Source organism: Pelecanus crispus, chromosome 4, assembly GCF_030463565.1.
Source record: "Pelecanus crispus isolate bPelCri1 chromosome 4, bPelCri1.pri, whole genome shotgun sequence".
NCBI lineage: Eukaryota > Metazoa > Chordata > Aves > Pelecaniformes > Pelecanidae > Pelecanus > Pelecanus crispus.
Genome location: NC_134646.1, coordinates 19784755 through 19854211, shown reverse-complemented (window position 1 = coordinate 19854211; position 69457 = coordinate 19784755). Strand labels below are relative to the sequence as shown.

General features: G+C 47.3%; 4 protein-coding genes across 4 annotated transcripts; all 4 read left to right on the top strand.

Moving 5' to 3' along the window:
• Nucleotides 1-2942: 2942 nt before the first annotated feature.
• IBSP (integrin binding sialoprotein) lies at nucleotides 2943-6550 on the top strand. Its single transcript, XM_075709748.1, has 7 exons — nucleotides 2943-2996; nucleotides 3077-3127; nucleotides 3256-3327; nucleotides 3504-3560; nucleotides 5536-5637; nucleotides 5960-6173; nucleotides 6213-6550. The coding sequence occupies exons 1-7, from the start codon at nucleotides 2943-2945 to the stop codon at nucleotides 6548-6550; spliced, it is 888 nt and encodes a 295-aa protein (XP_075565863.1).
• A 3138-nt stretch (nucleotides 6551-9688) lies between these two features.
• MEPE (matrix extracellular phosphoglycoprotein) lies at nucleotides 9689-14770 on the top strand. Its single transcript, XM_075709789.1, has 5 exons — nucleotides 9689-9766; nucleotides 11370-11423; nucleotides 12150-12242; nucleotides 12353-13973; nucleotides 14415-14770. The coding sequence occupies exons 1-5, from the start codon at nucleotides 9707-9709 to the stop codon at nucleotides 14768-14770; spliced, it is 2184 nt and encodes a 727-aa protein (XP_075565904.1). The 5' UTR covers nucleotides 9689-9706.
• Nucleotides 14771-41247: 26477 nt separating this feature from the next.
• On the top strand, nucleotides 41248-44051 carry SPP1 (secreted phosphoprotein 1). Its single transcript, XM_009490811.2, has 6 exons — nucleotides 41248-41301; nucleotides 41406-41456; nucleotides 42341-42442; nucleotides 42594-42638; nucleotides 42903-43154; nucleotides 43644-44051. The coding sequence occupies exons 1-6, from the start codon at nucleotides 41248-41250 to the stop codon at nucleotides 44049-44051; spliced, it is 912 nt and encodes a 303-aa protein (XP_009489086.2).
• Nucleotides 44052-44882: 831 nt separating this feature from the next.
• PKD2 (polycystin 2, transient receptor potential cation channel) lies at nucleotides 44883-69245 on the top strand. The gene is made up of 15 exons (XM_075709504.1): nucleotides 44883-45303; nucleotides 51715-51828; nucleotides 54751-54884; nucleotides 55241-55491; nucleotides 56268-56492; nucleotides 57062-57290; nucleotides 58887-59057; nucleotides 60193-60374; nucleotides 61441-61561; nucleotides 64101-64199; nucleotides 65209-65330; nucleotides 66624-66741; nucleotides 66993-67156; nucleotides 67831-67978; nucleotides 69012-69245. Exons 1-15 carry the CDS (start codon nucleotides 44883-44885, stop codon nucleotides 69243-69245), a joined length of 2733 nt encoding a protein of 910 aa, XP_075565619.1.
• The last annotated feature ends 212 nt before the right edge of the window (nucleotides 69246-69457 follow it).

Sequence of the window (69457 nt, the reverse complement as noted above, 5' to 3'; positions counted from 1 at the left end):
GCCCATGAGGGCATGGGGCAGCGGGAATCAGGGCTGTCTCTGTCCTGTGGCCCCCACATCACCCCCCAGCAGGGCAGCCCCTCCAGCCACCCCAACCCCACGGGGCTGGAGGGGCACCGGGTCCCTCACGATGCTGGTGTCTCTCTTAACCAGAGGCTGCTGCGTTGGCATCAGAAAACTGCACGGCTTTTTCTTTTTTTTTTTTTCTTTTTTTTTTTTCGTGTGTGTGGGTTTTCCTGGCCTGAGGCCCCAGCTGCAAGGCACGGCCAGCTCCAGGCCTCCTTTGTAATTACGGCTCCTCACAGTGACACCAGGGGCTTTGAAGCCCATGGGGCAGGCGCAGCTGAGCCCTGCAGCCCCGGGTTTGCATGGCAGGCACGTGGCCCAGCTCGCTGCAAGGGCTGCCGGACCCCCGGGGGGCTGCAAGGGACCTCTCCCTCCCCAAAAGCATGCGATGTGCATGGTGTTACATCAGCAGTTAGCAACTCCCCACGATGTACCTGTTGATGTGGTGATGAGGAGGAGGACAAAATAACAACAAAAGAAACCCGCTTTGTCTTTCTGGTCCTAACCTGGGAATTTGGTTAACTGGAAATCCTTTGCTTGCCAATCAAATTCAGACTCAAGCTGGGCTCCCCTGGATGTGGGTGAGGCTTTCAGCAAGCGCAGCCCCCAGTTTTGAGCAGAAACATGAGCGTTCAGGTCTTCCGCTGCAAAGTGGATTTTTCCGCCCTAAATAACCATAGTTTTACCACTGGCTAACCTGCACATCATCGACCTGCTTGAAGTCACGCATTTTCCAGCCCTGCCGTTCCTTCTCTGAGGGTTGTAGGGCTGAAAGCATCAGGCAGAATTTGCAGTTCTCCTTGCCACCATGGAAAGCAAAGCTGCATTTGGTGAGGAGTCATTCCCCTGAGCTGCTGCAGCCCGGACTCATGCAGGAGCAGCAAGGGGCCTTTGCTGACAAGTGCAAGAAAAATCTGGGAAGGAGGGAGCAGAGGTGCACTGGAGACCTGGGCAGCTGAAATCCCATCAGGAAATGCTGAATATAGGGAAAGGAGAAAGGATGTCCCTGCAGAGGTGGGTGCAGGGGGGCAGCCGCAGCACTTGCACGCCCCATCTCCCGCCATCAGGCGCAGGGCAGGAGGGGTGGGCTCCGACCACCGACCGTATCCTGCCACCAAGGTCCCCACTGAGCTTTGGGTGGCCATGAGGGTGGGATTTTTGCTTTTTTTTTTTTTTGCCCCAGGCAGTCATTCTGCTTTGCTGGTGACATGTACAGAGCTGCCAGATTTCAGCTGGGGAATACCTGATTTTGGAGAGCGGAGGGCTGAGCTGGCCCTTGCATGGGTCTGTGTGGTTCGGGGGGCATGAGAAACGAAGCAGTCGTGTTTTGTAGCATCACTGTGGCAGAAATGGCTCTCAAAGGGGGATTGGTGACACCTGTATCCAAGTCGCCTTTCCTTTCCCTGCCCTTGCCAAGGCCCATTTCACCTCTGCCTGGAGAGGGACTTGTTTGGATTTAGCCTTTTTTTGTCTAACAACTATGCCCAATTGACTGTGGAGCCGGGCCTTTGTGGTTGGTCTTTTTTGTCTTCTTGAAAAAACAGTGACAGAATTTCCCAAAAAGGGAGGTAGACACCCCCCGAGAACAGATTTCCCAATATTTATTTTAATTTAAACCAGAGTGTTATTATACCCTCTGGCCTCCCAGCCATTCCTCTAAGGCCAGACCCTCAATTAAGCGGCGTGGTGCAAACCTCCCCGGGTTTGGCAGTGGTGCGGGGTGCTATGTTTGTGAACCAAATCTGCCAGCACTGAAGTTTGGGGGTTTTCTGGCGCACACTGGCAGGCTGGCGTCACTCCGGGCAGGGCGGTGACTGACTCGGGGGGGGGGGGGGCAAAAATAGACCTTATATCCCGGCGGGGCAGCGGGAGGAGGAAATCTGTGCCGGCCGACTCCGTGGGTAGCCATCGGTGCTGTGGCGGGGTAAGCTTGCTGCTGCTTTTCCCAGCTGGTTGTGCATTACCGTCTGCTTTTTGGGGTGGGCTCAGCTTGCTGGCAGGGCTGGATGCTCCTTTCAGCCCCTTCCTGGGTCTGTGGCTTCATGAAGCACTTGGGTGGAGGGCATGAGTATCCAGAGCCTTGCTGCATGGCCAGGGAAGCCAGCTTGTGGCTAGTTGTTTTCTAGCGTGAGTTAAATGAAGATGGGGAAACTTCAAGTGCAGATAAATATAACAACTCCTCCCAAACCCCAGCACAGCTAATGGTGGGTTTAGCTGGAGGAAGGGTAGGAAAAAGGAAGGTTAGTGGGCCTGGCTGAGCCTGGGGGGATGCTGGGAGCATCCCTCCCTAGGAGGAGGCTGGGGCGCTGCGGGAAGGGTCGGGTGTGCTCCTTGCTGGGGCTGGGATGGAGGAGGGCAGGCCGGGTTTTGGTGCTTAGGGGATGCAGCTCGGACCTGCCCTGAGCCAAGCCTCCTCCCCAGATACGCCTAAGGGGGGCTTCTTGCATTGGTGCCTTGCCACTGTTATTTTTGTCAATGGCAGACTATAGAAGCCGATTATATTCATTTATTTGTTTGCTTACTTATTTTTCCTTAATGAGGTTAAACTCTCTGTGGTGTAATTCCTGGGGGCGTTGCTCCCTGGGCAGAGCCCCGCGCAGGTTGCAGGGCTGTGGGAGGGTGGCCACAGTGGGCAGCGCTCCCGCCGGCTGCTCCTGTTGCATCCGCTCGCTCGCAGGCAACGGGGAAGCGGGAGCGAGTAGTCCTGCTCAGGGAAAGCAATGCGTGACCCCATCGAGAGGTGGCTGGAGATCAGCCTTTCTTCTCCCCGCTCACCCACGTGGACACAAACACCTGTATGGTTTGGAGTAGTGACAGTGCTTTCTAGCTGAAAAGCAAGCCCGCGATGTGTTTCGCTGTTCCTAGAGAAAGCAGCCATGAGGACTGCCCTGGTCTTCGCCTGCCTGGTGGGGATGGCGTGCGCCTTCTCGGTGAGTGCCGGGCAGTGGGGGGACCCCCCGGCCTCACCGGGGCTGGTGTGGGGCACGTGCCAACCCAGCCTTTCCCCCAGGTCAAGAGCTGGCTGCGGCGAGCCAAGTCGGACGACTCGGAAGAAAATGCGGTAGGGTCCCCCCCCAACCCCATGCGCCCAACCCCACGTGGCGCTGGCCTTGAGGATGAGGATGTTTCGGTCACTCCTGTACCCAAGCCCCCAGACTGATGGGATTTACCCCCTTCTTCTCCTGGTAGGTGTTCAAGAACAGGCACCGGTATTACCTGTACAGATACGCCTACGTGCATCCCCCGCAGCGACAGTACCAGGTGGGTGCTTCGGAGGGGTTGCCGATGCTTTGCTGCCCACCACGCGGAGATATTGGCCCAAATGAGATGGGGGCATGGTCTGCCACTGGCCTGCAGGGCTGGGCTGAGGCTGTTGCCCTCGTGACACCAATGGAGACCCGCCAGCCTGGCTATGGCTTGGTTTTCCCTCTCCTTAGGGCAGTGACTCATCAGAGGAAGAGGGGGACGGCTCGGAGGAGGAGGAGGAAGGGAGGGTGAGTACAGCAAACCAGAAGTCTGCAAAACAAATATGGGAATTTGGGAACTTTCTTTGGTTTTGTAGTCTCTGCTCATCAGCATTTGTGGCTGCTGACCGCCCACAGCCTTGCACTCTGGATGCGACTGGATTTTCTACTCTGGGCTTTATTTTATTATTTTTTTGTTTTTTTTTTTCTTTTTCTTCTTTTTTTAAAGAGGATGGGTGGGGGATGCACCAAACAACCCTGAGACAAACTTTCCGGGTTTCCGTTTTCAGTGGCACAGAAAAGAACAGGACAGCCCAAAGGGCAGAAGCAGGGAGGCTCACCTGCAAGGCAAAAGGCACTGTTAGGGACTCCTCTTACCTTCCCCTTTCAGGGTCTGTTGCCCCCATAGTGCTGATAAAATTGCTACGGAAAATACAGTTATGCTCTGATGCGTGCATGTGGAGGGACACAAACTGCTGCTATATTGGGAAATACACATTTGTACCAGCCCAGCCAGTAACGCTGCTCCTGTCTCCTGGGTCAATATGAGCTTGGGCACCATTGCATTTGCGAGAGTCACCCAGGTCCAAAATTAAATGCCAGGGATTACAAAGGTCTCTTGTGCCTCACCAGGCTGCAAATGCTCAAAAATAATCCAGTGGTCTCAGGCACACAGGTGCACTGAGACAGGGGTCTGGCATGCTTGGAAACCTATGCATTGGGTCTAATCGCATCTTCTTTTTTTTTTTTTTTTAATTATTTGAATGCTAATTTCAGGGGTCTTTTTAATAAGAGTGTAAGCCTGGACATCTGGTCTTAAAAACCCCTTTGGAGGCCTGGCTGGGGCTGGGGTGCAGCACAGGGTGGCCCCTATCCCCCAGGTGCCTCTGCCAGCCCCAGTACCTCCCTGCAATTTGCCCCTTTCTGCCTGTTGCTCTCCCCTACCACTGCGATCACTAGGGGTAACTTTGAGTAGTGGGATGGGACAGCCAAAGGGGGAATTTCATTCCCGAGGAAGAAATTAAGTGATATAAGGGTACCAGAGCAGTGGCTGTTTCCAGGCAGGGATGCTGCGTGCCTTCATGACAGGGGGTGGTCAGCAAGATAAATCGTGATGAAAGGCCCCAAGGTCTTTCATATATAAATATGTGAGAGCATGGTTATATCGGCTGCTAGATTGGGGGCATCGCTCCCATCAGCACAGCCAGCTGCACCAGGCAATTTGGTTGCTCCTCCAGTGGAGAGGAAAACAGCCTGGGTTTTCTCTGGCATCAGATGCACCCATATTTTAAATGTCTGAGCTGGCTCAAAACGCCAGGGTGAGTGTCCTTGGTCTTGGCGCATGAACAGCGGGGATTACCCAGGGCAGGGATGGCAGTGACCCTGCGTCTTGCCCGCCATGGCTGGGTTCATTTGCCAGTGGCAAGGTGCTCCTCCTCCCAGACTGGGGACAGGGTGAGCTGCCCCACCAGTTCCTCAGTGGTTGCTCTGGGTTCTGCTTGCATTTTGGTTATGCATTGCCATTTTTAGCAGCGCAGACTGCCCTGCACCCCGCTGAGAGACCCGCTCTGCTGCATGGTCTCTGAGGCCAAGCAGTGCTGATGGTTTATTGCTGGTGGGGTTCAGGCTCACGCCTGGCTTTGAGCCGTCATGCTCTCGCCAGATATCCACACCTGGTGTGTACTGTGCCTGTGGCTTGCTTTGTTTGTTGGAAACTGGGAGAGGTAACTTCAAAAGCAAATCTTTAGATGCTTTTTAAAGCAAAATGTGTAGCTAGAATGTGAACACCTGACCCCAGCCACCGCCACTTAATTGCATGGCTCAGGCTGCCCTGCTGCATGCTGCTTCTCAATTTCAGCCTGGGTTGAGACCCGAGGGAAATCAGGAAACTTGGAGCAGCACCCAAACGCTGCACGGGGATGCTGCATGTCCTCCTTGCTGCTGGGAGGGCTGTGCTCTGCCCCCACTGCTGACCGCCTGCCCCATCCTCTCCCTGTCCCTGCAGGAGCCATCCCATGCTGGCACCGCGGCAGCTGGCCACCCTGCCGGAGCAGCCCCCGGGGACTGCCAGGGCGGGCTGGGAGGAGACGTCGCATCCCCCCAGCAGGTGTGGTTTGGGGGGCTGGAGGGGAGCACCTGTTGGGGGGGGGTATGTTCACTGCATGCTCACTTGCACCCATGAGATGCCCTGCACCCTGTTTCTGCTTGGGGGGTCTGCTGCGCAAGATGTCCATGGCTGGACCAACCTTTGGGCATTAACCCAGCAAGAGGGTCAGAAGGGGCACCCCAAAAAGGAAGCCTTGCCATGCAAGGTGCGGGGGGGGGATGTTCAGCTGTGCCCATGCTTGCCCCATGCCACATGGCACCAAAAAGCTGCAACCTCCAACACCCAACTAATGCTATGTTATTTCCCCCCCTGCAAGGGCAAGGGCTGCCAAGGGCCTCTGAAGGGGGACCAGAACGGCGCTGCTGGCAAGGGGGGTGACTCTGAAAATGAAGACAGCGATGAGAATGAGGAGGAGGAGGAGGAAGAGGAGGAAGAAGAGGTAGAGGAGAATGAGAATGGCATCAACGGCACAAGCACCAACACCACCGAGGGGACAGATGGACTCCATGGCAATGGCACTGCAGTGGCTGAGGAGGGCAACGGCGCAGCCGAGGAGGAGGAGGAAGAGGAAGAAGAAGAAGAAGAGGAAGAGGAGGAGGAGGAGGAGGAGGAGGAGGAGGAGGAAACCGAAGCCACCACCATCGCCAGCACCACCGGCGAAGAGGGGCTGTCCCAGGCGACCACCACGGGAGATGGGGGACCCACGGACGCCACTACAGCTGGGGAGCAGTGGGAGTATGAGGTGACGGCCGGGGGCCACGGCCGGGGGGACGAGGGTACCACCGATGGCAGCTACGGGGAGCAGGATGAGTACACCCGTGGGGACAGCTACCGGGCCTACGAGGACGAGTACGGCTACTACAAGGGGCACGGCTACGACGTGTATGGCCAGGATTACTACTACAGCCAGTGAGCAGGTGGGGGGGTACAGCCCCAGTGCTGGCCCCTACTTGCCCCATCCCACTCAGGAACGTGCATCCGAAGGCTCACTGCAGCCGCTGCGTGCCACTGGCTTGTGGTGCTCACTGGCTCCGTCCCAGGCTTTTTTTTTTGTATCTCGCAAAGCGAAATGAAATAAAGCAACCGAACTGAGCTCATTGGTGACGAAGGGTTTGCTGCTGAATGACGAAGGGTTTGCTGCTGGGGTCAGCGGGGTGGCACGGTGCTTGGTGGGCTGAGGGGCTACAGGTGCTCATGCTGCTCAGGGTTATATCTCTTTATTCCAGCTCAGATGCACACAAAAGGAGGGAGAACCAGAAAGGCTAACTAGGAAAGCCTCTGTAGACTCCCCTCTGAAAAATGGAAGGGCATTTTTAGGGTCACTGCTGTGGGATTACTGCCACATCTTAGGTTGAGTTGACATGAATTTGCAATATGTGGGTGATGATAACTTTTACCACGTCTTCTACGCCTTGGTAGCATGCCTCCCATGGCCTGACCACACACCAAGCAATATTAATAAAGGTAAAGACATGAATTCCTCTTTCCATGCATCACTAGCTGTAGATGCATGCCCCTGTAATGAGTGCTTTGTTTCTGCATCCCTGCGCCAGGCATGTGGATCCCACCAAGGCTGGGCACCTCGGACATGTTTCAGACACCAGCACTGCGCCCAAAATGGTCCACGTCTCTCCCTGCCACACAACCTTGTCTCCAGGGCAAGGTAGGGCTGTCACAGTGACAGCGGTGCATCCACTTGCCTCCTGCACCAGGGATGTGGTCCCCAGGATCCCTGCCCAGAGTTACCTCCCAACAGGAGCATGGTCCCGGCCAACTGGGTATCAGCACCAGGGATGGGGAAGGACCAAATCTCACGGGGTTCCAGGCAGGTTCCCCCATTTAGGAAAAGCGATGGCCCTCATGCACAGGTTATAGCAGGTACTGCGCTGCCCTCGCACCCCTGGAAAGGAAACCTGTGTTCAGCTGCCGATATAGGTCCAACTGCAAAACGAGTTTCTGTTCTCGCAGCAGCAAGCTGCTGGCCACTGTACAAAACCACCTCCGTGCGCCAAAGCCAGGCTGCAGCTGCTGGGGTGGCAGGGGGTGCTGCCTGCAGGGTGGGCACCCCTGGGGCCAAATGCCTATGGCAGCACTGGGGAGCCCTGCACATGCTTGCAGCCAGCGGGACACGAGAGCCCCATCGTCTGCATCCCCAGGGGGTGCCCAAAGACGTCAGGATACCAGCACAGACAAAGGGCCTCGGCACTGCTGGGGGCTGGTCCTGCTCCCATGGGGTGCCCAGCCCAGCCCCATGTGCGTCAGCCCCCCCAGGCACCCAGCCAAAGCTCTGCCTCCCCGAGCCTAAGGCGCACCGGCTAGCTGCTCCAGTACCTGTGGGGTAGCACCCAACTGTGGCTCTCTGGCTGGTGGGAAAGGGCAAGTTCCCTCCTGGATCCAAGATTTTCTCCCGCCTGAGGCTGGATGCTGATGTTTTAAGCAGTTCTGGCATTAATGTGGCAGTGGTGCCCGCTCCCAGGGTTTGGGTTGGGGCAGGGTGGCGGCTGGGGTGGGAGCTGTTGTCATCATCACCACAGTGAGGGGCTGAGCCAGGCTGGCCGCAGCAGGGGAACCCCACCTTGGCACATGCGTAGGTGACCAGCAATACCACTGAAGCTAGAGGGGGGTCAGGAGGAGAGTGCATACGTCATGCACATCCTCATAGCACCTTCCCACAGCAAAGGTGGGCTCGCAGAGACCTGTGCAAGCAGTGCATGAAAAAAATTCTTTTTTTTTTTTTTTTCTTTTTTTACCACTCTTCTAGTTTGCAATTCCACTGGGCTTAGCTCAGGGGGGTTGAGGGTGAAACCCAAAAAGCAAGTGTCAGAGGCTATGGTGTGGCGGCAGCTCTCAGCTTGGCCAGTGCTGCCCTGCGGTGCTGGTCGTGGCCGCAACCAGGCCGGGGTCAGTGTATTGCCCTTCCCTTTCTGCAGCCCTGCCAGCTTTCCCATGTCAGTCATGGTGAGCACGCTACGACCCGCTGCACCCCCTCTTATCAATAACCAGGCTGGATGTGTGCCACGCTAAGATCTGTGCTAATCATCGAGCAATTTCGCCTTCAGAACAGATATTTATAAACTGTGCTTTCTGTTTATCCAGCCAGGTGGAACATTTGATAGCTGTCTTCCACCACAAACACATTTTTAGCTGGAAATTACTCCCCCTGGTTATCTGCGGGCGCTGCCAGCCCTGACAAATGTCCCTGGAGAGGAGCTGATTGGCTCCGTGCGCCTGGGGCCAACTTTAAATTTCAGCAAAGTGGGCACAGCCTCCACGGTCTGCCGCTGGGACCTGCCTCCGACAACGAAAGGTAATCTTCTTACCTAGTTTGCCTGCCCTGTCTCTCCCTAGCCCTTTGGCTCTGCCCTCCCTGAGCGGGGCATCTCCTGCTTTCACCCTGGGCAAGCCGCGGTGGGGACAGAGAGATGGCCCGAGCCTTGGCTGTGCGCATCTCTGTGTCACGCTCTCTTGACCCTACATTGCTTTGTACTGCTGATCCTTGTGCATGAATTTCCTTCCGATGGTTTCTGTAGCAACGCTTGCATGGCTGAAAATAGTCTCTGGGCTGGACCTGCAAGCCCAGGCCAGGGTGGATGGGTGAAATGAGAATTATTAGCCAACAGAGCTGTTGTCTCCTGCCATTTATCGGTGCTGTTGAAAACAGCGTGCGAGTTTCTTAATTCAGACTTGCAACTGTATGGCTTAGCCTGCAGTGGTTTTGGTGGTCATTTATTGCAAATATCCACCCAAGCTGCTTTGACAGTTCACTTTAAGAAGATTTAACACCTGGTGTCAGAGCACGTTCTCGGTGCTGCTGGCCGTGCACGTGTCCTTTCCTCACTGCTCTATGCACATGGCGAGAGCATCGCCTTTGCTGCGAGGAGTGCAGAGAGGCAGAGCGATGCCAAGGGCTGCTGCAAAAGCTGGGTCACTTGGATAACCTTGCTGCCATGGGGCCTTTGGGACAGCAGGAGCTTTTGGGTTGCTGCTGACCAGGACTGTTGGGGACTGCAAGTCCCAGGAAGACAAACTCCGGCAACGCTCCTCTTTGTGCCCCCAGGAGCTGCCCAAGATGCAAACAGGTCTCGTGTGCCTGTGCCTGTGCCTGCTCAGCACGGCCCTCTCGACACCCGTGAGTATGGCTCTCCCCAGCTTCCCAGTGTGCCACCAAAAGCATGGGGTGTACCACCCAGTGCGCCCCGGCACGCTTTCAGCAGCAGGAAAACATGAGTTGTACTTGCATATAGCACCTCTGGGACTTGGGGGGGAGGGGGTGGGTGGGATGGGGGGGTGGGCGTGGTTGAGGTGCTGACACAGAGGTGAACCCAGCAGGAAAAATATATATTAGCACTGAGGTGCCTGAGCATGTCCCTTTAATTTAGGATATTGTGCAAGGGCCGGTCTGGGTCGCTGTAACTCTTCCCCTTGATTTGTGTGGATTTGGGATCTGCCCAGAGCTTTCGGTCTGGGAACAGCCTGAGCGGAGCCACAGGAAGGCAGGCGTGGGGAGGATGCTCTCCTTGTCCATGTGGGTAACAGGGGTCGGCGGGGTGCCTGCAATTATATTCTGGCTCTCCTAATGTGAAATTCGGACAGATATAACTGAAACAAAGGGCAAACTAAGGTAAATATAATAGCAGCCGTTTTTTCCCGCGTAACTGTTGCCCAACATACCTAAATACACAGCTAGAGTGAAAATCTGCTCCTAGCGAAGGCTTGCTTTTCTGGCACGGTAAGGAGGAGGGAAACCACGTCTTCCCTGAGGGCTGGGCCCTGGCCATGTGTCCTTTAGCTCCCAGGGCAAGCTTGCACAACTGGGTCTGTTGCAGGGCAGCACAGGGGAAGGCAATAAATCAGTGCCGATTTGCTTTTCAGATAGAAGAGAGCCAGTTAATACTCTGCTGTGTAGCCAGGGCTGTAATCCAGCCTTTGACATTGTTCACAAACAATGGAATAAGTCAGAAATATTTAATACTCTGGGGTGCATTTCTGCCCCTTTCAGCTGGGCTTGAGGTGCTTCAGTGGCTGATTTTGCTGAGACTGGAGGGGGCCCCCCTCCATGGGGCCCTCTCCCCTTCTGGCATGTGGGGAATGCCCTGAAATGGCTTGGTGGGGCTCACAGGATGCTCCCACCTCCAGGTCTCCCATCCCTGAGGGATGCACTGGCCAATACATCCCAAAAGATGCCCAGATAATCAGGGGAAGCCAGAAGCTTGCAAGCATGTACAGAAACCTGGCTGTGAGGGCACAGGCGTCCCTGCTCAGTTGCCCAGTAAACACTGGGAATCACCACCAGTTAACCAGCCCCAGGCTCCCATTGCATTCAGATCCCAGCTGTAAGTTGGAACATTGTGGTGTGAGCAGTGGTGCCATGTATTAAAACTGCTCTGCAATAAAAATACTCTGCATCAGGATCCAGTAAAAGTATATTTGCAGACCAACAATATCCTATTAAAAGTAGCGTGCAATGCAAGCATGTTGTAGCAGAATTTGCAATACTACTCAGGCCCTGGAAATGGGGTTTTGACCTTCCCTATTGCTAGCTTTAAGCTGGCACCCCAGGTAGTGCCTGGGAATTTACTGGCTTATCAACAGTTTTCCCACCCTTCCCTGGAAGCCGTGGTGTGCCTAGCATGCTGGGCAGGGTGGGCGGCTGGCAGCGGGCGTTGGCAGCTGCATGGATGCTGGGGCAGTGTTTGACACCTTGGCTCTCGCTTGTGTTTTCCTGCCCGCAGGTGCCGCCGCCACTGCCTGGGAGAGCTGCCGGGAACTGCGTGGGACAGCACCGGGTATGTTCCCCCCGCCCCATCCGGACCCTGTGGGGTGCCCTGCACCAGGGGCACAGGGAGAAAAAGCTGCTTTTGGAGGGAACCCCAGTGAGCCATGGAAAAAGAGACCCGTGGTCCCCTTGCATCCTGCATTTACAAAGAGCAGGGGAGGGGAAAGGTGTGATGTGCTCAGGCAAGGGAAGGGCTTCCCCCTGCGGCCGGCTGCTCCTCTGCCCCTGCCCAGCCCCAGAGCACAATTGTTTGGTGCACCCACAGGTGAGGTTGTAAAAGTCCCAGGCCCAGCTGCTATGGGTTTTTTTCAAGGTGTATCAGTGTAAAATGCATCAATAGCAAAAATCAGATGAGTAGTGTGGAAGCAAATGCCTGGTTTTGCCTACTGGAAGCCAGCTGTTGTCCTTCCAGCACTTTGGTCACCAACTGCCCATCACTCATATCTGATGGGACCAGGTTGTTTATTCAAGCCAGAAGCTACCTTGCAAAAAAAAAAAAAAAACCAAACCCACAGCTCCTGAAAGCAAGCAAAGGCAGAAAACGAGCCCAGGGAGAAACCAAACCCCGGAGCCCAGGAGGCACTGGTGGCCACGAGGTGGTGGGAGCTACTGCCTGTCCTGGGGCCCCAGTTGGTGCTGGTGGGACCCTGCTGCAGTGCCAGGCACAGCAAGGGAAGCTACTGCCGTTGCATTTAATAAGAAAAATGTGGGTTTTGGTTATTTTCTTCCCCACCAGATACTGCTGAAAGGCTGCAATGCCAAGCATGGATTCTACGTTTTCAAATATGTCTACTCGTTTTCAACGCGGAGGAACCAGACGCAGATAAAGGTGAGGAGGCGGCCAGGCGGCGTGGCAGGACCCCGGCTTGGCTGCAGTGCCCCATGCAGCTGGCGAGCGCCGGGGCTGGCCCTGACCTCTCCCTTGTGTGTACTGCGCAGAAGGAAGAGGCTGACGGCCAGAGCACCATCCCCAGTCAGCAGCTGGGCGAGGACGATGCCAGGAAGGGGCTGACAGAGGACGGGGCGGCCCCGGAGCGAGATGACAATGGCATCACCAGCACGATGGAGAACGGGACTGGCCTCAAGCCCAAAAACCACAGTGCCCCAGGCATTGGCGGGGATGCTCACAGTCCTCGCCCGGGCACTGGCCCACGAGCACGTGGTGGTGTCAGCATCGCAGGTCCCACCCCAGCCAGCTCGGAGGGCAGCGGCGACCTGGATTTGGTGGTTGAAGTCGACGATGGTGTTTCCATTCTCCCCGAGGGAGGACGCCCCAGCAAGGCCATGGCAGGGAACAGGTCTGGTGTCAGGAGTGAGGACAGGGACAATGGTGCCCCCAGGGAGGTTCCAGTGGAGGGGGCCATGACAGCCGGGAGGGAGAGGGCCCCTGCCACCAGAGGGGATGGTGATGAGGGCAGCGGTGGGGCCACCGTCCCTGGCCAAGGGCAGGAGGGCATCAAGCGGGGCAGAGGGAGAGGAGGTGCCGCTCTTGCCTCCGTCACTGAGAAGATGGAGGACGTCCAAGTTGGCACTGAAGGTATGGATGAATATGCTTACATCCCTGACTCGGGCAGCGTCACCGTCACCCGCGGGAAGGTGGGCAGCACAGCGAGGGCCACCAGCTTCACCCAGATCTCTCCAGACAAGGACGATGAGGTCAACATCTTCATTGGGAGGGCCAATATCCACGTGGGGGAGCAAGAAACCACCCAGGCTGGTGCTACTGTTGGCAGCAAGGACAACGGCATCCCCACTCCAGGAACCAGCAGCTCCCTGCCTGGGCTGGGCGTCACTGTGGCACACGATGGCGATGATGATGATGGCATCCCTGCTCTCAAGCAGCCTGAAGGACCGGCCACCACAGCCACCCCAAGCCATGGGGACAGGGTCACCAGCAGCCCTGGGGATGGCCGTCCCACAGGAGATGATGAGGATGGTGCCACCACCATTGGTGACCGAGGAGAACCAGTGGCCCCTGGCCCCTGGAGGGTCACCGGTGATGATGTTACCGTCCCCGTGGGGGCTGGCATCCGTGGGAACGGTGACGATGAGGTGAGAGGTGAGGGACAGAGGTTTGAGGGGAGGCCAGGCCACCTGGCTGTCACCACCCCCCACCATGGGGGTGACAAGGAGGCCGCTACCGCTGTCCCAGCCAGGGGTGCCAGCACCCACCTGGGCACCACCATGGCCTCCCCCGGGGTGAGCGACGGGGACTGCACCACGGCCCTGGGGATGGCCAGCAGCCACAAGGCAGGCGAGAGGAGCAGGGATGTGGGGCCAGCCACCCCCCAGCCCCGCGGGGAGGGACGGCCTGGGGCGGGCGTGAGGGTCCAGCCTGGGGGAGCGGGGCTGGACAAGCCACCCAGGATGGACAAAGCGCCGTCCCCACGCGGGAAAGCCGGCAGCCGGGCATCGAGCAGGGCCCAGGCGAGGGCTGGTGTCCACGGCGGTGACGCTGGGGCCAGGCTGCGCGCCACGGAAGCGCGGGGCAGCCTCCCTCCGCAGGCAGGGCGAGCCGGGGGCAGCGTGGCGGCGGGCAAAGGCCAGGAGCAGGGGCGAGGTGGCAAGGCCGGGGTGGTGGCAGCAGGGGCCGGGGTGGCAGCGGGCAAAGGCCAGGAGCAGGGGCGAGGCGGCAAGGCCGGGGTGGTGGCAGGGGGGGCCGGGATGGCGGTGGGCAAAGGCCAGGAGCAGGGGCGAGGCGGTGAGGCCGGGGTGCCGGCGGCGGGGGCTGGGGTGGCAGTGGGCAAAGGCCAGGAGCAGGGGCGAGGTGGTGAGGCCGGGGTGCCGGCGGCGGGGGCTGGGGTGGCAGTGGGCAAAGGCCAGGAGCAGGGGCGAGGTGGCGAGGCCGGGGTGGCGGCGGGCAAGGGCCAGGAGCAGCAGCGAGGTGGTGAGGCTGGGGTGGCAGCGGCGGGGGCCGGGGTGGCGGCGGGCAAGGGCCAGGAGCAGGGGCGAGGTGGCGAGGCTGGGGTGGCAGCGGGCAAGGGCCAGGAGCAGCAGCGAGGTGGCGAGGCTGGGGTGGCGGTGGCGGGGGCCGGGGTCGGCCGCCTCCCTGGGCACGATGGCAGGAGGCCGGGGGCCGGGGCGCCGGGGTCCTTCGCAGCAGTGGACCGCAGCAGGCAGGTGGACCAGGTGAAGCGCGCCGATGAGCTCCATGTCCGCGAACGGGCCTTTTACGCCCTCGGTGGGATGGGGGGCAGCCCCCGTGGCCCCTACGCCAGCCTCGGGAGTGCCGACAGCAGCCAGTCATCCGAGGGGGAGCCAGGCAGCCGCAGTGACAGCCGACAGATAGGACTGCGGCCCGCGGGGTGGGGAGCCCCGGGGCACCCCCACGGCCGCTGGAGCCGGGGGACCCTCTGAGGGGCTGCCGGTGTCCACCCCAGCGGGTTCCAGCGGTGGAGTTGGGGGGGTCCCACACATCATCCCCCCCAGCATCCCCGCTGTGGGCGCTGCTCTTGCCTGGGTGAGGGGTGCCCTGCACATTGCTGGGGGTCACGCAGTGCTTCGCAGCCCAGGAGCCAAAAATCACTGGTTCATGCAATCCTGCTGTTAATTTGAGGGGGGCTGCATCTGGCGCTGCGACAGCGATGTATGGGTTTGCTGTGCTAGACAGCCATGTAACAGCAATCATGCTACACGGCATAGGGTAGCATTGTTCATGCACTGATGCGAAGCAAGTAAATCACGGGTGGAAAAAGCCCCTGCCCTCGCAGTTTCACTTCCATCCTAATGGAGAAATAAAGGCATTTCTGTACCTAAGGCTCTCCTGACTTTGGTGTTGCAGTGGGACTTCAGGCAGCTGCTTTGCCAGGAGCAGTGTGCTGCAGGGGGGCTGCTCCCTGGGCATGGGGGGCGGTCCTGGCCCCAGTGCATCCCTGGCCCAGCCATCACCTCTGGGGGGCTGCAATTTGGCCAGCTGGCCCCACACATCCCTCCTTTGCAGTATCAAACCCCACCAGCTCCTGCCCAGGGCCACCTGCCTCCCCAAGCAGTTTGTCATTGCTGGGGAGCCCCACAGAGCATCTCCTCCCACAGTTCGTCCATATCCTGCAGCAAGAATTCCCCACCGTGCCCTCCAGCACACTGCTGGGGCGCTTGCTGGCCCCACCACCCTTCCAGCAGCACTATAACACCTCAGCCGTGTCGCCGCCATTCCCACTGCTGGCCCCTACACGTGAGCCAGACTGGGCTTCGGCACGCTGGAGCCGTGCCGTCGGTGGTGCACAAAGTTAATCACTGTTTATGTAATTGTAGGTTGCTTTTTCTGTCCGAGAAGCTGCTAAAACGGGTGCGCTTGGCAGCGTGCCGGAGCAAACGGCACTGTGGGAGCAGCATCGAGCCTCGTGGGGAGAGGTGCCGCCCTCAGCATGTGCGGGATGGGACTCCCCCCTGGCACTGCGCCCGTGCGGGGAGAGGGGGTGGGAGCAGCTACCATGGCAGCGATGTACCTGCAGCGATGTACCTGCAGAGTGCCTGCTCCCCTGCCCTCTGCACAGCCGCACGCAGGGAAGGGGCAGGTCCCATTTCGGGGCATAGACTTGGTTCTTGGGGATCGTGCATGGGTGACTGATGCTGGGACCACAAGGATAACACTGCATCTCTCACTGGTGCTATCAGTAGCACCAGCTGTCGGGGCTCTGTCTGTGCCCTCCAGCAGAAGAGATCAAAAATTGCATGTGCCCATGTCGTGGTTTAGCCCCAGCCAGCAACTCAGCACCACGCAGCTACTCGCTCACTCCCCCTACCCTGATGGGATGGGGGAAAGAATTGGAGGAGTAAGAGTGAGAAACACTCCTGGGTTGAGATAAGAACAGTTTAATAATTGAAATAAAGTAAAATAGTAATGATAATAATAACAATATAATAATAATAACAACAACAATAACAGTAGTAGTAGTAGTAGTAGTAATAATAATAATAATAATAATAATAATAATAATAATAATATACAAAGCAAGTGATGCACAATGCAATTGCTCACCACCCGCCGACCGATACCCAGACAGTTCCCAAGCAGCGATCGCTGCTCCCCAGCCAACCCCCCCCAGTTTATATACTGAGCATGACATCATATGATATGGAATAGCCCTTTGGTCAGTTTGGATCAGCTGTCCTGGCTGTGCCCCCTCCCAGTTTCTTCTTTTTTTGGCAGAGCATGGGAAGCTGCAAAGTCCTTGACTAGCATAAGCAGTACTTAGCAACAACTAAACCATCAGTGTGTTATCAACATTATTCTCATACTAAATCCAAACCACAGCACTATGCCTGCTACTAGGAAGAAAATTAACTCTATTCCAGCCAAAACCAGGACAGCCCACTATGCCCCACACCAGGGCATCGGGCCCTGGTGCTCCCAGGGGAGCTGCGCCAGGCAGCTTGGTGCCAGCGCTTTGGGGACGTGGAGCTTTAAGCAGCCTGGGGCAAGGGTTTGCCTGCAGCTTCCCAGGCGTGGGGCAGCATCTACAAGACCCCCAAAGGCCCAGAAACCTCCTGAGCCAGCCCACCTGGCTCAGAGCAAAAGGGGCTGCAGGGCTGCTGGCAGCCTGGGCTGGGCAACTTGCCCCTGGAATTATCACAGCACATCACACCCCAAGTCTGATGGACCACAGTGATGTTCCAGGGAGCTTGGGCTTGGTGTATGCCGTTGCCTGGCAAATGAAGGGGTTGGTTTTGGGGTTGCTGCCGGCAGGACTGGGACTGGTGGGTTTGCAGCCCCATGGGGACCCCGGTGTGGTGCCCAGCCACCTCCAGTCCCAGTCCTGACCGCATCCTTGTCCACACCATTGAGCAACATACATAAGCAAGGCCTGGGCACCATCTAGTGGAATAAAAAGCCTTTTGCTGGGAACATTTTGCGCCTGTTGAATGATGCCCAGCTCTGCTTGGACAGGCACTGCTGCCCTCTCACGCCTCTGCTTCCCCAAGCTCCTGAGGAACCCTGCCTGAATGTCGAGGTCAGGTATAAAACTGTCTAGTTCAGGTATAAATGTCATACATTTATAAAACAGCACTACCTCCTTGCACAGCTGCTGTTAAAGCATCTGGAGTTTTTCTGAGGTGACTCTGGCTCTACATCCTGGGGCACATGGTATTTTGGGATGCTCACCCTGACCCCCCTCCTCACCACCACCAAGGTGCCTGGCTCTGCTCTTCCAAAAACTTGCTTGCCGAATAGCACAAGCGGCCACTGAATGGACAAACTGCAAGTTTCCCACTGAAAGGGTTTTCCTGGAGTATTGGAGCAAAGCGGGGAGGTGGTTTTTTCCTTGCAGTGAAGGCTGGGCTGATGAGCGCTGGCATGGCAGGAGCTGGCAGGGTGGCTCGCTGCCACACCTCGCACCCCGACAGCCACAGCAAGCTTAGAGCCCAGCTAGAGGTGGACACCAGGTCTGGGAGGTGTTCCTCTGCATCTCTTTGGTCTCTGGCTCTGCTGAGCTCCATATTTTGGGGGAAAATTTTAATGAATAACTTTATTATATATGCATTTACTTCCTGTTCCTATGTGTTGGTTTTGGTTTTTTATGGAAGGGCAGCAGTGATTTATCAACAGGTGTTTCTTCATGTGGGGACAGCAGAGGCTGTTGCTGAAGTGCTTTAGGGTCTCTCATCTGACCCTGTGAGTGAACCCAAGTGAAGAGTGACATGCACACTAGAGTACTTTCTGGGGGTACAGAAGCTGAAAGAAATTGTCCCTAAAAATCCCAGTTTTCCTTACTAATTGCCAGGATGTGGCCGGGTGAGTATGGGTGGTTGTTTATTCAGGTAAATGTGCTTAGAGGAGAAACATCTGCTATTGTGGGCTATCACTGATTTCTAGTGTCTAGAAGCCCTCGCACGTGAGGTGCAGAGGGTTTTCTGCAGCAGCTGTGTCAGTGGAAACCCCTCAGATTTTGCAGAAGTGGATTTCGGTTAACGTTAGCTTTTGCATGTGGACCAGCACATGCAGCAGTACTGGAAAAAGCAGGCACTGGGTGAAAAGGGGGTCAGCTCCTCCACGAGTCAGGCAAGCCAGACAAGGGGGAGGGTGAGCTGTGACCCCGAATTTGGGATTGCCACAGCAGGCCAGCTGGGCAAGGCTCAGGTCAGGTCCTTTCCCCAAAGCACACACAGCTGCAAAGGTTTCCCAGTGATGTATCTTACAGCAGCATCCTCATTAAGGAAACCTGCTGAACCCAGCCTTTGGGTATTTAGCCCCTTGGGAAGCCTCCTTATTTCTTCCAGGATCACAGCAGCTGGCCATGAGCTGCTCCTTGTCCTAGGCACTGGTACCAGCCCTTTTGCAAATCTACACCTAGACCTGCTGGGGGTGCCAAGGCCATTGGAGCAGGATGGGAGCAGCTTCCTTGTATTCCTGGCTGTGGGGCTGGTGGCACTGCAGGTACCAACACCAGCAGTGGGGTGTCAGTGGGGCTGTGTCTCCCTGGCTTTGCTGGGCAGGGAGGAAACAAGGGCCATCCTGCCCTGCCTTTCCTGAGCTTTCCTGCATAGGGCAGGCTTTTACCTGGGCAGGACTGGGAACCTGGCTGACTCCCCAGCACCTTTGCTATAAAAAGAGGAGGGGGGACAACAAAAAAACACTAAGCCTTTGCTAAATGTCTCAAAAATAGTTCTCTTCATAATTACTCTTTGTGGCTTTAAGCCTTGTGGCTGCATCAGGGCTTATATGACAAACTGATCTGCTCTGCCATGTGTGTGTTTAGTATGCTGCAGCTGGACCTTGTGTGGCCATGGGCTTGTGGGAGCCTCACAGACACCCTCGGCTCCCCGGGCACGCTGAGTAAATTATCACCTCTCTTCACCATCATGGTCTGTAACATGGCCTTGGTCACCTCCCAATGCTCTGTTAATCAGGTGGTGGCAATGCTGTAACCTAGGTAATTGGGAACCTGTTGCCCTGGAGCCATAGGTCTAGAGAACTTTGTGCCCTTGGACAAATAGTGCAAATGAATGTCAGTGAGGTTTTGGAAAATAGTTATTAACATTCAGCCTGTTTCAACTCATAGAGGATACAGAGGCATTTTTATAAAGCAAAGGGATTTCACCTGCTTTGTGTTGTGACTTGCATAGCACTGCTGAAGTGAGAATTAAACCATCTCTTGGTGGGAAAAAAAAGTGCTTTTTCCCTAATAAGGTGGGTGTGGAGGGCAGAAAAATTCAGGCTTTTGTGAAAATGTAAAAAGCTACCAGAGGCTTTGGTATGCATATCCAGGTACTGATATCAAGCTCCCCAGACTTTAGGAGAAATTCCCTTTTTGGGGCATTTTTGCCACCACTTTCCTCCCCTTGCTAGTGCTCACAATCCTTGGACCAGTCCAGTTCAAAACTTGGAAATGCTCCCATAGATTTCAGGGTGGGGCACTGACCCAGCTCAGTGCAGTGGTGTGCAGGGTGGCTGTGTGAAGCTGCAGAGTCCCTGGGAAGGTGTTTTCTTCTGTGGTGACAATTGAGGTCACCTGGGTGGGATGATGGGTGTGTTATCTGGCTGAAAAGCCATGGTGCAGGTGCAGAAAATCTACTGTTGTGTCAGGTATCTCAGAGCCCACAGCAGCTGTGGACAAGCCCTCCCATGCATACCTGCCTTTCACCTCTTGGTCATGTGCTGCAGAAGCCTGCTGTCCACAGGTCCTGCATGCACAACCGGTTTACACCCCCCTCCCACCAAAAACCTGATGCAAGGACAATTTCTGGGCATGAAAAGTACACGTTTAAGGAAACCTGGAGGGATGGCTGTCCTGCTTGGCTTGCTTTGTAAATAAACATTGGGGGTGTGTAATGTGATAGCACGTATACTTGGCTCCAGCTGGGCTGTTCCTCTATAGCATGTTGTTTTGGTGTGTTTTCTGGATCAGAAATCTGTAGGTTTGTTTTTGTACCAGCAGCTCAACCACTGAACTGCTTAACCTTCTCCACAGTCAGTGCCTCAGAAAAGCCAAATGTGAGCAACTCAGACTGTATGAAAACATGAGCTGCAGACTGGCCTGAAAGCCAAAAGAAAGCTATAATTTACTGGAAGGGAAGGTCCTCTTTAAATTTACAGAAACGAGCATATATAGAAATCTAACAAAAGCATGTAATGATTGTCTGGCAGGGACCAGGTGGTGCTGCTGCGGGAAGTGATGATGTGGATGGGCCATCACATGTTAAACACAGTTTGGTTTGGTCAAGTCATGATCTCACATCCTTGCTGAGGAGCATCTCTTCCTACTTCTGTCACCTGCCTTACCCCACCCATAGCCAAAAGTTATGGACAGAGGAGTTAGCATCACTGGCGGCAATATACTGCGTTGACACGCCTGCAGCTACCAGTTCCTGAATTAAACACCTGACTTGTGTCTGAGCTATAGAGCATGCTTTGGGAATAATCTTAAATACATGTTTTTAGTTGGAGTGTTAACTCTTGAAGGCCAAAGATTTAGCAGTGCAAAACAGCACTGTAAAAAGCATCTTGCTCAACTGAAAGTAAAGAGGGGGTGGAATCTGTAGGGCTGCAAACAGAGACTTGGCTAGAAAGGGGATGCTTATGCTCAGGCAGGATCAGTCACGTAGCTGAGGAACACACTGGCTTTTGACTCTTTCCTGTTTATTTTCTATTAGCACAGCTGAATGCATACATTAATGACAGTGAAGTGCTGATCACTGATGTGTCCAGAGCAAAGTGGGGCTGGGCTGCCTCCCTGCAGGCAGGCGAGGGCAGCTGGGGGCACCCACGAGGGCTGGCAGGTGGCACGTCCCCAAGAGCCCGTGCAGAAATGAGGTGATGCTCCAGCACAGGGTTTGCTGGCGTATGGCAGAGGAGCAGGATGGAGGGTGCCGGTGTGTGTGGAAAACGTCTTGGAAGAAATTGGATGAAATAGTTGCCGTTGGCAGTGTATTTGAGTGGAGTCCTGCTGACAGTGTACGCTGTATATGCCAGTCATAGTGGGGACAGCTTTAGGTAAGCTACAGAAATTCAGAGTGCTGTGTGAGCACCAAGATTTGTGCCACAAACAGCAGTTAAGTTTACACTCTAAATTTTTTATGCAGATCAGACCAAGCTCTGAGGCAGAGCTTGCAAGTTGACTCCCTGAGGATAATATATAATGAAATGATCAGGCTCATGAAAGCAGAGCTGATGCAGGAGTATAGATGCTGGTGGACCTGCCCCATCAGGGACCATTGCCACAGACTTGGGCGGAAGGCTGCATAGTACTGGTGGGGACAGGGTGGCTCGGGGCCATGCTCTTTGCCTCTGCTTCAGCTCTGCCTCTGACTAACCAGCTCTGCCTTTGGGAGTGGATTCCTCTTTCTTATTTTGCTTTCCCTCCCCCCTTTCCAGATCAGTTTCCTCAACTACCTGTGCTTCAAGCCTTCTCTCCTGCCAGCCCTCTGACTTTTCTCCTCTGTTTGCATTTTTTCCCTTAGGCCTTTTTTCCACTCCTGTTTCTCCAGCCTTGCCTTTTCTGCTATGCATTTCCACCGTGGTGTTTCATTATTCCCTGCTGTGCCCTGTGTCAGTGCTTGCCTCCTCCGCTCCACCCTGAGTAAACGGGTGCTGGCTTCTTGCTCCAACTGCCCAAAATTCCCAGTCAAACAGAGGTCAGGGGAGTCCTTAATGAAATTCCTTAGATACCGGTTTTGTGAAATAGTCTCCTATTTATTCAGTGTATCTGCTGCTTCTGTGCTTCCAAGCTTCATCTTCTACTTTTTGAAATGAGCCAAAACAGGAGTGAAAGGAAGATGCTGTGGGGAAGGCTGTGGGGGACACTCAAGAGGTCCAGCGCTGCTGTGGCCTGGCAGACCTCCTCGGAGTCTCATTTGCTGCCTGGAAAATCTTTGCCTTTATTCTTGTTTATTATTAATGCATCTGAATAAAGACCATTAGTGCAGAGGAATGGTTCTTGCTGTGAAATGGTCACCTGTAAAAAAGTAAATAACTTATTCTGGTGATGAGAGAAGTCAGATGTTGAAGACCTGTAGGTTAGTTTGCACAGGTCCTGTCTCCACTTAGCAGGAGGAGGCTTGTGCTGCAGATAACGAGGGACCTCTCGGGCTGGGTTTCCCTGGACAGGCTCCCTGGGTTTCACAGACAGCTCCCATGCACAGCCGTTAAGGTATTATGAATGTAAACCACTAACAGGCAGGTATGCTGGTCTCCAAGACAATTGCCCGAAGCAAGTTGATGTGAGTCGCGAGCAGCTGATGATTTCGTCACCTAGTTTGGACCCAGTGACTGCCCTACTGCCTCCTGGCCTGTTGCTGGAAACCAGCTCTGACGCATGCCTGGGGGCAAGATGGGATTTGCTGTGCAAGAACTGGGGAACAGCAGTTCCCAGCAATGAGTAACTCATCCTGGAAATGGGTGGCAGGAAACTCTGCCTTTCTCCTGGGGAAAAAGTGATCTCTGCCCCCCTGGGTGCCCTCTCCCTTGTCACCAGCCATGGCTGTGGTGGGTACTGGGTGTGTTTAAGGTGAGATGCTGTGATACACAAGGTCTAACGTGTTCTTGCCCTCTCCCAGCTCCCTGCTCAGGAGGATGTTGTCATTCCCTGTTGCCACCCTGCACAGCCCCCTCTCTGTAGGACCTGGATGCTCCCCCTGCCCCCGTCCCCATCCCTGTGTTGTCCTGCCTGCCCTCACTGGTGTGCCCTACAAAAGGGGCTTTTGTGGAGGTGTGCTCGAGGGAAGCAGTTAATTTTTAGCTTCCTGTTTGCTGAGCCAGGAGTAAGATTTTAACAGGGAGTCTGCTAGACCAGAGCTGTTTTGCTATTGCTTAATGAGTGCTGCCTGGCTCAGGGCCACTTAAAACAAAAGGCCAGACCCCAGAAAAGAGTAGAGCATCGCTAAGGTCACTGGAAAAACAAAACCAGGCCCTTTCTCCATGTCGCTCAAATACTGCTCAGGCCTGGGGTTTCAGAGCTAGCGAAACCTCCCCTGAGTTGGTAGGTGGAGGTGTTTGTTGGGGTGAGGGCTTGTGTTTCTCCACTCAGGGATGTGGAGGTGAACTGGGGGGTGTCCGTGTCATCCGGAAGAGTTTTGCTGCAAGGGAGAAGTTTTCATCCTTTCTGCCGCAACCCATGGCCACTGCATCCGCTTCTCAAGTGGGGAAACCAAGGCGCCAATGCCCCAGGGACTGAGCTCTGTGGGCAGGCGCTGTCCTGTGTTGTGCTGTCTGGCCAGTCTGCTCTGGCACACCTAAAGGGAGGGGAAGGTACTAGCTGGGTTTGGCAGCAGCAAGCTATGCACCACACTTCATCCCTGAAAGTCCTGCTTGTTTAAAGGCATGAATGCAGTCTGAGAGTTCATGACTAACTAGCAAATGAGATTAAGTTAACAAGGTATGCATTAGGACACCAGTGAGATTAAATCTCCGGATTTTTAATGACAGCAATAAAATACTTCTGCTTCATGGTACAAAAGCCTCAAGCAGTAGCTGATGTTATTAGCCTCGGTTTCTCTCCTGTTCAGAGAACACGCCGTCAGGGACAAAGTGACTAGTACACAACTTCATGTCAGAGCCTTATCCAGGGCACTGTATAGGGGAAAGCAAGGGGGCCCTTTCCCAGGGATGCCGGGCGCAGGAGGCAGATCCATGCAGGGTTCTGGCATGGACTTGCTCTGTCAGGCTGTTTTCAGAACAGCTGTTCTACTTCTCAGAGCCTGCAGAAGATTTCCAATAGCCATGAGGACCACGGAGAAGGTTTTGAAGTGCTTAGAGATGTAAGAAGTGTAAGGGCACAGGTCAAAAGCTAACCTTTTCAAGGGGAGATAAAGCCCTGAGGCTGTAAATGGCTCAGTGTGGGACAGCTGGGTCTGTGCACAGGTGACAACCCAAGTACCTAGAGCAGCTACTGTGATGTGCTTTTCCAGGAGATGAGAAACAAATGGAAAAAAAAGAGATATTTTACTTGTTTTCTTTCTCTTTGGTCCTACACTGTCGCTAACCAATCCCTTGCTGTGACTTGCATCAGAAGGGGAACGGGGGTGTTGCATGTTTCTTACCCTTTCCGCATGTAGGATCCGTATTTCCAGAGCCTGCCGCAGGCTCTGACCCTTAGCCAGGGCCAGTGACCAGTCAGCATGCCAGGCATGAGGGGAAGGTTTTGCTCAAGGTATGTGGCATGGCGTGCTCTTTTTACCTCCACTTCTTGCAGAAACCATAAAGGAAGTAGTTTGTGGTGTAGGTAGCAAAGTGCTGGTATAATTAAATTCAGTTCATATACAAGTACCTGCTGATAGCTACTCGTGTTTTCCTAACACTGCTGGATATTCAGTGTTTGTGTGCTTGAGAGAGACTTCTACTTGCGGTTGTTCTTGACTTGTAATGGTGTGCTGTCACTAAAGACCCCCAGGAAGGCAAAGCTTGTACTGGAGAGATGTTCTGTGGCTGGTGTGAGCATCTTACTCTTTCTTTAAAGAGAGTAAAGCACTGCTCAGCCTGGAGTCTGTTCTCATTAGAGTGAGCAACAGAGAGCTTTAATCCCCTTTGCTGAATGATTTGACACACTTACCTTGCAGATGTGACAGACAAAACATGATTCATAAGCCACCAGCCTGGCACTGGAAGACTTCTGGAAAATCCCAGTTAAAAAGCTTTACATGTTACTGAAACAAAGCAGCCTGTCACATCTCTGGAGGTGCTCATAATTGATTTGTATTTCTTTGTGTTTGATATACATATATGAAGGGGCAATTTGGACCTCAAGGTCCTCCTGATGGTCAGGTTGTTTCTCCAAAGCCTGCAGGTGTGCCAGGTGTTTGGTCTGAGAGATGTGTACCTGCAACAGGCTTCAAGGAAACAGAGCCTGCGGATGGGGGGGTCATGAGCAAGCAGAGCTCCTCACGTGCTGTGCATGAGGCAGAACTTACCTTGGCAAATGCATGCAATGGTTGACTTAAACCACCTCCCCACAAGTTGGCTGGCTCTGTGATTTGCCTGACAAATTTTCTGTGCCTTTCCCTGCTTGTTTTTCCTTAGGAAACTTCCAAGCCTTTATGTACACCCTGACAAGCCACGGGGAGACATGCTTGTGATTGTGATCCTGTGGCAATCCCAGTGATCACTGTCACTGTCAGATGACTGCTAAATCCATGCTGTGCGTGGCAGCCCCACTCTCCTCGGACCTGCTCACCTGTGTTATCCCCTTGGCCAGGCAAAGACCACCCGGGGCACCATGGCCCTGGTTGTTACAGATGCATCCTCTGCTGTCAGCACCCTGCTTGAGTCAGTGCAAAACGCAGCAGGACCTTAGAAGCCTTGCCGAGTGATGTGGCTGGTTTACGATTTGGTGCCTCGCGCGCGTGGCTAAGGAAGGAAGTGACTTATGTGCTTGTGACTGGATTTTCCTTGCAGGTTTGTGCTGGCAGGCAAGAGTGAAATACGTCTGATGCCTCAGGCTGTGCGCAGCTCGCTGGCACTTGCCCAGCCAGATTTGGGGTGGGCAGGAGGGTAGCTGCTTGCAGCAGCACCCTGACAGTGTTTCGGGAGGGTAGGGGTGTGCATTGGCTGCGGAGAGAAACATTCTCAGCATCTCTGTCCTTGGCATCTACTCCTGACGCAAGGCTAAACCTGTCACAGGCTCCACAAACACAGCTAGAAGAGTAATCCAGTACTAAATGCTTGCTGGAAGTGTCAGGTGTCTGGGAAAACCTTTGCTGAGCCATAGCTGTCGATGTTGTGTTGTAACAGAGTAAGTTGCCAGCCCGAATGGGCCAAAACATTGTAAAACACATGTGAGGGGACACCTTTCAGGTTCCTGGCTTTCATCAGGATTTTGATTCAAGCAGCTCTTCAGGTTTTGTCCAGTGGCCTTTGTGCAACTACATGGAAATCAAAATATTTAGTCTTCTTTCCACCTTCCTTTCTTTTACCAGTGTTGCTCCTTTTGTTTTGGTAAATGTGGTTTAGATCTTAACAAACCTCTTCCAGGCAGCATGGGGATGCCTTCTGATAGATATCTAGATATCTTCTGATATGTAGAAAATTAATTTAAAAATATATGCTATGTGCATATACTGCTTCTGCTTAGTCACGTGCACTCCTATAGCCTTCTAACACATGCCTTGACTGTTGGGAGAAGCACCCCTTGGTGTCCCTAGGTCGCTTTGCCACCACCCTGGGCAGCGGCAGTGATGCTGCTGCTGAAGGCTCAGCATGTTTCTCACCAAGGTGTGCAAGTCTGCCCGGAGCCCCTGGGCCCTGACAGCACAGAGGGACAGCCGGACAGGCTTTGCAGAGAGAAGAGAGGGCCACAGCAGTGCACTCCCGTGTTCAAGTGTCAGGGGAGAGCAGCTCTCGGGCAAACAGGTATTGCTCCCATGTGGTCCCTGCCAGACCAGCCTTGTTTCACTCTGCCTGAGCTACGTGCAATGTGAGGAGTTTGCTTGTGCAATGTTGTTGTCTGCTTTTGCCCAGTGGTTTATTCAGCCATGCTGCTTGTGCTGCAGTGTCTCTTCTTATGGATGGCAGCCAGAGTATTTCCTTGTAAATTCCTGCAATGACTTAAGAAAATAAGATAGGAAGCAGCTGATACTCTTTTTAAGGTACGTTGGCTCAGAAGAATTTATAATAATGACTATTGAGCCCAGATACAAACAAGTTCAGTAAGTGTGTTATACCTACTTATACTAGTGAGGCTTTCCACCAACAGAACATAAATTTTTATTTTTGTTTAATGATTGACCTTGTTTGGAAAGTAGAGGAAAGTAAACCATTTGTTATTTCAGTCCTCTGTTTCCGTCTTGGATTATACGTTTTGCATGTGGGGACACATTGCAGGGAATTACCCATCTGGGTAAATGACCTCTGGCCAGGAGGTGCCTTACCACTGCTCTCCTGGGCTGTGACCATACAGCCACGTCGTGCTGCACTTTGCTTCTCTCAATAACTCCTGGGGCTCAGCTGTACATGTGTATAAATGCTTTGCCACCTCAAGAGCAATTGCAAATACACAGTGAAACATGAAAATGGTCCCATGTTTGGTCAAGTTCTTCCACGGTTAGGAAATGCTTTTTCAGAGGAAAGTTTGACTCATTTCTTTGACTTTGAAGGAATATTCCACATCTTTGTGTGAGCTGTGTATGAGAAAGTATATGTATCAGGTTTGTCAGAACTGAGTATTTCTGTGCAAGTTTTTGTATTACTTGAGATCGGAACAGGGTTTGCCATGTCAAACAGGATCACAAAGCATGTGCATGTTGTGGCATATGTTCAATCTTCGGAAAGCTGCATTTATAGATTGGGGGAAACAAGTTGCTTTTGGCAAGCTAACCATCATTATAGGTTACGGCAGCCCTTCCCAGACCACTGGCTTAAACAGGAAGGGAGAGAGACGTCTGCCCTGTCTTCAGTTTGACAAACCGAACTCGTCACAATATTTTGAAATGCACAAACCATTGCCCAAAATAACCCCATTCTTGTGCTTCGGTTTATATTTGCAGTTATACTTTGCAACAAGAAGAAAACTATGTTAATTACATTTCACAGAAGAAACATTTCTCTTGTGCTTTCCTAGAACATTCTGTAGGGAGATTACTATGTTGAAATAAAAAAAACAAATAAACCAATAGCTGTTTTCACTGGAGAGCCTAATTTCTGCCTTGCTGCTCATTAGAGTAGGGTCTATGCTGATGAAGAGATTTCCTGGAGAGTAATAGCTGAATAAGCTGCACAAAGAATTGCTCCTCCTGGGCACAGGCCATGCAGGATGACAACATACAGAAGTGTTGGTAGACCCAGCATGACAGATGCTGACCCTACGAGGCCCTCAGTGAGAGGGAGCGTGTACATGGGTGAGACCCCACTGAGGTGGGCACCTGGCACAGAGCAGTTGGGTTACACCATGATGAGTAACCTGAAAAGCTGTGACATTGCTTCCTGCATACAGAGGTGCTGAACAGGTGTCAGGCAGGAAGGATCCTCCACTTGGGGATTTCCCCCTCACTTCTGCTTTAATTCCATCGAATCCAGAAAAGTTGTTCCTCTGGATTTCTATGACAAAAACTTGGAGGAGGATAAAAAGATAGTGGACAACAGGGAGTTTGTATTGCATTGAGAGAGGAATGGAGAGATACTGTCACTGGTCACTTCCAGAACTAATTTCTAAGTTTTTTTATTACCTATGTGTTTCTAATCCCTTTTCCATCAGTGGCTCAGCTACTTTGACCATCTTGCTGTCTTTCAGAGTTGATCACTAGGAGAGGAGAAATCTTATTTCCAGAAAGCCAGGAGATGTGCATGCAGCCTAATGGAGTTGGGGGAGCTCCCATTTCGCTAGAGGGCACAGACCTGTTTGCCGTACAGTAAAACAAAGACTTCTTGGGCAGCAAAGTTTGAAACTGGAGTAGGGCGAGAAGCCAGTGCTCTGTGGAGGCTTTCTCAGCTGTGAGCAGAAGGGTGCTGGAAAACCTTCACCAGCATTGCCATCAGAGTTATCTCTGTTAAAACCAGAATGTAACTTATTAATACCAGTACTGGAGGGGCTGGAATGCAACTGATAATTGTGAGCCAGGCTGCTGTGTTTATACATGGCTGGATTGTGTAAATGGCATGAATAATTTCTTGCCCACAAAAAAACAATGGGAAAGTCTGTGCATGATTTCATTCTTAGAGTTACAGATGGGCAGTGTAGTTAGCGCTCATCAGTATGACTTTATGGAAAATGGTTTTAACACACAATAATCCCAGTTCAGGAGGAATTACTGCATTTGGCTAAATGCAAGCTGTTAGGCTCAGTAGTATCTGGAGTTGGTCCTTCAGTCTGATTTGTGCAGGGGGTCAAAGTAGAGTATGGTCTGGTTTAGCTTTAGAAATCCACAAATCCTCACCCTCTGGTATCTATCATCTGTACACTGTAGTAATTGACTCTCTTAGTCTGTCCGTATTACAAATTCAGGCCTGGAAATGTTGTTGGCTTTCCAGGAAAGATCTACTGGGTATTGACCTGGACCTCCTGGATAGCCCTAGCAGCTACATGTCACAAGGGAGTGCACAGGCTTGCTTTCACCCCCCTTAATTGTTACACAGGGATGGGATAGGGAAGAAGAGCAGTCCAAGCAGACAGGCTAATTGTTGGCAGGATATATCGTGGTGAAACAGGAGAGCCCTGCTGTCTTAAGCTTCAATTTGCAGTGTCTGTGTAGCCCATGTAATAAAAAAAAGCACCTTCTTTCCCTACCTCCAATGTGCAATCTGTGTATGTGCAAACATAGCTGTTTTCCACTAAAGTCTATGGGGAAGACTTCCTGTTAAAGAAAGATATTTAAAACCTGCAGCCAGAGAATGCAATTACTTGGCCAGGTTAATTTTTTTTTTTCCCCTATTTTGCCTCTGTATTGTTCCTTGCTTTCCTTTATGATAATGGGAAATCAATGTGTTAAGAGAAATACTAGCATAATTGTGAGTTCAGAGTGAGATTTTTAGTATCTCTTGGGCATCTATGCCTTGTCTGATGTGTGGGCAGTATTGAGCCAGGACCTGATAAACAAAATGGGCAAATTATTATTGCATCAAGTCTTATAGTTGCCCCCCTTTTTAAAATATATTAGTAGTCTTTACCCAGTAACTGGACCCGGTAACTGTATGATCAATAAGAGAAAGCTTGTGTCCATACAGTAGCTTTGCAAGATCAGAGCCATAATGAATATTATTTTTGCTGAAAATTATTTAAGTCACATGCTATAACATCAGCATGGGAAGGGCAGGTATGGTAGACATGAAGTTAAATGAAAGGCTACTTCAAAATAATCTTGCCAAGGTAGTTTGCATTTCTTATTATTTTGATGCAACTGGGTTTTTTTAGTTATTGTTGGAAAATCTGCATTATTCCTATCATCTTAAGACCCCAGACAAGCCAGCAAGCATGCCTTGTAACTTGCCTGTAAAAGCAGCCGTGTTATATCCCAGAGATGATGCTCATGGCACTGGCCAAAAAAAGCCATGGTGAGTCTTCCCTAGACAGCCCACCTCCTCTTGTCCTTCCTCTGAGACTCGGTCCTGCATTTCCTCTTGTAAGAATCTGAGTCAAATGGGACTGGCGCTGTGTTACACCGCTCCCTTTCATGATAGCAGCCACCTAGCAAAGAGGTAGGATGAATGAATCGACTGATCTGGAAGATTGGAAGGTATACCTAAAAATGCCCAGTGCGTCAGCCTGGCTTCTTTGCCTGGGGCAGAGGCAAAGGAGGCGTCCATGGCCATGAATATTTTTTTAAATTAAGCCTTCCTCTTTCCATCTTTACTCAAGCCTGAAACAGGGGACTCAGACTAGTCTCACTGGGATTTGCCGTGGTCCAGTGCTCTCTTTTGCTGTTGATTTTTGGTTTTTTGTGTTACTTCCATGTGACTCAGAACTCCAGAATTTCATTTGGTGCAGAAAGGGGAATTTAAAATATTAACTGTATGTGCATAGGTATGTTAGTATATATGTGCATCTGTGTGTGTGCGTATTGCTGTGGCTGAGCTAAAGTGAAGCAGTGCTGCAGGAAGCCTGCTCTGATCAGACTTTCAGCCTGGGATGTAATTATGCCTCCAATTTTCAATCAGTAAAATTCTAGCCACCTTGTGCATGGAAGCAAATACTGGGGTGTCTCTCTGTACCAAAGCCTGTCCCAGGGGAAGTTAGCTTCTTTTTCCAAAAGGTGAATATAGAAGAACCCATTCTGCAGAAGTAATTTATCTAAGCAGCTTTCCTAGCTGAATGCTGACCTGCAGCCAGCTCTGTGTTTTTGCTGTAGTCACCACACTATTTCTTTTCCTCTGTTTAGCACACCCAGGGAGCATAGCAGAGTCAAAATGCAGTTATCTGCACTATTAGGGTAGTGCAGTAGGAAGTGTCAGGGATGCAGGCAACAGCATGGTCTGGCAGGGCTCAGACAAAACAAATTCCTGTGGGCTGCGACTACATCAGTGCCAATGAAGGTACAAGTGCCAGAGTTTCTATAGTGCTTCCTTCAGGGCCCAGGTGCCATAATAAATGCTTTTCAGCAGCCTGCTGAGGGCATAAATTTACCTATTGACATCCTGCTTCCTTAGATCTGCAATTTCCAGTCTGGCTCAGCCCATGTGTCCCGCCCTGTTACTGCCCTGCTGCCTGAGGTGAGACCAACACAGCTCCAACAAGCAGTTGTGCTTCCTCATTTTGTCTAATCAATAGCTTAGAAGAGATTTAGTCTGTGTTTCAACATCAGTTATTTTGGGTATAGCAGATCAAGTTTCTCCATACAGAACGGATGTTGCTTCCCAAAATTGCTTGTCATCCTCTGTATTCACATTTTCCATGGGTGAGGAGAAGTCATTTGACTTCTTTGTGATAAACAAGACTCAGTGAGCAAACCGGCAGTTCTGGCTTGTTATTTATTGACTGGTAATGTTCTTCCTAATGCAAAGAGCCCTGATGCTGCATATGTTCCTCAAGAGTTAGTTGCCCTGTTGTTGTCTCACAAAGGGAGTTTGTTACCTGGTGTGCAATAATCCGATTCACTCACTGAGTTGAGATATCAATTTTATTTCATGTCTGCGCAGAGCTGGGTGCTAGGTGGTAATTCCACAAAGCTAGCATACCCTTGCAGTAATATTTTAACATATTTATACTTCTGTTGCTATATATCGCTCCTTTATATTAGCTTATTGTACCATCATGGGTTCTTAGTCTCTTCACCTTGATTGAAAGACACAATGTTCCATAATTTCACTGCGCAGGCCCAGTGGGCAAGGGTCTTCACATGGAGGGGGGAATATTTTGGCAGAGGTGTGTTTTTTCCATGCAAATGAGCGTAGTAAATTTAAAGTTCATATACTCTTTCAGTTTGCGTCAAATTCCATGCTCTGCTGCCCAAGTATTTCTTTGTGAGTGCTAAGTTTCTGCTTTATCTAACATTTTGACCTTGGGTAAATTTCATTCTCTACTAGCTGACCTCGACATTATGTCACTTGAGACATCACTGTCAGCTGTCCCTTCTTACTGTTTGCTTCAGAGCCTGCTGATTAACCCAGTTTCTTAGTCTTTCCTTTCCTCTAGTTAATGTATAGCTGCAGTTTGCTTCCTGCTTTGCATCCATATGCCAACCACAGTTTGCCATTTATTCTGCCAAATTTATAGCTACATGCTCAACCAATAATCTGTCTAGGTAGCCAGTATGAATTATGTGCAAAATGTTATTTCCTAAATCTGGATGTGATTATCCCTGCTGTGTATTTTCAAAAAAGCACCTCCCTTCCAAAGAGAGCTCGTAAGCAAGGAAGGACAGCAGGGGCTTTCCAAAATCGTGCTGCCGTGCTCCTGTACCTAGCAGGCTGTCTGTCCTCCTGGCTAGCCAAGCTCAGTGTGCCTCTGCACAGTTCCCTCGTATCGCAGGCTGCTGGGCTCCTGGTCCTCAGTGCTGGGCAGGATCAGGGACTGGCCTGTCCAGGAGGTGACAAATCTGGGGACTAAGGGCACCTGCTCCATGTGCATGAGCTGCTGGTTCAGCAGATAGTACACAGGTACTTTCCAAACCAAAATATCTTTGCATTTGAGTCCTGCTAAAAGGGAGACTGTGAAGGAAAACGGACTGAACAAGGTGGGGGGGCAGAGGGATACCATTCCAATGAAAAGAAACCTTTTTACTTTTTTCCCCAGACACTTGTATTACCCATCATCTGAACTAGTCAGTATATCAATTTATCCTGTTTACTTGAAAAATTATACAATTAGGAAAATTAACATGTCGTTTGACTTCCTGATGGTAATACCTGTCAGGTGTGAGTTACTACTTCCCATTCTACCCCCCCAAAAAACCCCAATTTTTAAAAATTGAAAGGATTAATACAACTTTACTATGCAAAACACAAGAAATTGCTGGGTCTGAGTGATGTTCTCCATTGGCACATTGCTTGCTTGTCGTACAAAAGGTGGCTACCCCAATACCAATTAAGAGGAAGTATTCTGACCTGCAGGAGGTGTCCCTGCTATCCAAGCCAGAACCAAAATGACCTATTGCTGCAGTGAGGCCTGTTTCCTGCAGAGCTCCTGCCTGGATGGGCTTTGAGAGAAAATAGCCTCATCACCTCTGAGCTTTAGCAAGCTTTGGGGAATCTGTCTGCGACTCAGTCGGGATGGCAAAGGCCTTGACCCTAGCCTGCTGATTTTTGGTTCCCCCGCAAAATCAAATCAGGTTCTCGGCCAAACAACTTCCTCCCCAAATCCAGTCCCCAACTCTTTAATTTCCCTTCATCAGGCCCACAGATGGGTTTTTCCTCCCACTTCACCGGCAGGGGCTCCACGCTCCGGTGCACAGCGCCTGGGAGATGTTTGCTTTCACACTGACTCAGTTCTGCATCCGTCTCACCTCAGACCGCAGCAGCCCTAGACTGAGAGTTAAGAAAACTGCTCACAACAAAATCTGAAGCCACATGAAAACTGAAGGGTTTCTGGTGTGTAGCCCAGCCTGGGTCTGAGGTTGGGCTTACTGACAGGGTCACAACCTGTCCTAGCAGTCCTGCACTGCTTGAACAGCACGTGCTTCACCTTCCCCGGATGTTCTGGAGATAGAAAAGTCAGGGCAGGCTGCAGAAAAGATGCCTTGTGTACAGATAACCACAGATATGCAGGCTGCAATCCTGAATTGCGTAACGCCCGGCACCTCTCCAAATTGTCTGTTTTGCACTGGTTGCTTCCAGGAGGCACTCAGAAAGTGTGCCTTGTAAAAAGTTTGTCTCTGGGATTGGTAGCAACCTTTTTTGGACTTTCTGCTCCTCATGCTGCGAGCCTTGTGTCGTCGTGTGTGGAAACATGACATGAGCTCAACACGGTGTATGTGGAATGAAAAATCAAGGTTGCTGTGGATTACCAGGGCACAGTTAGGACTCTTCCTCTGTCGTGTGGTATAGGGTTGCAGTGCTCATCTCAGTTATGCATAGAAGCAGCGTGCGGGTGACTGCGGAGGAGGATTTGGCCCATCACCTTTCCCTATCCACCTCTTCTCTGTCATGCTGTGCTGTCATCTGTTCTGTTTCTTGCAGCGAGGGGGTGGCTCTTCGTGCTTTGCCAGCGGAGCTTAGTGAAGATGCAAGTGGAGGGGTGCTGGGTGTGCAGAATAGTTCCTGTGGTGCCCTGCCAAAAGTCCCTGCGCTAGGTGGAACAGGCATCTTGTGACTTTCCAACAGTTTCACAATGCAGAGCAAGAAGATGCTGTTCTTTCCATACCCATTCTGCATATTCAGATGTTTCCATTAGTGTCCTTTCTCACTGGGAGGAGAAAATTTTGCAGTAGGATAGGAAACAGGGAACTGAGATAGCAGGGGGGTGAGAGAGGGAAACAACTTGTCACAAAGTTTTTGCAATGCTTGTCCAAAAAGCAGTTGTCTCTGAAGCTATTTCCTACCATCAAATTCTCGGTACGCAGCCTGTTGAGCCCTGAGCTGGCAAACCAATGGTTACTTTCTTATGAGCATATAGAGGATTTAGGCACACATACCTTGGGTGCTTTCCTTCATCCTGGAGCATTATCTCTGCAGCAGTGTCTAGGCTTCAGAGCCAGCATCTTAAGAGAGCGGATTGAGCTCAGCTCCTGTTGAGATGTTGAAAGTCTCATTCTCCAATTCTCAAATGATTGCTTTTTGAGGTTTACGTACATCATAAATGGCACAGTCATGAAAACATGATGTGCACATATATACTTTCACTGTTGCTTTTGTTTCTAATAGTAATTCAAACTATTATTGCGTTTATTAAATTTTCCATTTGAAACAAATGCAATTCTTTTTCTGTCAATTCAGAGCTGAAACACAGCCACAAAACCAGCACTGGAATATCTGGTGTTTCACTCTTCGTACTGGTAACTATGATGACCTGAAAATAACATAATGTTTCTGTACTGGTTTAATTCTGCTGCTCTGTGGACTTCAGTATTAAAACACACGAATTTCAACAAGAAAAAAAGATCCAGAAAATCTGTTTTTTCTAGCTGGCTGTAAAAGTCAAGGGTGGAAATGTTGGTAGGGCTCCATTTTAGGAAGCTACAGACAGCTGGACTGTATTTATGCTGTAGTAGGAGCAGCCACTCTGCTCAGTGAAAGCTGGGATCTGACTGAGGCTGTTCAGCCTCCAGGATTTGTGGGCCACAGCTGTATGGCAGTTTCTCAAATATTTCTTTTTCCTTCAGTTTCCAAAGCTGTTCCTAAAAAGGCATTTGAAAATCTGAACAGGTAGCAACTAGTCTCAGAAGTCAGAGGAGACAAGCGAGTGGGCTCTCTTTATGCAGAGGAAGATAAGGACAGACCAAAAGCCTGTGCTATCTGTCAAACACTGGCACTTTCTACTATGCTGGCCACTTATGATAGGGTTGTTTGCCAGAAAGTCTCTGTTCTGTCCTGTTTAATCACCTACTGCAGCTTTAGGTCAGTGTTTTGCCTAGTTCTGCAACCCCCCCAGGAATGGCTAGGGCTGGCTTTAGAAAGTAAGATACCATAACCCCCTTTAATGCTTGAATGAGGGTTAAATAGAGCTCACCTTGCCAACTAGTCATCTGAGCTGCATTGCAGATCAGAAGTGGCAGGGAGACTGGAAGGTCATGGACCCCACATCATTCTGAACTGCCCTGTCACTCCACAAGAGTGTTTGCTTGGGAGAAATTTGCTGCTGCTTGTTTGATTGCTGCTCTGTTTTGGAAATGCTCTAAGTGGTGCAAGGCAAAAGATACGCAGTTGTGCTGCACGGCATGCGTTATTAGGGTGCCCTGCTCACACATGCAAGGAGCAAATCTCAGTTGTAATTTCTTTATCAAACAGATCTGACACCTATATCCCTTCTGCATACCAAGTACTCTCCTAGGCCTGCACATAAATGCCGTGGTGGTCTCTGTAGTCTATTTAAGAGGCAGAAGGTTTTTTGAGTCTACCAACTGCTGAATGTAAGCTTTAATTGGGAAAATTTAAGGGCTTTTGGGGATATATTATATTTATATGGCCAACATACTAAGTTTCCAAGGTTCTTTTCAGGAGTATTTTATGGTAGCAATGCAAGAAAGTTTTGGTTTTCAACTGTTTTTCACAGAAACCACTGTTTACTAAGTCTGCTTTTCTTTGGAACATTCTTGTTTCAAAACAGTTGTTTCTAGGAACACTGCCAAGCTGGGGTTTCTTGGGGCTTTTACTTGATAGCATTCTTAATGCTGCTAAAGGAATTAATCTCTCTCTCCCAGTCTTCATCTTTGCCACCTAGAAGAAGCTGCTCTGGTCTCCCCCAAGACTTGTTTTTTGGTGAACAAATCTAAACAAAAGCCAGTTCTCCTGAAAGATTGGGCATTACAGGTCACTGCAGGCAGGCTGGGATTTCCCACGCTGGCCAGAGATATTGCTGGGCATCACACTGATGTCTCCACTCAGGATCTTAGGTATGTGTTAGAGGTTGCACAGGGAGGCACTGATAGCGCTTCTCAACGACACGGAACGGCAGCCTAACCACATGTTCCTAACGCAGCCCAAGATGGAAGAAATTGTGGTCAAAAGCTTTGTTTGACAGGATAGCCGAGTAGAAAATGTCACCTACATGCAACAAATTACAGCCTGTCACAGTTGTGCTGCACACAGACCCTGACAGCTCTTGAAAGCTGAAAGCATGTACCCTCCCACTTGTACAAATTTGAGCAAGTTGCTTCTGCTGTGCCACCACCAGCCAAGCGCTCTCTCCAGAATTAGGTATTTTAATGTGGGAAGTGAAAATGGTGAAAGTTCCCCCCTTTCTGCCCTGCTTGTTCCTTATCTCTGAGAGGATGAGAAGCACTACCTCCTACCAAGGCAAAGGATTTCTCAGCTAGATGAAATGATTTACAGGATGAATAACCACATAATGACGGGCATGAGACAAGTGCTAAATTTACTACAGGTCTGTACTGGCTGATCTTGCATAAATGAAGCCATTTAGTAATAACTGTCGCTTCACATCCTGCTTCTAGATTACTGCAAAACATCACTGTTGTTCCTTAGTTCTTACAAAATCAACCATATAGCTTTGGCAATGGTACTCAGAAACACTGCCATCTCCCAGCATGCTGGAAATATCAGTTGTTTGCCAGAATTCCCTGGGGGTCACATAGCATCTCTGCTGGGAGACAAGTGTTCCAGGTACTCGCAAAACATTTGCCTTGAAAATCCACAGTGATAATTGACCTGCACAGAAAGGTCTTTAACAAACTGCAGGAAGACTGTGTTTCTAATGGCTCTGGGCTTCTCCATCAGCATGACCGATAACTGGTGCTGAATTTGGTGAAAGAGGTTGTTTACAAGTCCTGACATAATATGTATTTTCATGAAAGTCTGATAGACAGTAATATGCCATTATGCAGATTGCAGGTGCTGGAAGGTTCTTGTTTTGGCCAGACAACAGTTCTAGGGGATTTTTCAGTACAATGTTGTTTTTCAGTTCTGTGTCTCTTGATGAATGGTTGGTAGAGAAAGTAGGTTTTTGCAGGCTTAAAATTTGATCCAGTGTACGTGGACAAGAGAGCAGGACCCAGCATACCCAGTCCCACATTCAGTGGTGTAAGCCACCGAGCTTCTTTTCTTCTCAGTTTCTTGCCTTGTCAGATGGAAGCAGTTTTTTCTTACCAGTCAGGGGAGCTGCAAGATGCACTGTTCACTTGTATCAGTGTTTGGGATCAAAGGTACTCGGCTACCTAAGGGCCTGGTTTGGGGTTCCCTGGAGTCAACAACAGTGGCCTTTTGAAGCAGTCCTGGTTACTAAGTAATAGTGATGTATTATAATCTGGGTGTGTCAGCTGCTACATAATACTCAAACTGAAACTTCTAAATAGCACCCACTTAGAGCTTGAGTCCTGCATCTGCGTTCGAGGGCTTCAGTAAACTGTCTGGTTTCCAGCAGCACTGAGCTGCAGATATGATGGGAGATGATAAAAGCTATCTAAATCCACAGATCACACTGATGAAATTCTGGTTACTGAAGGCTTTCTTGCTTGAAAAGTCTTTCCTGAGTTAGTAAATAATAATGGTCACGTAAGGCCAAAAATAAAAGCTAGGATAGTCCTCATTCAGGTGGATGCGTACATGGCTTTATGAACATGCAGAACTATATACTATCTTTTTATGCAATTTCCTCCTAGGATATTAGAATGCTCTATTAAGCAGACTAAGTTAAACTTCTAGCTGTTGCTGCTCTCGGCTCAAAAATATAATTAGATAGGTCTGTGTGATGATATGATGGGCAGTTGCTGAGCTAACTTGGGTATGTTTCTCATGGTATTTCTAAACAGGCCACAGAGTGTTAGTAAGCACAGGAGAATTGGTAACATGGACCAGGAAAACAAGGTGTCTATTTCATTGTTGCTTGACTACGGACACATCAAACATTAGCTGGGTATCAGAAATGAGGAGAAAGATAATGGCTTTGAAACAGTTATAAATATTCTGCCTTCTAAAAGGGCTGTTTGGAATGTTTTCTTGTGTTTGAATGACACCTCATTGTCATTTTAAAGAAACACCAAATGGAAGAGGGTCTGAGAGTCTTACAGCACATCACAGATGAGGCAGAATCTATCCAAAGCTATGGCTGTCCAAGTGAGGCACTGCTGGAATAGATCTGTCACCCATCAGCAGCGCCAATGCACTCGTCTGTAGCAGACATGGAATTTCATCCCATGATGTCCCCTGCTTCCCAATGCTAGTCATGGCACTCCTCATACTGGAGCTATAGCTGCTTTTTAAAAACTTTTTCTTTTTTTTAGCTTGAAAAATATCTGGCATCTGGTCCCTGAAAAGGATTCTGGAGCAGGTTTGGGTGCAGCAGACAGCTGTAGCAGGTGATTGAACTGAACCACCTGAAAGAGTGGATGAAACTAGAAAGGACCCAGAAGGGATACAAAAGAGTGAGAATTTCTGATAATGGTGCACAAACCCTTTTTAATTAGACTATCAGTGGCTCTTGTAAACCTTTACAAACAAGTTTCTGGATGCAGAATGCCTATTCAGACACACTAACACTATATGTTTTTTTGACCCAGTTCAGATCAAAAAGGCAAAAGGCCATATTCTGCATCCCATCTTTGTGATTCCCGTTGTAACGTGTAAACCCTGGAGAGCAAATCTACAGCATTGTGGAAGGATTAACACCTTTTTGGGAAGTTTTATGTTCAGATCTCTTTCTTTCTGCACACATTACATATTCTTACCCCCTACCAAACAGGGCATGAAAGGTTTCTGGGAAACTCGGCTCTGCCTTTTCACAAAAGGAGGACAGACGTGCCCTGAAGTCCTCCTACACGATACCAAATGCTGTGCATTCAACAGACCTGCTGGTTAATGATCTTGCCCATAAGTAATGTTTTAACCATAGAGTAGCTTTTGTTTGCCTCAAAAGCCACAAAGCCAAAGAGGAAGTGTAGGAGAATGTGGGCAGGATGGTGGCCAGGAGCCTCATGACTTCATCTTTTTCCGCCACACAGGGATTGGTGGCCGTGCCTGGGACAGGGTTTAAATTCCCCGAGGTCAGAGATGTCAGGCAGGCAGGGGACAAGGAAAGAAAGCCAGAGCTGCTGGGAACCAACTGGCTGGAGCTGCTGCTGGGATCGCTCTTGTCACAGCTGACTCCTCCAGCACCAGAAAAGGTAATTTTTTTGCTTTTTTTTGCCTGACATGTGCCATTCTGTCTGCAGCTTTAGTCAAGATCTTTAAAAACTGCTTCACTGGACAGGGACGTTTGATGTTTCTCTGTGGAAAAGGTGTGCTTTTATAGGAGCAAGGTTGCTTTAGCGATACAAGGTATTATACATAATCACAATTTTAAACCTGTATGTTGATAGATATTGGGAGGAGGTTACTGAAAACCCTGCCACTGAAGCAAGTGCTGGAAACTCAAAGCTGGTACTTGAACACAGAAAGCTTCCTCCCTCGTGTAACCATTGCCTGGTGGTGTCAGTGTTTCTCCTGGCAGGCTTGCAGTTCATGCTGCACACTACTGAATGGATGGAACACGCACCCTTCTCTGTGTAACTCTTGAAATTGCAATACTTCTAATAGAGTGTCCTGTCTCAGGGCCAGCCTTGCTAATGTCTTTTAAAGTGCCCTTAGTAGCCTTTCTTTCCTGCTATGATTTACTAAAGTTTTAAATGCCTCTTGTTCATCAGTAAATCAGTTTAATTTCTCAGGGATGTTCCTTATCCTGGGAATTGGTCTGTCAGGACCAAAATTTACTTAGCTCAGCACTCTCCTAATTTCAGCAGGGATCGCTCATTTATTAAATTGCTAAAACTGCAACGCGAGCAGATATTTTACTTCATCTCTTGCTTGGAAACACAGGTTATTCTGTTCAAAATTCTGGAGGGAGAAATAAAGGTCTATGAATAAAAGCAGTTTATATTCATATAAACTGAGTTTACTCACAGCGACTCCAGTTAATAACCTGAAAACTAGTTTTAAAATAACTGAAAAGAGAATCCAAGCTGAGTTTGTCTTGTCCTGTCTCTTCTGACAAAATGATGTTAAATGAAGATAAACCAAAGCTGATCTTTATAGCACTTTGTTCTTCACGAAGCTTTTCCTTTGCCAGTGCAAGTCAGTAGATGACAGGAGGAGTCTGCTCACCTTCTCAGTGTGGCTACTCTTACCACTGCTTAGCACTTCTCAGTACCTGGTTTTAAAATTCTTGTAGCTTTTGAGTTGCTAAGTCATTACAAAACCAGCTGGGTGTGGGGTGGTGATGAAGGACAGAGGAAAAAGATTGGCATGGGCAGGTTGAATCCTTAGCAGAGAGCTGGTCTTGGCACAGTGAAGTATACACCAGGAGAAAGAAAAAGCCTATGGCATTTTTGTGGTATTTTACTTTACCTTGTTGGCTCACTGCTCCAAAATATTTTCTAGGTAAAACATCACAATGAAGGTGGCAGTTCTGTGTTTATGCCTTATCAGCATCACTACTGCATGGCCAGTGAGTAAATCACAAATGCGTATCAGCAATCACTTGCATGTTTTCTTTGCACATTAGCAGGAAATTAACACTGACAAATGCTTTTTCTCTTTCCTCCCTTCAAGGTGAATAAATCCAAGCAGCACGCAATTTCTGCCAGCTCCGAAGAAAAATACGTAAGCTCCTTTTGTCTTTCTGTTCCTTTTCTTTCATAAATCCTTTTTTATTTTTTTTTCTCTCTAATACACATTGTCTGATACTTGTTTTATGATTGTAGCTGCTTGCAGAACATGTCCTCACCTGGCTGTTATGGTAGCCAAAGCAGAGAACCACTGATGTCAGTAGACTTTTGCCATGTTAGTTGTCCTGGTTTTGGACTTGTGTTAGTTATATTTCTGGACTGGCACTGGAAACCTTTTTTCTTAATGAAAAATGTGTAAGCTGTCAGTTAAAAAGAGAAAACAACTGTAGCATGGCACAACTACCATAACCCACGTTCATTAGTGTGGATCAGATGACGATACTTGGTGTTGGAAGAGCACTTTAATCCAATTCCCATGATTTTTTTGGGTGGTGTGAGTGAGCAGTATTAGTCTTGTATACAGCTGTTTGATTTATACTCCATCACCAGCTACTACCCATGTAAAATCAATTCTTTGCTCTGAGAATCAGCTACTGCATTTAGTTTAGAGTCTTCATGATGTGGGAGATAAATCACTCCTGGGAAAAGAACCTGAGAATTAGCTGAAATTTTGTTCGTTAGATATAACTCCAAATTTCACTCAACAAAAACAAGCTGCAGAAACTCATCTGAAATTCACCAGGCTCTGCCAGTGGGGGAGGCACACCTTCTCTATTATATTGTTTGGGTACAATGTTCAGCTGGGATCATGGCTTGGTCCGAGCCCTCTTCCTACTGCAGTGAATTGCTGAGGACACATCCTGTACAAAAGGAGTATGCATTGCAGATGCCACATCTGCCTGAAAACAGAGGTTGTGGTGCAGGCAGCTATGCCTTTGTGGATTACCACCCACCCCCCCCTTTTTTTTTCCCTTGAAGGACCCCAGGGGCCATCACTCACACAGATACCACCACCAGGTGAATTCTCAGTCTCGGGAGAGTCTGCAGCACCCACAGAATGACCTGGAGTCACCTCAGCAGGTACAGGCAACTAATTGGAAAAGAAAGCAGAGCGTCTTTCAATGCCAGTATTTGCAAGTTAGGATCGAGTGTTTAAATAATAGTCAACATGCTGATCAGCTCTACCGTATGTGCTTTTGTGTGCTAACAGTGAGTTTTATGTTGTTTTCAGACTCTTTACTCTTCAGAAGAAAGCGTGGATGTCCCAGTACAACCGGTAGGTGTTTTGAAGCACAAAAATGCCAGTTGAGTGCTGCAGGGCAGCCAGTGTGTAGCAGCACTCACTTTCCTCAATCAAATGCGGTTCTTGTGGTAACATCTCTCCCTAAATAAAACAAAGCTTCAAGCAGGGTGAGGTGAATTCAGAGCAATTCATGCACGTAGCTCCTCAACAGTGCATAAGCTCTGGGTGAGCAGGTCAGATACCAGTCTGCACATCTCATATATGTTCATTTGCCTGATGCCTAATAATGTTTTCCAGCACTTCCCTGAAGTGTCAAGCAAGAGCCATGAAGATGTGGATGATGACAACGATGATAATGATTCCGATGACACAGATGAATCCGATGAGGTTGTCACGAGTTTTCCCACAGACATTCCAGTAACTGTACCATTCCCTCCTTTCCCTTTCACCCGGGGAGACAATGCTGGCAGAGGCGACAGTGTGGCCTACAGGGTGAGGGCAAAAGCCACAGTGGTGAAGTCCAGCAAACTCCGCAAAGCTGCAAAAAAGGTAAATTGCACTGAGCAGTGGTACTCAGGTTTTTGGAAAAGGGTAGTGAACTTGAAAATGGACATCTTATATTATGTGAGTCAGTTTTGAAAAGGATTGGTGGGGGGAAAGTAGGCGTATGTGAAGGAGTGTTTTTCCTTTCTCTGGATACCCCAAATCAGGGGGTATCAATGGCCAGAGGGCTGTCGATGTGCCGAGGCAGGAGTGCAGCCTGCTGCCGCAAGCTATGCAATACTGCAATTTGCATGATCATGATGTACTTGCACACATGAAATCTAAGGCCAGGAATAAACCTGAGTTTCTTGTAATGTTAAAGGTTCATGGAACTCCATAAAAGACCACAGTGCCTCCAGGCAGAGATGTATCATGCAGGCTTTGAGTGTCCCTGCAGCCTACACAGCTTGCTTTGGTGCAGTACGGCAGCATCTGTTGACAGATCAGTTCCTCAGGAGTGACAATGCCTCTTTCTTGTTTTGCTCTCTAACACAGCTCACTGTGTATGATGCCACTGAGGAGGATGAGAGCGCCCTGGATGCAGACAGCCAGCAAGCAGGGCTCTCCCAGGAGGATCCTGCTGTCCACCGCTCCCTGGAGAAGCATGCCATCAGTGGGGAATGGGCTGACAAGAGCCATGGGCAGGACAGCAGCGAGCTGGACAGCAAGCAGCGTGACCGGAGCGTGGAAAATGACAGCCAGCAGAAATTTAATAGCCACGAGGTGGAAGGAGATGATAGCAAGGCTGGTGTCAGAGGGGATAGCCACCAGAGCATGGAAAGCCGGGAGAGCCAGGTCCGTGTTTCAGCTGAGATCCCTGACGACAACAGCAATCAAACGCTGGAGAGTGCTGAGGATGCTCGAGATCATCACAGCATTGAAAATAATGAAGTCACCCTGTAAAGGGAGACAAATGTAATGTTTCCCTTCTTTTTCAATTCCTACCTAAGGGGAGGGGGGAGTAGCTTCATTTCGGGTAACTGTTTGTAAATGTAGAGTGTGTGGTGACTTTTTGGGTTTGGGGCAGCTTCTTTGCCCGGTGGCCTCCCCTCGGCCGCCAGCAGTTTCAGGCCTCCACACCGCACGTCGTGCCGGCCTCGCGGGACGCAGTCGGCGGAGGTGTGGGGAAGCGAGACGAACGCTGTCGGGCGCACGAAGCGAGCGTTACCTCTTTGGCATGCTGCTCTCTGTACTGCCAGCCTGTATTTTGCTGTAACTGGATTTAAATAAAAACACAAAACCCCGTACCTGTGGGCTGCACTGCTTTTCGCTGGGTTGGGGCAGAGGGGAGCTTTCTGGCTGCTTGAGGAGCTTTAATACCTCTCCTTCTGAAAATTACGTGAAATAGCTGTTTCCCCCGCAATTTATGAAGCGGATAAAACCCCTCTGCGGCGGCTCCTTCCGCTTTTACCGAGGGTGAGCGGCGAGCTGCCCTGAAATACCCGGCGCCGGCCCCTGCCCCGCTACCACAGGGGCCCCCCGCGGGCCCCCGCCTCACGGCTCGGCCGGGGTGGGGGGCGGGAGGCACGCGCCGGGCGCGCGGCCCCAACGGCCGCCCCAAGGGCCGCGCCCCTCCGTGAGGGCACGGGGAGGCCGCGGCCGCCGCTGCCGGCGGCAGGCAGGGCAACTACATCTCCCTCCGTACCCCGGGCTTTCCGGGCCGGCGCCGGAGGGCGGGCAAGGGGCGGAGGGCGGCGGCGCCCCGCCCCGGGCGGCGGCGGCGGCGGCGGGCTGATGGCGGGCCGCGGGGGCTGCGGGCGCGGGCGGGAGCAGCTGGAGCTGGAGCGGCTGGGCGAGGCGGCGCGGGCCGGCTCCTGCCCGCCGTCGCCGCCGCTCTCCGCCTGCTCGCGGCAGGCCTGGAGCCGGGACAACCCGGGCTTCGAGCCCGAGGAGGAGGAGGCGGCGGCGGCGGCGGCGGCGGCAGGGCCGGTGCTGGAGATGGACGTGGAGTGGGGCAGCCCCGCGGCCGGCGCTTCGTCGTCGCTGGGCAGCGGCGCGGCGGGTCAGGGCGGCGGCGGCGGCGGCGGACGGCGGCAGCGGCGGCTGCCCGCGGGGCGCGGCGGGGCGGAGGTGCCGAGCCGCCCCCAGGTGCCGCCCGACGGCGCCGCGCCCCATCGAGCTGCCTGGGCCAAGCGCCTGGCGCGGCGGCTGCGAGGTGAGAGCCTCTGCCCCCCTCCCCTCCGCCCCCTGCCCTGGCCCCTCCTGCCGGAGCTGGGCTCCCAGTCTCGCTCGGCTCCTGTAGCTCGACTGCCTTTTCCCGCAGACTCGCTGAGAGGGACGTTTATGAGTTGTTTGTAGTCCCTTTTGCCTTTTCTTCCACCCACCCCTTTGCTACCTGCCCTCTTTTTCCTCTGCCCGTATTCTTTTTCCATCTCCCGTCTGTCCTTGCGTGCTTGCCCCTGTCTGTGTCCCCACCTCTTCATGCACATCCATATTTTGATCTCTGTCCTGGTTATGCTCCCCAGCGCACACAAATGCACGCACACCTCTCTCCGTCCTTTCCTCCGGAGCATAGAGCTCTCTGTCCCCCAGGTCTTAGTCCTGGGTGCTTTCAAAGTAAGAGACTCTCCTTAGTAGTTTTTGGATACATGTGGTGGTGACCGGTGGTGTCCCGGTGACCTGGGACGTAGTTTGAAGCTTAAGTGGGAGCACATCAGATCAGCGTTTGGAGTGTCATTCTAAGCTTACTGCCTTAACTGTGCTTTGCTGGCCCTGTACGGGGTTGATTTGACACAGCAGAGAAAACGGTGGATGGGGAGTTCTTTGGATTCAAGGTTGTGGGAGCACATGTGAGAAAGTCCCTTCCTTTCCAGAGAAACTTAAAATGTCAGCATCAGATTGTGAGGATTTTAAACGTAGGATTTAAGTGTCACACAAAATATAAAGCTGCAGGAGAAGTAAACCATATTTAGAAAATATTAGAATATTTAGAGAATATTAGAAAATATTCTTCTTTTAGAAGAAGAAACCTAGTGGTGGACTTGGCAGTGTTAGGTTTATGGTTGGACTCGATGATCCTAAGGGTCTTTTCCAACCTAAATGATTCTATCGTTATAAAATGTGAATTTCCTGAAGTGATAGTACTGTTACTGGCTGGCACAGCATCAGCAGAGGTGTCAAAACGAACTCAGTTTTAAGCAGGGACTTGTAAATTAGGCTATTGTACATCCTGTATGTCTTCACTTTGATTTTCATGTGCATTCAGAAATAATTTGTTATAATGATTTCTCTGACTTCAGCTGTCTTGCACCAAAACCCTCTTGATCATTGCAGTGTTTTACTTGGATGCAAGCCAGACTTGCAGAGATTATGGAATAGAGCATGTTTTCTTTTCAGCAGATTTTATTGGAAGAGCGTTCAGTGAACTAAGTCACTTCATAACAGACCGGAATGGTCAGGAAAAGATATCAATGATAATTATGTGTTATGCATGAACTCGCACTGCTCTGTTTGGGGTCTTCAGTGGTGTGTTTAGTCTGTTGCTGAGGTACATAAATGCCTAGGAAAGGAGCTGCTTCACATGGAGAAAGTGAAGCCCTTTTATAAAAATTCTTACCTAAGTAGACTGTCTATATGCTCCCTTCGTACTGGTTGTTGCCAAGAAGGAACCTCCTGTATATGGTTTTACTTGTGGTGAAAAATAGTGGTGTTTGAACATGAGATGAGTGTGAGAGTGACTTTGTGATGATATGGCATAAGTTGCTACTGTTTCATCTCCGTCATGGTTTCTGCAGTAATACTCAAAACAGATTATCCATGCTAGGACTGATTTTGGTGCTGGTTTCTGAGCCATTTGGAACCTGAAGGCAGAGCTTAATAATGTGTGATTTGTGTAAGGTCAGAGTATTCGCAGATGGAAAGAAAGTCCGTCAGACAGAGTTTTGGTTTTCTTCTGCCCCCCCCCCCCCCCCCCGAGATACCATTCTGACGAAGTCTTGGTAAAATGCTTTGTCTGCAGCTTAGGGTTGGTTTTGCATGGAGGAAGGTTGCTTATTTTTAGTACGCTTTTTTCTAGCAGTTTTTTTGGTTTTAAGCCCATATATTTATTTTCACCTTGTTCAGCTGAGCAAGCAGCAGAACCAAGAGGAATTGGCTTTTGGTGAAGCTGCATGCTGTGCTGGGCAGAAAGAGTGCAGCTGAGCCTTCAGCAGCATCAGTATCAGGCAGATGTTGTCACAGAAGATGTTCCGGCCCTTCTCTGATAGATGGATCCCTTGCCTGTCCTGCTGCCTAAAAGCAACATATCTTGGGCTAGAATAACCAGTTTGGGAGCTGATGCATGTCCATAGCTTGAACTCTTCATTTCTGCTTTCAAGCTGAAAGATGAGGACCACCTTTGACATGGTAACATTATGCATCCTTTTGACTGGTGTGCTTCTCTTGACACTACTGGGTGTGACCCTATTAATCAAGTGAGTGCTGTGTGGAGAATGGTGCAAAGTTACACATTCTTGCAGTGCAAGAAAACAAAAAGAAACATTTTCAATAATGGCTGGGGACCAAACTGCCTTTTGCTGTTTGAGACAGTCAGCGTACACTGGTAGTATTCTATTTTTAGCTGTAAAATGAAAAGACTTGGTTTCATGTTCTAGGAATGTTCAGAGTGGATTTATCCCTGTGGTTACTATCCACAGTTTCTGTTGATTTCTGACCTGAGTACATTTTGTGTTTCTAGGCAAGTGTAGCTAAAGTTACTGTAGTAGACAGATCCTTTTCTGGCTCTTTCATGAGAACGTTGCCATGAATTCATAGGCACAGTAAGTGGCTCGGTGTGAGTTTCATTCTGTGGAGGTACTGCAGGGTGCTGTACTTGCCTGCTGCATAGGTAACTAACCTCTGAAGAATGTGATCACTGCAGGCTACACAGCAAAAGGGCTGATTTCAAGCCTGAAATTCATATGCACTTGAAGGATAACAGGTTTTAATACTGGAAAGAGCACTCAGTAGTTCTTCTGACATTTCGTGGATAACCGTGGGGATCTTTGAAGACTGGAAAATAGCATGCACAGTTTTACTTCAAGATGACTGGAGGAAAGTTATGGTAGATTTATTTAATGAAATTCCATTTCACTATACAGAATTCAACAAGAGGGATTTATCCTTTGGATATCATAAGTGACGGTGTTACCATGGCTAAACAAGTTGCCTCTTATCAACTGAGGGATATTGAATGACAGCTTACATTTTTCTTGCTGTCACTTGTGAAATAAAAATGCAGAGGGGATTTAAGGTAATGGGATTTTGGTAATTGCAACTGTCAGGGAGACTGTAACAGGAGTTACTAAGTGAATAGAAAGTCAACTACTTCAGACTATCTGTATTTTAGGTTCTTCTCTTTGTGGAATCTTTTCAGATTTTAACATGAGTCTCTGTGAAGTAGCTTTAGTCCCTCTAGTTTTGCAGATCTCTTCAGCAAACATCCCAGATGCTGAGGGGAGAGAAGGGGATGACTATTCAGCTCTGTTAAGGAGAAAGTCATCAAAAATTTTGATGGGTAAGAGCAAAGTCCATTTCCAGAGCCAGACTGGAAAGGTAATCTGCCCCTCACAGCTGTACTTTGTCACCCAGTGCTACTGTGTCCTCATGTGCATCAATACTAAGGAATGTATGTGGGGTATTTCTTGAAAGATTTTCTTAGTTATTTTTAAATGGAAGTATCAAATATCATTTCCAGTCACTCATTCATTGTTACATTCACGAAGAATGCATCATGACATTTTTACTAGTTGAACTAGTGCAGTTACAACTCTGGTTGTACCTTATTAAGGAATGTGAGCTAAGGTTTGTGAGACTGTTTTGGTTTTGTTTTGGGACAAAGCATCTTTGCCTGAGGGTCACTTTCCTCTCCTTCCCCCAGCCCCATTCTTTCCCCAGCATCTGAATTTCTGTGTAGGCAGATTAGTTAGTGATATGTATCTTGGCTTTCAGAACTTAAGACTTTTATGTAAATCTGAATGACTTTATATGCATTCTGTACCTTATAAACTTGGCTTTATGATTATGTAGGTATATGTGTATATGTAAGTACATATACATTATATATATGAATATAACATTTTATATATGTGTGAACAGAAAGATTTTAATTTCCTGTGCTACCTAACAAACTAGACTTTTTATTCTAAGATGAAATTTCATCTATTTTTTTATTTGCATTTGATCATTATTTTTTGACAACTCTTCTGAGTTTGTATACTCTTTGGGTAAGCAGTTTGGGCTACAGAATGAGTATGACAATTGTTAGTTGCAGATTTCGTACATAGATTCTGTCAGAAAGTTGATGAATAGCAAATTTATGTAAGGAATGAACTGGAAATGATTAATCAAGGCTAGAAATGAAACTTTTTTGATGCTTGCAGTAGATGTCAACTTAAATCCAGCACTGCTTACCAGTGCTATTGATGCATCTAAATCAGTATTCTAATAAGGCAAAAAGGAGAATAATGTATATATCTTCTAAAAGCACGGCAACTAATGAAAGCTTCAAGCTAGCTGATGGGCAAATCCAGAGTTCATTTAACACAAAGATCACTGTATGATATCCGGTGCTGGTTTTGGATGGTTGGTTTGTTTTTTTTTTTTTTCTTCACATGTAACTTTCTGTTCCTTGCTGACTCCTAACAATATTATACTATGACAGAATTTGAGCTTGCAAGCTCTCTGCTCACCACATTTCTTATTGGTGAGTCATGTGCTGACAGCGGCTCTCTAGCCAGTTTAGCTCACTGACTGTTCCAGCCTTTTCTTCCTCTCTTCTGTAATGTTTTCCTGCCTCTATTATGAGGGTTGCTAGTGCAACGTAGTGCTGTGTTAGAGGCTAAATTTGTTGAGTTCTTTACTATTAGTGACTGTAAATGTTCTTGGTTTTATGTTTCTGTCTTCAAGAATGACCTAATGGTGAGGATTTGGCATTCTGTGTAAAGCTGCAGTCTTTATCTGTAAATTTTCAGACTTAGCCTTAAAGAACAGCTTTAAAAAAGCTCTCTTGTTTTGGGGGCTGACACTAGTGAAGGTTCTAAATTACTAATTAAGGAGTGTGAACAGAGGTTAATGCTAAGACTATTAGTGCTTGCTGTGCCTGCGCAAGAGAAGTTTCCTGGTTGACTTTGTGGTTAGGTCACAACTTAAAATGTGATAGCTGAAAGGTTTCTAAAACATCTAACACATTATTTTGTTCTGAATAAACCTTGTATTTGCAGGTAGAGGGAAGAGCTTCCTTATTCCCATCTGTTTGATGGCAAATGAAGTTCTGCAGCAGGCAGATTAGCCCTTTGTCTGTCTTAGTCTTACAGCAATGGTTGTAAAGCAACTGAACTCTCTTCATTGTCAGCTTTATAACGTGTTTTGGCAATCCCCTGTTGCTGTTCCATTTGATTTCAAATTACTGTGGTATGTTCGATGGATCCAAGATTTTTTCCTAGGGAGTTTGAGGTTACTTCATTTCCATCTACTGGTAACGTAAAAGGTGTTTTAAAAGGTTGGCTGTTTAAAATACCTGAAAAGGAGAAGGGTGGAAGCTTGGTGCACTTCTGTAAGAGTGAATTTTTATTTTTATATGCTTTCTCTCCCACCATAAACTAAGGTCAAATAGCCTTGCTTTATTTAGGCTTAAATGAAGAGAAGTTCCTTGAAGGTAGCAGTTCTGGTCTGAGCATCAGCAGCTGTTCCCAGATTTTTTACTGTTCTGTGTTAGGCACAGGAAATAAGGATGGTGGTTTCTAACGGCTTTCTGTTCTCAGATGGTTGTTTCTTTTAGTGACTCCATTTAAAAGATCCTTTTGCTTCTCTGTTACCCTTTTGGAAGGGATCACCAAAGTTCAGTAACTTCTCTTACACTGTCTTCTTGAGAATGTCAAGTATAATATGAAGCTAGTAACAGGCAGTAGTAGTTCAGCTAATGCAGATGCTCCGTTTGACAGCTAGGCCACTACTAATGTTTCAGTGATAACTGTTTGTTGCACGGGGCAAGTAATCGTGTAGAAATACTCACCGAGATCCCTGCTGTGTCTCTGACATGCCTTGCCTATTTGGGAGAGGAAGGTTATCATTTATTTTCTTTAAAATTATGTTTGACTGATGTATCCTCCCTTCAGGTAGAAAGTTAGTGAAGACGATTAGTAAAGATTCGATACTGAACATGCATTTTCATTCATCTAACAATGCTTTTCATATTTAAAACAAAAATCCCAAAACACTGCACTGCATTTCCTGAAGGATGGCTATCTGTGCATGTCTTTGTATACTTGTATCTGTTTTCATACCATGTGGTTTTAAGTGATAGTACTTCTGGCAAATCTTCAGCAGATTGTGTTAGAGTTCTGCTGAGCTATTATTGGTATTATGGTATCTCGTGAATAGCTAAAACTGCCTCGGGCCCCGTTCAGCCTGCAGAAGGGCAAGCCAAAGAAGTTGTTCTTGCTTGAACTTAGATCAGTTTAAAATCCACAGAAGAACCATCAGCAGACGTGACATAGGTTAAGTTTTCAAAACCACTTGACTTATTATGTTCCTTATGTATCTAGTATCAGATACCTGTGTATATCATTATATATGTCTTCCTTTTAAGGTCTGTGGGGGACAAGACTCATGGAAGAAAGCAACACTAGCAGAGAGCGATATCTGAAAAGTGTCTTACGGGAGTTGGTTACATACATGATTTTCCTTGTGGTCTTGTGTGTCCGTAAGTACCGTTTGGCATTAATGCATCCAGTTCTGTACTGTCTGCTTGCTATCTGTGACTCCAGAATGAAGGCTGTTTCAGTGATGTGGGAGAAGAATTAATGGACAGGTGTGTAGGCAAAGATTTGGAATGAAATCTTTGTCTTGTTTCTGCGCTTGGATTGTTGCTTGAGATTGAAAATACTGCAACATTCTGTGCCTTAAGTTTTGAACCTTTAAGCAGGATGATAATATTCTTTCGTTTTAGGGGGCATTTTTTTTAATGTAGTACCACATCATAGTGTAATGCTTCTGCTATGCATTTTGAAATCACTGAACAGAACCGTTAAATGTGAAGAGTAGGAGTTAGTCATCTAGGACAAAAAATTAAATTAAATCACTGAGTTTTAAGTTTATCACCAAGCTTAGGTACAGGTCACTCTAAGAATAGAAGTTCTTGATAGCAGCTGGAAAAGCAGACATAATGCTAGCTACTTAGAAATATCTGATAATCTGTGTTTGCGTGATGCTGGACATTTTAAATGCATCTGCAGCTATATATACTCAAGTGTATACGGATCACAGCTGGAGACTTTCATGATTTAAGTGTGTCATTTGTTTTGTTGTCTATGATATATGAAGTATCGTAACACTATAGGACACAGAACAGAATAACATTCAGCCTACTCTTTTATTACTTTCATTTTTAAAAAAATTTATTTGGCTTTTAAGTAGGCGACTGCTTTGAGGTAGGCACTCTAGAATCAACACTGAAGATAATATTAGTGTATTCTACTAAATACAGACTTAGTACAGAAGTGAGGAACTAGACGGATCTCCGGCCTCATGCACAACAATATTCCTGCACCCAAAGGGAGTTCAAGGCGGCAGCCTGAACTGAGTGCTGTTCTTTTCTCAGGGTGAAGAACCTTAGTGATGTTGGAGCACAGGTAGAAGAGGATGTTTATCACAGGCCTCACACAGCATCATGAACAGTTGTGGCTAGTATAATGTAATGATTCTGAGAGCGGCAGTCTTTTCTGGCCTTGGGAACTTGAAGCTCTTATACAATTTTGTTTTAAGATCATAGAATCATATTTTCTAGGGGGTTTTAAGTTAATAGTCAAAACAAGGCATGTTCATATATTGTATAAAATTAGCAAGACAATACAAAATAGAACTTACTATGGAGTTGTGAAATAGATGTTTTATTTGGTTACTGGGGAGAATAACAACAAAATCTGTATGCATTAAGTTAGTATATCTTTGCAAAGTCGATACGTTTCAAGCCTCTAATTTTTAGTGTGGGTGGTTCTATTCTAAATATCTGAAATGTCACTGACACTTAAGTTGTTTTTTATGAGCAGTTGTAATAGGACAAGGTGATGTTTTTATTTTTTGTGAGAGAGAATCTTGGAGTGGAAGAGAAAATGCAAAACTACATTGGTAGACTGGCTTCGAGAGCAAGCCTGCCTTGCTTGTCTGGAGTGGAATTAACTAAAAAACTCCAAAACCCCAAACTTTATACCGTTGACACAACTGTTTTGGTGTTGTACTGCAAGCATGGTATACACTAAATATCATGGAGTTTTGGCTTCCCGAGTCCTTTAAGATTGCTTAGTGCAGGTTTATGGATAAAGTAGCATGAGACTGCTTGTGGCTGGTGTGCTGTACCACCAGAAGTGTAGCAGCGAGGGACCTGAATTAAAATAAAGTGAAATTGGTTTCAGCAGGAAAAGGTTGACTGCAGGCTGTTCACAATTTGTTTTGCTATAGAAGAAGATTTTTGGTAGCAGAATAAAGGAAAAGTATAGTGTGTTAAATATCTACAGATATTGCTAACTCATTAGTATTTTTTTAAGTACTATCCTTTTTAATTTTACACGTAAGCAATAACCATGGGACAGACTGGCCTGTGGCTTGGCATGCTCTAGGAGAGAGCTTTCCAGTGCAGGCTAAATGCTATGGGCATTGCTTGTACTCTTGTATTTTTGAGAGTACGTATTTAGAGAGAATCCAGGTATTGCATGGTCATGTGATACATTCCATGTGCCACAGCGGAAGTCTATTAAAAATAGTTCTTGTTCTCCGGTTGATAAAGAAAACACATTTTCTTCCCTGTATTAAAGTATTTTTATAAAACTGTCAAAACTGATGGAGGTTGTTCAGCGTAGCCTTAATCTTTCAAGCTTCTCTGAATTTTCACCATAAAATATTTTTAAGTATTTATAGGCAGTAACGGTATCAGTGCCAGAGACTGTTCTCTCAAGCAATCTTGGCTTTGTATGTCATTTTATAATTTATGCTCTGTGGTCCTCAGCCAAATGCCTGGCCCAGTGTGAGGAAAAGAAGTAACACAAGTCATTTATTTTCTGTGGCGAAATTCTCCCAGAAGCACTGCGTGTCTTGAGTTTCGTTGTCTAACCATAGGCGGCTAATGTCATTCGCAGTGCCCTGCAATATCCTGGTTGACCGTCTCCATTATCTGTTCAAGCAGGGCATAGTTCTCCTGAGGTCTTGTGCCATCCGTGCCAGCTCCCTGTGGATGCCTTGGATAGCACAAGTCACCTAAAAACGCACTAGCTGCCTCTCTTCAGGCTGTTGAATCTTGCCTTTGTTTTTCTTGAAGTTAGCTTTTGTAGAAGCATTAATAATAGAATGAGGTGTGGGAAGGAGAACCGAGTATTTTAAACTGATTGATCAGTCTATTCTTCACTGCTTTTTGTATTTTAATCACAGTTGACAGACAAATGCTGCTTGGTGTGGATTTTATTTTGTTCTGAAGCTTGAACTTTTCAGTGCAAAATCTATACAAATATAACCTGATATATTCAAAACAAAACAAGCAAAGTACTCTTTTTTTCCTTCTCTTTTTTTCCTTCTTCTTTTCCTCTTCTCTTTCCTCCATCCCTGTACCTCTCACTCCTTGACAAATCTTTTGCAGTGACTTATGGGACAGTGAGTTCCAGTATGTACTATTACACAAGGGTTATGTCGCAGCTCTTCCTGGAAACACCTGTATCAAAAATGGAGAAAACTGATTTCAAAACTTTGTCCACAATGGATGACTTCTGGAAGGTAATCTAAAACCGTTTTTTTATATCTCTGTTGCTGTGATTTGCTTGTCCCGTCATGGCCTGTAAACTTAACTTGCAGGATCTGTTTTCTAATGTTGTGGGGTTGTGCATGAAGATCTCTGTGCACAATGTCAAAGCTATGGAACAAAGCAGGCCTTTAATATGTGAAAGTTTAGAACCCAGGTAATGCTGGTGGGGCAGGGTAGGGCAAGGTTGCAGAATGTCTTTGAAGGACAGGTAACAGTAAGGCCTTATGTCAGAAAAATTATCAACTGCAATTTTAACACATCCACGGAATGAAGATCTGTAAAAACAGTGCTGGCAACATGCAAACTAAAATTCTGTCTTCTTCCCCAGTTCACAGAAGGCCCTTTGCTGGATGGTCTTTACTGGGAGATGTGGTACAACAACAAAACCATGGCAGAAAACAAAAGCTTCATTTATTATGAGAACCTGCTCTTAGGGGTGCCTCGCATTCGGCAGCTTAAAGTGAGAAATGGTTCATGCTCAATACCTGAAGATTTAAAGGATGAAATCAAAGACTGCTATGATGTCTATTCTGTAGCTAATGAAGATACTGCTCCTTTTGGACTTCGAAATGGAACAGCGTATGTAGTATTCCTGTAGACACACTTTCCCCGCCGGCCCCTGACCTGGGTTGTGCTGAATTACAGAAGTCACTTGGCAGAGGCAACACTGCATTTGCTGTATGTTCTGTCTGTAAAGGCAGGTAGATGTCCAGAGCAGCTGCCAGTTCTGCTCATGGAGAAACCTTACCGAACTTGGAGAGGACTGTGCTCTTGATCCACTTGAGTTTAGGTGCCGTCATTGTGCCATTGGTTATGGCACAATGTTGTTATATTCATGTTATTTGTGGGAGACACACGGTGGTCTGAGTGCAGCACTGCAACTCATGAGCACCTGTCTGTAATTCCAGATTGTATTATTTCAGTGGGTTTCTCTGAGTTGTCTTCCCTGGCTAAAAATGGGAATAGCACTGCCTCTCTTGGAGGACGATGTGCAAGTTGAACTGTAAAAGGTTTTGGATGTAAATAACTATGTAAATGCCAATTTTCTTTCTTTCCCTGAGGATAGAAATTCTGTGTGAGATGACTGATGTGTTCTCTTTTCACAATTAATATACCTTTGACCCATCTTTCTATCTTACTTTGACTAACACAACAAAAATAACTTTGTGAGCTCTTTCTCCAGGGTATAAGCATCAAAACTTGCTACAAGTACCTCTTAAATGAAAGCAGTTTTAAGTAACTGATGTGGTTTTTTGGTCAGGTCTTGTTGTTTGTTTTGTTGTTGGTCTGTTTTGTTAATTGTAAGTTGAAAGTGGAAAGACTAACATGCTCTGTTTCGCTTACTTCTGAACTAGTTGGACGTACACGAATGAGAAGGATTTGAATGGGAGTAGCCACTGGGGCTTGATTGCCACATACAGTGGGGCTGGTTATTACCAAGACCTCTCAAGGACCAGAGAAGTGACAGCTGTGCAGATTGCTAGCCTTAAGAAGAACCTGTGGCTGGACAGAGGGACCAGAGCAGCTTTCATTGATTTCTCCGTATACAATGCGAACATCAACCTGTTCTGCGTTGTCAGGTGTGAACAGAACCATGGCAGTGTTCAAACTGCACAGTGTAGGTTGTAGACTTGGGGTTTTCTTGTGATTGCTTTGTTTTGAGGACATGGGTAAGTGTATGTTTTGTATAAAGGAGACAGACAACTGAAGTGGCATGCCTCCCTGTCAAAGAAATGCAGCTCCACATGGCAGCTGCACTCACCATCTGGAGGCAGTTTTGACTTTCCTGATGCCGCAGCAGCTTGGGTGCAGTTTGCAGGTGACTTCTGTAGTGAGTTGGCTTATTAAAGTAAATATGTGGATATACAACATCAGTCTGTAGTTCAGACAGCACAAAACAGATGCAGATGAAGACAGGTCTTTCTGTCTCTATGCACACTGTTCCTGAAATGCTTTGCATTTTAGTAAAAATTGAGTGTGGTCAGGTTTATACCTTCTGTTCTGTGTAGTGTTTTCTCTTAATCATATGTGGCCTTTTGCCGTGATTTAAATAATTATGTAAATAAAACCATATATCTTTTAGTAGTGCTTTTCATCAATGCTGTGTAAATGATTTTTTTTTTTTTCCTTTGCCTTTTTTTAAACACAGGTTGTTAGTGGAGTTTCCAGCGACTGGAGGCCTTGTTACGTCTTGGCAGTTTCAGCCAGTGAGGCTGATTCACTACATCTCCACTTTTGATTTTTTTCTGGCAGCCTGTGAAATGGCGTTTTGTCTTTTTGTTCTGTATTATATGGTAGAAGAGATCATAGAAATTCACATTCATAGACTGCACTACTTCAGAAGTCTCTGGAATTGCCTTGATATCCTTATCATTGTGGTAAGTAATATTTATAATAAGGCTGAAATTACTTTCTGAAATGCACTTTGTAGGAGACTTTAATGACTTGGTATTCCTATTGTGGGTTGAAGGGATAGGGCCATCGTTAGGAAGGATACTTACAGACTATTGGGCTATTCAGTCTGAATAAGACAATTTTAGTCTGTGTTGTAATGTTGGTGTATTTTGCAAACTTGCTTGTTCTGTGTTTGGTGGTTTCAACCTTCATGTACTGGTGAAAAGTTTAGAGTATTTGTCCAGTATGCTTTTTCACAGTTTTTGTCTATAAAGGCACAGCCATTATGGGAGATAACAAACTTGCCCTCGTTTCTCTTCTACATACCTGATACAGACTACTGGAGTGGCTTTAAAGTAGGAAAATCATCTGCTTTGAAGTAGTGATTTGCATTTGGAGGAGTGGGACTGGGATTTGAGTACGTTTGCAAAGAACCACAAGGAGATTTAATGTGGTATTAAAATACTCACCAGCTAATACCAAGCTAGTATTAAGGTTTAAGTCTTGAAGTTAGTATCTGTAATCTAGAGAAATCATACTTGCATCACAGTGCTTTGTAAATGAAGGACCATTTAGGAGGATGTTTACATGAACTGTGCGCTGTTTGTTATACTTAGTGGTGGGGCTGGAATAAGATGCTTTGATGTTACAGTCGGTGAAGTGTATTCAAGTGTGCGTGTAAAATTCAGTTCACACAAAGGGTCAACTTCTATGTTTATACCTTGTCTGAGACACATTGTTTAAATTTAGGATTATGTACTTTATGACTCTGTATACATGATGAAGTGTTCACTTACACTAATAAAAAGCACATTTGCAGAGGTCAAAACAGGAACCTTACCTGTATGGTAAAACTACACCTTCTCTATTGTTGCTTGTTCTGGGTAATACTGGTCAGTCTGTACTCCAGAGAAACTCTGGTACCTTTTTGGCTACCGCTGTCTTTCTGCTCTTTACTCTTTTTCACCTTTGTCTTTTTGAGTTGTCATCTTTCTTTCCTTACATTTTCTTCTCTGTGACAGCTTCATTTTTCTGAGCCCACTAGGCTTCACCGTCATCTTGTTCTTCAACTGTGGCAAGGAAAAGATTTCTAAACCTTCTTTATTCCCAGGCTATTTGTCTGTAGTCGAGTACTAGAATGGTTTTGTTGTGAAAAGCGTTTCCTGATGTGTCCAGAAACTCTAATTTGGATCCAATCTCAAACAGCAGCCACTGGGCTCTTAAATTACTCCTGAGTGAAAGGTGGTAAAACCTGGACCCCTCTAGCAACCGCAACTGCCTGGCCCTAAGCGCTAATGTGATCAGTGACCAGCAGGGTTGACCCTGAAGGACTGACTGCAAGAAGCTTGTATCAATCTGTGCAATCCCTATCTGTTACTTGTTACTTTCCTGTTTTAAACTTCAGCTTTGTAGCCAGGACACCTTGAAAACAATATATTTGCTTTTACTTAAAGCCCACGTTATGCTAGTGCTATAAATAACATGGAGTTCCTTAACTTTATCTGACATATGTGGCTAAAACAAGTTGTTTTAAAACCCTAATCACCTTTTGTGTGTCTGTGTGTTTCTTTTGTACTCAGCTCTCTGTGGTAGCTATAGGAATTAGCATCTATAGGACATCAACTGTTGATATGCTCCTGAAGAAGCTGCTGGAAGATCAGAACTCATTCCCCAATTTTGAACCTTTGGCATATTGGCAAATGCAATTCAACAACATTGCTGCAGTCACTGTGTTTTTTGTCTGGATTAAGGTAACTCCAAGACACATGTCCTTATTCTAACATTAGAATGTAAGCAGTGTTCCAAGTTCTGTGTGATATATTATTTGTGGTTTAGTTGTGTTTCTCCTACAATTGGTCATGCAAGAAAGTCAGAGCACAGGGGTAACATTGCAGATTAAAAGCAAGCTTGTAATTTGCCACAGGTTTAGTCAGCCCTTGTTTAATTCTAGAAGATGTAGTCAGTGCTAGTGCTTTGTCACAGCAGACACGTAAAGAAATGCTTTTATGAATCCTGAAGTGGTAAGTTGATAATTCTTACTGGGTATTGCTTCTTCCTAGCCTGGTTTAACTGTGCCCTTTTTATTCAAAACTTCTGAATCATTAGAAGGGTTGATAAAGCTAGTCCAATTAATTTGAAAACTAGATACATTACTTCAGTTAAACTTAATTTCTCTGTTTTACTGCCTCTTTCTAGTGATATTTCTTTTCATGTCCATACTCATTTTCCTGTCCTCTGTGTGTATAAAGTTGCAGAGGAACATTTAGTTAATAAACTATCTAACAGGGGAAAATGTAAGACCAATGATAAGTGAACTTCCACTCCAATCTCCAGACTGATACTTAGGTTCATCAAGCAAGTTAGCTAATCTCTTACTGTTTTATAAGACAAAGTTGCATCTAATTTTTGCATCATGTTTTAAGAAATGAAGTGGCTCATTATAAGAAATAATGGTAAACTGCAGAGTGACAGAATAATGCAGGTTGGAGGGGACCTCAGGAAGACTGCTCACAGTGAAGTTAGCTGGGAGATCTTCTCGCATTTTACTACTTTGTAGCTAACATCTTCATTGAAGATAAAGATAAATAAAGAGCTTTTGAAAGCATTTTGGTAACACTGCTCTGAAGCCAGGGTGCCAAATAGAGGAGTGAAAAAACAAAGAAACAAACAAAACCCCACACCCAAACAAGAAGTTGGCATTCTCACAATTTTCTTCACATTTCAAGCCTCAGTGTTTTTAGGAAGTGATGTATTTCTAAATGTAAATTAACTGACTTTGTCTCCAGTTAAATTCAGTAAAACATCTCATGTGTGAAGGCTGGAGAAGCGATTGTGTTAAGAAATTGTTGTCTTCCTTGTCTTTACAGTTATCTTTTCTTTTAACAGCTTTTCAAATTTGTTAACTTCAATAGAACAATGAGTCAGTTATCCACTACCATGTCTCGCTGCGTCAAAGACGTCATTGGCTTTGCTATTATGTTTTTTATTATTTTCTTAGCGTATGCTCAGTTGGCCTATCTTGTCTTTGGCACTCAAATTGATGACTTCAGCACTTTCCAGGACTGCATGTAAGTACAAGAATAAAAAATGCAAAGAATTTCTCATTGTACATTGGTGAATGGATTTGGTTGCCTCATCAGAGGTGGATAAGCTACAGACATATGTCTAAACAGATAAGCTGCAGACATATCACTGTTGATGTAGCTGAGTAGCAAATGTATTTTTTGATAACATTTTTAGTTTAAAAGCTGTCTTTGCTGTGAGATTAAAAATATACTATAGTTAGATCAGTGAGCTAAAAATAGCAGGGTTTTGTTGGTGGAAGTGACATGGGTTTTATTACAGTTGGTCACATTCCTAAACAAAGCAATGTCTGTCTTCAGCAGTTGAATGATTATATGCTTGCTTATGTTTCTAATGCTTACTGAAATCTTGTATGCATAATAATACTGTGTTCCTGATAGTATGTGTAGATTGTTGACTCACAAATGAAGTCCATCTTAAGACAGTCAACTAGTAAATTTGTAAGTATCTGCTGGAATCCAGGAGAGTGATAGGGCTTAATATAGGGTTGTTAATCAGTTTTTCCTTTATTGATTTGGTACATGACCTGATTCTAACTGAGGTAATTACCAGGTTGTTCAGTTAACGATTTCCCCCTGCCCCCTTACCTTGGGGCAATCTTGCAAAAAATTTCTTGTAGAGAAGTGGAGGAACTTGAAATACGATGGAAGAGGCTTGGCACTGTACAGCTAGCTTTAGAGGGAGAGGGCTGGGGTTCTACGTTTGCGAGAGGCAGAAAGGATAGGAGAAGGATGGGAGCGGATCATAAAGCCTCACAATGGTAATCAGTGGTTTGCTCTGCTTCCTGTTACCCCCATTATCAGTTGTGACCAAAAGCCAGAAGTAACCACCCTGGTTTTGTTCTCTGTGCGTAGCATCTGACTGCACATTTGGTTTTGCCTAGAGATGGGCTTGAGGAATTGATTATTGCAGTGCCTGATAAAGTATTAACAGTAGTGCAGACCTCTCTGCTGGCAATCAGTCAGACTGTTAGGGTAAAATAGATTGAGAATTCTTGCACAGCTCCAAAAGTGTTTTTTTTCAACTCCTGGATATGTTTTGTTTTTTAAGATTTACTCAGTTCCGCATCATTTTGGGAGACTTCAACTTCACAGAGGTTGAAGAAGCTAATCGAATTTTGGGACCAATTTATTTCACTACATTTGTGTTCTTTATGTTCTTCATTCTTTTGGTATGTACGCCTTTGTTTATGCGGGGTGGGTAGGTGGCCGTTTTTGCATCTCTTGTTCTTTGATTCCTACTGCTACTTGGGGCTTTTTTTGATAATGGTGAGTGTGCAGTCCATGTAGGGGCTTGACTGTTACATGGCTGGTCACTACACTCTTTCATTTTTTTCCTTCATTCAAAATAGATTTGCATTGTATGCTTGTTGTCATTCCCATATAGTGCTCCACACTGTGTGGTTTTTTAAATTTATTTTTTTATATATTTTTATATATTTTTATATTTATTTTTATAAATAAATAAATATATAAATATATTATACAAATATATTTATATTTTATTGTATAAATATAAATATTTTATATTTCTAAAATCTGAATAGTGCCTGGTTGGCATACACAGCAAGCCTGTATCTTTTGGTGAAAAGTAACATACAGGCTCTTAGTTTATAAAGTGCTCTAATGTGTGGCTGTCTGTGTTTACAACAGCCTAGTTCATACATGCAACACACAGCTTGTCTGCTGGAAGAGCCTAATTAATCAGCAGTGCAGCAGCTTTCAGGTACGCAGGTTGGCCTGCAAAGGCCTCTTTTCTATGTGCTTTTCCTTCTCCAGGGCAGAGTTGGGCCCTCTCTTTCTCTCTTTCCCAGTGCAGAGTACCTGTACACTTATTGACAAACAGTATTGTAAGAAGCTCAGCTTATCTGAGAGGCAGTATGTAGACATGATTGTCCAACAAATAAGTTCAAACAATGAGTGCATTGTGAATGAGTACTCATCTTTTGTATACTCTCTGTTAATACTAGTATTGAATCCATATTACAGTCTTACTAATAATTTATATAACAAAAAGTGGAGGGAAGAGACCTCTCTCTTAGAAACCTAGGAGACCAAGTAAATTAATTTTTTTTTATGTTGATATAAGTGAAGAACCCCAGCATCTTCTGCCTGGATGTAGTTTTCAGTTAGTTTGGTACTAACATTAATATATAGTAATTTTGATTCTGATGATATCACCAGATGGAAGCTGTTATGTGAGCAAGAAATCCTCAGATTATTCCCCAAACTGTGTGCCTTTTGGTGATTTGATAAGGTGGCAAGCATTAAAGCAGGATTTTACTAACCTTAAAATGGTACAGCAGTCCTGTATCATCATAACTTTTAGAGTTATTTAATGACCCTTGTACTTAATGAGGCTTTTTATTATTCTTTGAGATGAGGAGAAATGGCATACAGAGATTATTTGCACAAGAAGACTTCATCTTGGCTATTCACTAGTAAGGAAGCGGAGAGTCTTGTTCAGTGAGATGGACCAGTAGTCAATCGGAAAATAACATATGGGTCACTTTGGATGAAGAGGCACACGAAGCGGGTTTCATATTTGCTTTGAAGCACCTCACAAAATCCAGAGGAGGAGATGTGTCTCCTAGTGTCTAGCAAGGGAAAGAAACATTTTTTCTGAGGGGTAGCAGAAAAGCACTGGAGTGTGAAGGCACAGAAGGTTATCCAAAATACTCGCTATAATTTGTGTGATTATTAATATCTGCACATCCTGTCATTTGGCTGGAGTAAAATGTTGCTGTAAGGTCCTTGAGACCAGTCTGAGACCTGGAAACTAAGTTAGGGAAGATGGGCAGAAAGCACCAACTCTTAATGTTGGGCAGCTGAAAGCAAAATAGGGAGTAGTCAAGGTACATCTTACTTCTCTGGTGTTGGGCAAAAATGCATAAAGATACAGCATTGGAAGATTGTTTTCCTAAAGCATTTTTTTAAGTCCATGAGGAAATAGAGGTTAAGACTGCCTTTCTGCATGAGAGCGGCACATGGAACGTGCCAGTAAATTGAGTAATTCTTTTTGGACTTGAATGTCCAGCTTGCAATTCAGTCATGTTTACTTCATGCTCAGCAGGACCCTTCCAGCAATGACAGCATGGCTCAAGTAAATCATACACTTGGCACAGGGTTAGTGAGACCGATTTTTTTCTCTTTTGTCTGAACAAGTGATCGAACTCTTTTCAGAGTTGGTAGCATATATGCCAAGTGTCTGATTTTAAGCTTTTTTGGTTTTATCTTTAGTCTGAAACACAAGCAGAGCTGTAACTAGGTAAGAACCTTGTATTTGTGCTGGTTATTATGGGATGAATAGTTCACTTGATCCTCAGGCATTTTTGTTGCCAGCTGTGTTGCCTAGGTTAATTCACAGTTGTTATCTGTATAAGTTTGTCCTTGCAGGTAGAAGGCCAAACTTGTAACATTAAACAGTCATGGTTTCTTGCCACTGCTGTGTGTAGGCATGAACCCTCTCTGGAAAGTAATTCTCCAGTTATGTTAATAACCAGTAGTCTTGATTAAAAGTTGTTACACTGCAGTGCATCATATTTCAATAGCTCAAACTCTTGATGTTAGTGCTTTTTAAACAGCCCACCATTTTCTCCTGGCCCTTTTTAAAAAATTCATCTATCGGTCTGCACATGATTGTCATAGGAGTAGTAGGGCTCAGACTTGCTGAAATTTTTCAGTGGGCTTTTTTATTTTTCTCATGAACAGAACATGTTTTTGGCCATTATCAATGATACATACTCCGAAGTGAAATCGGATATGGCACAACAGAAGGCAGAAATGGAACTGTCTGACCTTATCAGAAAGGTAAAAGTAGCGTTCTGTTTGACATCTCAATCCTCGCATCTGAACTTACTCCATAAAATGCTATATAAACAATACAAAGTAAAGCTGGCAGCAGCTGATGAAAATAAACATCTCTTAGTTAAAACAAATGAATCTGAGCTGAGTGTAAATTAAATGAGTGAAAATTGAATTAATGAATACGTCACAATGTATTTTAGTCATCTAAGACTTTGCGTTGAATAATCAGCCTACTGAATATGACAAAGGATTTGTCTGTCTAGGTACATACAGAAATATTGAACTGATGAAGCTAAACTGCTGTTCGGTTTGGTCACAGAATTCAGAATTACCTTGTTTCAGGCAATAAAATGAGGCAAGTCTTGGATATTGTGTTGGGAGCTCCCAGGGGCAGCTGGCAGTAACGTTGTTGAATACAAAGTTAAGAGCTTGACCTGAATCCCAGTTTAGGAAAAACATGTACACGTGTGTGCGCTCTGGCACGGATGTAATGCTGTACTGTGGTCAGAAATGTCTAAATGCATGCTCAGCATGACCGCTAACTCAGAGTTTAAAACTTGCAAACCAGTTATTAAAACACAACAGACAAAAATGAAAAGTGCTACTTTGTTGGGATGAGGACTTTTCAAAAAAAGTCATTCCTACAACTGAAGAATGAGAGATAAGCAAAATGACTGCAGAAAGTTGTACCTGTTTTGTCAGCATTATTTAAAACTGTCAACTGTCAGTAACTGCCAAAGGTGTCTTCCTGGGACAAAATATTCAATTCCTACTGACCTGCAGTACAAATTGAATGATGAAAGCCTTACCTCTAACTGCAAAGGTATTTGTGTGTTGCCCATTTAAATGCTGAAATAAAAGATGGATAAACTGGAGGAAAAGACAGATTCTTGCAGGGCTTTTGGAACACACTGAATAATAGTGTATACTAGCTGATTTTTGTAATCAAAAAAGTTATTAGAAATCAAGTGTTAACATTTCATGACAATAAAACATGACACTTCACTTTTAGGGTTACAACAAAGCCATGATCAAACTTAAATTGAAGAAAACTACTGTTGATGACATTTCGGAAAGTTTGAGACAAGGTGGGGGAAAACTAAATTTTGATGAACTCCGGCAAGATCTAAAAGGGTAAGGAAGCTGTTACTTCTTATCTTAAATAGTATCCCCAGAAACATGTGATGTTGAGTCTTTGATGTGAATTTCTCTCCCTAAGAGTATACTAATGTGAATAAAGACAACACAGCAGAATACTTTTCTTTTGGTTAGTGGGTAACAGAGCATGTGCTTTTCCTGTATCTGGTGGGAGGCTTATGTAAACAACCAGATGTGTACAGGTAAACAGTCTTTGCATATGGGTCTGCAGGCATTGCACAAGGAATGAACAAAGGAAAGTTCAAACTGTGGCATGGAACTGCAGAAGAAGAGAGGAGTGGGAAAAGAATGGTCAGTTTGAGGTGGCAGAGAAGTCTTAACTGAGGAGGTCTGCTGAGCTCTGGCCCCTGGAGTCTGCACTATGGCTGGTGTTGCTGCAGTGGGGTGACATGCAACACTGGGGGAAGGATTTGGCACTCTGGGGCCCAACCTCCTTGAGTTGCTGTGTTGTGGGGGAGAAAGGGTCTGAGGAAGCGGAGATCTAAAGCCTTTGAGGAAATGGTAATGTTTCTATCAGAGCCACTGCAGGAGTTTGTGAACAGGCAGGAGTCCAAGGAAAGGGACCAAATCAGGGAGGTACAAAAGGGATGGTTGTGAAGGAGCAGGGTGCAGTCTGCAGTCTAGGGCAGATTCGTGCTATTAATGAAAGGTGAGGGTTGAGCTTTTTGTTATCAGTGTTGTGAATTTATAGGCAGCACTGGGATGAGTCGTGTCATTGGCTTGGGGATGAAAGTCTTTGGAATGAAGTGTTTTTCTAATACTTGAAGTTCATTCAGTGTATGAGCTGACACAGGCAGGACACAGGAACAACCACAAAACCACAGATGAAATGCAAAGAGTAGATTTATTTTCACCAACTGGGGGATCCCTGAAAGCAGCACCTGGGCAGAGGCACGCAAGTGGGAATGCAGGCACCATGGAACTCAGTCCTTGCTAGAGGATCACTGAATCTGCTGTTTTCACCTGTATATTGGGGACTCACACAGCCATAGTTTACCAGTCTGCTTTGATCTTTCCCACAGCAGGGCAGGAATCTCAAGCACATTGGATAGGGTGCCTCTGAGTCTATCACAGGCCTATGTTATCTAAACACAGATTTTCTGCTTGTTAAGCACACAAGACTAAACAACAATTAGTATGACGTGTTTTTTGACACCCCAGCTGCAAGTCACTGGAGTGTGTTTACAGTCCTTCTTGCCATTCTTCTGTTATTTTCCCACATTCAGCATTTGAAAAATGGAAAGGGAACTATTTTTACTGCCTTTTCAGGAAGGGGCACACGGATGCAGAGATTGAAGCAATATTTACCAAATATGACCAAGATGGGGACCAGGAATTGACAGAGCATGAACATCAGCAGATGAGAGATGACCTGGAGAAAGAGAGGGTGAGCTCAGCATTAGAAGTGGTATGCCACCAGCGCTATCTGCCAGTCTTCTCCCCGTGCTGGTTTGTTGCCCCAGAAGAATCCTCTTGTTACCCTTCACATTTGCTCTCATCCCTGCCTGTCTGAGCAGAACTGTAAAAAGGCAAGGGGGAGCTGATAGAGGGCATGAGGTCTTTGGCCTTGACACCTCCATCCCCCATGTCCAGGTGAAGGTCTTTACATCTCTGTCTGTGGCTTGTGTCTTCACAAAGGAGGATCTGGACCTGGATAGGAGCTCTCTGCCACGTCCTCTGAGCAGCCGCAGCTTTCCCCGGAGCTTGGACGACTCAGAGGAGGATGAGGATGAAGACAGCGGACACAGCTCCAGGAGGAGGGGCAGCAGCTCTAGTGGGGTTTCCTATGAAGAGTTCCAAGTGTAAGTTTATCCTTCTGAGGGGATGAATGTGTGGTGTTTGCTCCCCACCCCCCATGGGTTAGAATTCAGTTACATAGAATAGAATTAGAATTCAGTCAGAATTCAGTTATATAGTAGCCTCTCCTATAACTCTGAATATTAATCAGATTATTCATAAAAGTAAAAAAACCCCTGTCCTTAAAACCTGGTCATTGACAAGACAGAGAAAATGGTCATGCTACAGTAATGCCAGAAGACTTCTCTGGGTTTTTTAGTAGTAAAACCTTGAGGTTGTTTTAGGTTCAGTGAGAACTTCAGCTGTTGTTTTTAGTAAGATTAAGTTACTTCTGAGTATGTATTTTGCCTAAAAGGATAGATCTCTGTGTTAATTATAGCAACACTAGCTGAATGAAGAATTTGAGTAACTAGAACCAACAAATTTTGATGAGGATGGCCCTAAAAGCACAGAAAACAGAGTGAAATATGTACTTTTTTCCCATCTGCTTTACCCCTGTGTTACCTTCTTGCTCTTGTGTACCTTGTCCCTTCCTGGACAATAGGATTCATTTGTGGAAAGTCAGATGCATGCTTGAATTAAAATGCTGTCTCATCCTTATCTGCTCTGCGTGTTGACATGCTAGAATGATACTGACTCAGAAATGTCAGTCACTGAAGCTCACACTTGTTGCCCTCAGACTCATGAGGCGGGTTGATCGCATGGAGCATTCTATCGGCAGTATTGTTTCCAAGATTGACGCGGTTATTGTGAAGCTTGAAGCGATGGAGAGAGCCAAACTAAAAAGAAGAGATGTGTTGGGAAGACTGTTAGATGGCGTGACAGAGGTAAGGAACCTACTCTCTCCTGTCCAGTCTCAACCTGCATGGCTTGCTTACTGTTAGCACTTCTTCCTACTGCTTGGCTTGGGAGGGTTGAGGGAGTGGTGCTAAAGACAAGGTGGGTGCTTTGGCAGTTGCCAAGTGATTTCAGTTTTGTGTTAGGAAAACATGAAATTTAAAACATGAAATGTTAGGGACATGATGCAAGTTTCAGGTATGACAACCCATCTTATAGCAGGCCTGTGTCATGCTGAGGCAACAGACATTTAAACTCCTGACAGCATTTAAACTCCTGAACTGGACAGCAGTGGTGTTTGGTAGTTGCTGAAGCAGCTTGTTCATCCCTTGATGTTTGTTGGGATTAATACAAAGCTTCCCCCTGGTCTGGGGGATCCAGCTCACAGGCCCATGCAGCATGCTCCTCTTCTCCCATGTTTCTTCTGGGATTGTGTGTGGCAGGTGGAAGCAGGTCACTTCTGTCACCAGGGTTGTCTAGTTTCTATTGCCTCCCCTCCCACCTTCTCTTTCTTGTGGGCCCTTTGAAAGTGGCCAGTGGGACAAACGTGTTATTTCTGTGGATGCTAAAACCTGCCAGCTTCCTGGTGGAGCAAGAACAGCCAGAACAGGGCTGCTAAGGGGTGTGCGAGATGGACTGTCTCGATGGGTTATGTAGGTCAGACTTTTAGCTGTCCTGTCACAGATAAGGTGTTCCTGGCTGTTACTGTTGTTCCAGCCAATAATTCTGCTTGATTCATGAGATGGGGCTTCCTTGTGGGTGTGCTCTCCTCAGTATATTTTACAGTTCTGGAGGTGAATTTAAATACTAGAAACTGTAATACAAATTGTGCTTTCATAAGTGAAAGTGACAACCTGGGCATTACATCACTGGAAAGAAAATGAATTACTGCACTAGCTGTGTTTCTCCACTAGCCTATGGAGATACTTGAGTGGTATAAGAATTTCCCATGTTTGTATAGGCTTTTGCTTAGACTGTGGTTTGGAAGCTGTGCTTACAGCTTGCGTCTTTTAATCTATTTAGGATGAAAGACTGGGTCGTGACAATGAAATCCACAGGGAACAAATGGAGCGACTTGTGCGAGAGGAGTTGGAGCGATGGGAATCGGATGATACAGCATCCCAAATGAGCCATCGGTTGGGAACGCCACTTGGACTGAATGGCCAGCCTCGTTCGAGGAACTCTCGGCCATCTTCCTCCCAGTCAGATGGTATTGATGGGGGAGGAGGAAATGGGGGGAATAACATCCATGTGTAGGATTAACTTTGTGGGTGACTCTAAATGTTTCAGGTCAGTATTAAGCCAGCAAATACACTACTTCACTGTTTCCCAGCATGAGGTGATCATCCTTACCAGACCACCAAGGACAATTTTCACTGGTGGGCGAAGTAAATACCCTCTTCATAAGGCATTTTCAGACCTATGTAAGCCATGTGTCACATTCAGGTTACCAACAGTGAGACTGTCAG

Coding starts and splice junctions, on each gene's coding strand:
- PKD2 (XM_075709504.1), top strand. CDS start 44,883: ATGGCGGGCCGCGGGGGCTGCGGGCGCGGGCGGGAGCAGCTGGAGCTG. Junction 60,375..61,440: donor AGCACTTTCCAGGACTGCAT/GTAAGTACAAGA, acceptor TTGTTTTTTAAG/ATTTACTCAGTTCCGCATCA. Junction 64,200..65,208: donor TGTCTGACCTTATCAGAAAG/GTAAAAGTAGCG, acceptor CTTCACTTTTAG/GGTTACAACAAAGCCATGAT.
- MEPE (XM_075709789.1), top strand. CDS start 9,707: ATGCAAACAGGTCTCGTGTGCCTGTGCCTGTGCCTGCTCAGCACGGCC. Junction 9,767..11,369: donor GCACGGCCCTCTCGACACCC/GTGAGTATGGCT, acceptor TCCTGCCCGCAG/GTGCCGCCGCCACTGCCTGG. Junction 12,243..12,352: donor GGAACCAGACGCAGATAAAG/GTGAGGAGGCGG, acceptor TGTACTGCGCAG/AAGGAAGAGGCTGACGGCCA.
- IBSP (XM_075709748.1), top strand. CDS start 2,943: ATGAGGACTGCCCTGGTCTTCGCCTGCCTGGTGGGGATGGCGTGCGCC. Junction 2,997..3,076: donor GGATGGCGTGCGCCTTCTCG/GTGAGTGCCGGG, acceptor CCTTTCCCCCAG/GTCAAGAGCTGGCTGCGGCG. Junction 5,638..5,959: donor ACGTCGCATCCCCCCAGCAG/GTGTGGTTTGGG, acceptor TGCAAGGGCAAG/GGCTGCCAAGGGCCTCTGAA.
- SPP1 (XM_009490811.2), top strand. CDS start 41,248: ATGAAGGTGGCAGTTCTGTGTTTATGCCTTATCAGCATCACTACTGCA. Junction 42,443..42,593: donor ACCTGGAGTCACCTCAGCAG/GTACAGGCAACT, acceptor TGTTGTTTTCAG/ACTCTTTACTCTTCAGAAGA. Junction 43,155..43,643: donor TCCGCAAAGCTGCAAAAAAG/GTAAATTGCACT, acceptor TCTCTAACACAG/CTCACTGTGTATGATGCCAC.